This window comes from Thalia democratica, chromosome 3, assembly GCF_965202585.1.
Source record: "Thalia democratica chromosome 3, ktThaDemo2.hap1.1, whole genome shotgun sequence".
NCBI lineage: Eukaryota > Metazoa > Chordata > Thaliacea > Salpida > Salpidae > Thalia > Thalia democratica.
This window is the reverse complement of record NC_139167.1, coordinates 50,636,794-50,701,856: the sequence shown is the minus strand read 5'-3', so window position 1 is coordinate 50,701,856 and position 65,063 is coordinate 50,636,794. Positions and strand designations below refer to the sequence as shown.

Below are 65,063 nucleotides of genomic sequence, written 5' to 3'. Positions count from 1 at the left end.
AAAGGTAAGAACAGGTATACATTAAAGTTTAAATATTATTTAACTAATAAAATAATGTAACAAATATTGATGTATTTTTGAAAAGTATAACCTAAATTACCAAGCATAGAACCCTGAGTTAAAATGCTATTAAAAAACAAAGTTAAATAAAATTTAACGTAAAAAAAGTTTGTGTTTGTAACAATTTTATGGAAAGTTTACATAGATTAAAAAAGAGTATTAGTTAAAATTTTGAAATGTAACCAAATACTGGTTCTGTTTAATTTCTATGTTTTTTAGATAAAGTTCATTTTAAAACCATTGTTAAACAATAAAAAGAATTTTTTTAGTATTTCAACTGTAGAGAAACTTCATACGTTTTTTTAATTATTAACTTATCAATAAGGTTAACTAAAACAAATATTAGTAGTAAGTTGTGTTGAGTAAGATATGTTGATACTGTTTAAAGTTTATAATAAACATATTTACCCGTGTTTCTAATATTGCTAAACAACCAGCAATTAGATGTTTTATTTCAGCAATTAGCAAGTTAATTTTTAACTTATGTTCGGTAATTTTTATAATTTAATCTTTAATTATTGTAATTGTTTACAACTAGTCAGCTTTGAAACAGTTTGTAGTACAAAGTTTACTTAATAACACAAATATATTTAAACTGAATTTTTTTAAGTTTCAAAACGTATGTTAAAAGATTTTAAACACCTGTTTATAAAACTATAAGTAAGTAATAAACTTTTATCTTTAGTCTAAACTTGTTAGAAACTTTCTTAGTCGACGGACCAGATTTACCAACTAAAGTTTTTTTTGTTCCGGATTTTGTTAAAACAATTTTTTGTAAACTGCTTAACTGTAAAAATAGTATCATAAAATTTAAACAAAAACTTTTTTAAACTAAAGTTGCAATAAAAAAAGTGCTTTACTAAACTCTACTGCCTACTAGAAATCAAATCAAGAGCACACATCAAATTGTATTTTATAAAAAAGCTCGAATATTTTTGGTATAGATAAGATGCTTTAAAATAAAAAAAAATTTGCAGGTCAGAAATATCTATTGGTGGACAAGATCCAGCCCACAGCCAGCACGTTGCCAACCCTTAATCTATACCTTTAACTTATTATTTTATTCACTTTTACAGCTGGTTACTTTTTTTAAGTTAGTATAATTGTATATGTACAATTTTATTTAATTTTTTACCTTTAAATATTAATTTTTCTAGTATTTTACTTTTTTTCGGTTAAGTAATTGATGAAAACAATAGTTATATCTTTAGTAGTTGACGATAAATTGTAAAATATTAAATATGTTTTTTACTGTATAAAATTATTTTATTAATCCTACTATGTCAAAAATTATTTCAAAAACAATAAACACTATACTAAAAAGTGAACAATCAAAGTTAAAAGTTTAAAATGTTTACAAAAACAAATTTCAAAGCGACTTAGTAACTTGTAGAATTGTTTATTCGTTAAAGTTTATTTCTGTTGGTTGTTTTTTTATTACTATTGTACCATTCAATGTTCTAAGATATTGCAAAGTAAGTTTTAATAGATAAATAGATCAAAACTAGTGGACCAGATCAACGAATACGTCTATTTTTGCTAATATCAGAATTCGGCTGGATCTAAATTTAATTTAAATGGCTGGATCTATAACCAATTAATTGAAAAGAGATAAAGTAATAATATTATAAAATATTAATATATGTAAATAATAGCCAAAAAAAATATATAAACAATACATATTTGATATTAAAAAAATTGACACCTAATTTTTAGCAAAAAAGTATCTAAAAAACTAAATACTCTAAGCCAGGGTTTCCCAAACTCATTTTATATATCGCCCCCTTTTCAGAAATTTGAAAAATAATGCCCCCCCCCCCACCCACGATTTTACAAAGTAGTTTTTCTCTTGAGTACAAACTTTTGAGCCGAAAAAGTTGTGTTCGAAATGTAATTTAGTCTGGTACTTCTTATGCACGCACTTTGGGGCTGTGTTCAAAGTAGTTTACAGGGCTTGAGAAAATAAGTTACATTTGTTTTTTTATAAGCCCAGTAAAGTGTTTTAAAATACTTAATTATTATAAAGCCTTGAGTAATCTGTAATTAATCCTGTTTAGATATGAATTGTTTTGAAACTAATGAAACTTTTAGGGTAGTGGTGGATAAACTTTTGTAGTCAGCAATTCATATTTACTAAAAAATCTTTTCTAGTTCCAACTCGTTAAAAAAATTTAATTGCGGGCTGCATAATTAAAAAATATAACATATATGAAAATTAAAAAGCTCAAGCAAAATTGTACGAAAATTATTTAGTATTATTGTGATCTAGGAAATAACATTGTGAACTGAAAACCAAATTGAGAGTGTATTTCAAAATATTAAGTATCAAAAGACTAAATTTTGTTTATTTTGCACAAGTAGTTTTCAAGTTACTTAGCAGGTCAAAATGTGACTGGATCGAAACCGTATGTTACCCATCTGAAAACTTAACTTAAACCTGACATTATAATAATCTCTCACATAACGAATTTCAGACATTTGGAAGTTAATACTAAGTAACTTATTTAAGCCGCACAAAATACTTAAACTATTTTATAAACAAGCGTATTCTAAATTTCTATAACAGATATTAAAAAACTATAAAAGAATGAACAGTATATTTTACATATAATAAATTAAATATTAAAACATAGTTTTTGATCTAGTTTTAGGAAGTTAGACCGACTGGTTGATTATCTCACATGAAAAGTGGTTTCATCAACAGCTTCAGTTAATGCAGTAAAATTATTAATTTCAATGCTAAGAAATATTATAAGCAAGTTAGTTGTAAAGTTAAAAACTTTATTTAAACTTTTTAAACTATTTATTTTGTAGTAGAACACCATTAAATAGTATTTGACTTGGAATAACCTTTAGGAAACTAAACATTAATTTTAACAATTTCTTTTTCTTAATTTGAATTCAAAAAATAAAATCAAAAGTTTTACAGTTAATTCTGTGAACAGAAAGTAATCGATTAAAATATTCTTTTAATTAGGTTGAAATTTTGTTTTGTAACTGTAACAGTCTTTTTGATGGCTTTTTTAATACTGTTTAAATTTATTTTTTCTCTAGTCATTAGCCTATAATAATTTACCAGAAGAAAATAGTGAAAAACTAAAATCTAGTGTTGAACTATTAAAATAAACAACACAATCTAATTGCTAATATATTAAAAATTAAGATAAAACTAAAAACAGTTGTATTAATAGTTTAGAATTCCTTAATATATATTTTTTTTAACAATAATAAATCAAGTTAGAAAATAAAATTGAGTTTAACAATCTTTTAAATGAAAAATTTGAAGTCATTTAAAACAGAGACCTCAAATCTTTACTCTTTTAAAACCAATAAAAAAATTGAAATAACTTTAACGATTATCAAGATTTTTTTGTTTATACAGATTAAACAAGTAATAACGAAATATGTCAAATAAATTTCTTTCAAACAAATACTTTAATCACTATGCTATAAAAACTTTTAGTGTAATGTTAAACGACAAATATGAAGTACAAAATTCACCAGGTCAAAATAAAACTATTATCAGGTTTAAAACATAAACCATTTAATAAATACAGTAGACTTCCGCTTGAGTTCGCAATTTGAACAAAATCAAAATGTGCAAACTCAAATAATTATTGTCATTTTTTTATAAAATGATAACGTTATGCATAAACACGAAATCAACTAAAACATAAAACAAACATTCATTAGAAAAATAGATCTATATAAGCTATTAAATATTATTTATCTTTTTTTTATTAATACTTAGTTAGTAATAGACTTTAATTAAGTTAAATTTTAGAAACTATAAATTTGCACTTTTTTTTTTTGGGTAAAATGTGCGAACTCAAGAGGAAGTCTACCGTAATTAATATTTATTAGGCATTTTACAAACCTGTTGTAGAATAAATAACAATTTAATAAAACTTTTATTATATAAAGACTACTTAAATACAATACAAACCAGGTTAAATAAGAAGTATTTCAAAAGATCGAATAAAATAAAAAAAACTTTCATAAAATAATGTCTGCTACTGAAGTCTAATATAATTAGAAGGATGAGCTTCATGACTGCTTGCAAGTTTTTCTAATCTGATTCTCAATCAGTAAAATAAAGTCTCCTTTACAAATATCTAGATTTAATCTTTTGCTCAAGATGTTGATAACTGAACTGAAAGCTTTTTCAACAACATAGCTAAAAGGAAAAACTATAAACAACAATCTAAATTCCTCTCAAATTATTGAATACTTTTGCCTTAGTTTTTGTTGAGTCCAAAAGCTTTCATATCGTTCTTTGGAAACATTTACTTGAAGTTCAAGGTCAGTTTGTAAGTCTGAGAAGGTTTCCTGTAAGTCGTTTACTTCGAAAAGATCTGTCTCGAAGGGATTTATATTATTACCTATGTGATAGCTTTTTTGTGTCAAATCGAAATTTTACTACTTAATATGTTGAAATTGTTAAAAATTTCAGATATTTTAGGTTTTTTTTTTGCCTAAATTGTCAAATTCCAGGTTTTTTCAGGTTTCTAGGTAAATTTGCAACCCTGTACAGTTTTATTTCTCAGTCTAACTTAGTAACTTTTAAAAAACAATTTGAAATATAATGAAGTGATATAACTATCACCTCATGATATTTCCAATAAGAATAAAAGTATACAGGATTGCCAGTTTACCTAAAAATTTAAGAATATATAACATAGATTTTTACAAACCATTTATGATCCAAATTAACATATATTTCAGGTTATAAAATGGTCAGAGGTATTCCGATCGTCTATGATCTATGCAATTTTTAAATAAGAAAATATATGAATGTAAGTATGTATTTTACTTGAAAGTAGGAGTCATAAGTACTTGATTTTTTCTCTATATTTTACATAAACAAAATAAACTATTTTTGTTTAAGTTTAACCTCAGGGTCAAATATTTGTTAGCAAGCTACAATTAATAAAATAGCATAAATTTTAAAATCGCCCCCTTTTCACCCCCTTACTAGTTATCGCCCACCCTTTCGCCCCCTTACTAATTATCACCCCCCGACTTACTAAAATCGCCCCCAGGGGGGCGATATCGCCCACTTTGGGAAACCCTGCTCTAAGCAAATGATCAACGTTTATAAATCTACAGTGTTACATACTTTTAAACTTAGTAATAAGCTCTTTACTTGTTTAAAACAATGTTAGTATATTAATTAATGTTAAAGCTAAGCTTGAAATAACTATACCTGACAGGTATAGAAATTATTTAATGACTTATTTAAAATCTTACACCACATTAATTTCATGCATAAGTACTAATTTAGCTTTTTGGGACAGTTAAAAAGTTTCTCCTAAGCAATTGTTTCAAATATGATTTAAATTTAAATTTTGTTAAGAAATTATTTTATTTAAGATATAGATAAAACTGTAGACATATATAAACAAACTCAAGTATTAAATGATCATTCAAAAAATTATACTTTTTTTATTAAACTTTTTTAAAACTTAGATTTTCTTAACTTTAAAATTCTCAGTTAAAATAAATTTCCGAGGAAAACTTATTTTTATTTGAAAACTATTTAAATAAATACTACCCGCTAACAAAAAATTGTGTTGGCATATCATGGAAGTAAGCTTTTAATATATTGCAAACTTACACATTACCTCAATAAACAAAACGCTCAAAGTCATTGGAATTGCACTAGCAGCTGCAAATATATTTTGAAAGAGGACAGTTGCGTTCAGAAAGCTATGTTTACACATTTGACCACAATTGAATACGACCTTTAGACAAAAATTACATTTTTATCAACTCAGGTTAATTTCAAATAAACCAACCATTAAATCTATTTTGAAGACTGCATGTATAAAAGTGAAACTGGGATACCTTGGAAAAGAATAAAAAGAGTACAACCAATAGCTAATGGTAATAATACGGTGAAGTTACTTATTTACTTATTTTGAACAAATTGAAAAAATACTTTTAGAATTTAACAAACTTTATATTCACTTATTGAAGTTTTGTAGGTTTTCTTGTTAGACGGAAGCAAACTTTAATTTTTGAATAAAAATGTTTTGTACAATTCAACAAATATGCAATATAAAGTTTTTAGTTTTGTGTAACTAATTTACTTTTACAATATATACTTCAAGTTTTAATTTTAAAATTTAATAGTTGAGGATCAGAAACGTAAAATATTTGCTTTTTTGTTTTTTAGTTACTATTTTGCGTAAAACTTATACATTACATGAAACAGTTGCACTATAATTTTTACATTTGCTTTATGTATTGCGTAAAAAAGTAATATACTTATAACAAATAAAAACCTTATTGTCGAAACTAAGTTAGCTGAAAATTTACATTTAGTTTTCTCGAAAAAGTAAAGTTTTTATTTGTTTTTAAAGAGTGATTTAAAACAATGACTAAACAGTTTTTTCTAATTGGTTTGTACAAATTGTTACATCAAAATTAATAATCACTGAATAATGGTATATAAAACATAATTTTGTACTGAACAGTTTTGGTTTAAATAAAAACTCATTTGAATATAATTATTCTTTTATCAAAAACGGAGTGGTTTTGAATAAATCTTAAAACTTAAAGTTGGCAAGAAAAAAAATTTCCGTTTGTTTTTATTAAAAAACATTTTTTTTAATCTTTATTAACTTTTTTTTTACATATTTTTCCTTATTTCAAGTAAACTTCCTGACAAAAAAAAAATCTATAAGTATTAAAAACAACAAAAATAATGATGGAACTAAATTATTACAAAAGCTAAATAAAACTAACTAGTGAAAATTGTATTGATATTTTACTTAATTTCACAATCAAAATATTTCTACAGCTGTAAAAAGAGAACTAAAAATTGATTTTTTCAAAAGCTGTAAATGTATTAGGTAAAAGAGTTTTTTTTTAATGCCTAGTAATTGTTAGTAAACATTTTTTTAAATGTTTATATTGTAGTTTACATTGTACTACATTGTTCATTGTACAAACATTTTGTATCCAAACGTAGTTATTTTCTAGCCGAGAGTAAATGAACTATATTAGCAACTTTAAATTGTTCGAAGCTACATCACACAAATATTGCATAAAAAGTTTTGAATATTTTTTATAAAAAAAATCTTTCTTTAAGTTTAAGTATTACTATGTTTATTATTTTTTTGTTAGTATCTAATAAAAAACTGCGTATTGTAATTTTAATCTGAAATTTTCTCAAGCTTGTCACAACTTATTACTTCAATTTTAAATGCTCCAAAATGCTATAAAGCATGTTCTTTCTTATATAACTTATACATAAAAGCGGCAGTTTTTTATAGACGTTACTTAGATATTCTAAATTTTTGATAAAGTCAATATAGTTTTAAAGAAGTGTCTTAGCTAAATATACTTATGCAAATTTAAAAAAGATATTAAGTAATTACTTAAAAATTTAGATTTTTATATTTTACGATGAAAAATCACGTCACAGCCACGTGAAAAGTTCTTCTTTTCTTTAAGATGTTTGTTTAACGAAACGTTGTACATTACACGTGTACAAATTTAACGCAATTCTTGCCACTTGTCAATGTTTACGCCAGAAGACAATGAATAAAATGTACTATATAAGAGAAGAATTAAAACAAAATTCAAGTTTATAATTTAGCTCTAAATTGTCAAGTAAAAGTTAGTAACAACATGGGAATTTTTTTATCAAGAATAAATGAAATTTGGGAAAGTTTTACGTCAGAAAACCCATCAAATATTCTGATGCTTGGATTGGACGCTGCAGGTTTCAGTTGTTATTACTTAACTATTTAAATACTCTTAAACATTGTGTATACAATGTGTAAAAGCTATATCCTTAAAAATTTATTTGTTTTAAATAATTTTGTAAATATAAATCTTTGTTCAACTTATAACCAAATCTATGTAAATAATGTCAGCAGTTAAATGTATGTTTATTTGTTGTTTTTAATAACTAAATGTTATTTTTATACTTATAAGTTTAAATGTAACCAGCTCTTAAAAGTTTTAGTATAACTATATCTCAAGTAAAAAAATATCAAACGTTATTTAAACTGAATAAAAAATATTCAAAAGTTATTAGACTTCCACCAAACATTTTTATAAAACTAAAATTCATTTTAGGAAAAACAACGACATTATACAAGCTAAAATTGGGCGAGCAAGTGTGTACAATTCCAACAATCGGTTTCAACGTGGAAACAGTCAGCCCGTGTAAAGGTTTGCTACTAATTTGACTATGAAGTGTTTACTTATTTAGACTTTTTATGATTTTTAAGGTTTGTCACTCACTATATGGGATGTCGGTGGTCAAGACCGCATCAGGACTCTGTGGCATCATTACTATCAAACTGCAGAAGGTTGGACCTTATTTTAAATGTTTCTTTACATAAAATTATTTTCTTAAGAATATTAGATAGAATTGCGAAAATGTTTTATTCAAAGAAAAATAAGCATGTTAGGTATTTTCATTCATTTTCTAAAATAGTATTAAAGAGTATAAATAATATTTTTTGGTTTATTTTTCATATAAGTTTACAAAATGAAAATTGCAGGACTAATTTACATAGTGGATAGCACGGACCACTCACGAATGACTGAAGCCTGCCAAGAACTCCAAAATATTGTTTCAAACGACTTCATGAAAAATGTACCTCTGCTTGTCTTTGCCAACAAGCAAGACCTGCCTCAAGCTTCTAACGTCGCCACAATCATTGACAAGTTGAATGTAAGAAGTTTGAAGCTCAATAACTGGCATGTGCATGGCTGCAGTGCTGTCACTGGTGAAGGTTTAATCGAAGGTTTTCAATCGCTTTCTCAAATGTTGCAAGAAAGTAAAAGGATAAACCGAAATGCTGTTTTATGAAAATGAGATATCAAAGTTTTTTTTTTGCAATCAAATGAAAATCATATTTAGAATTTTACAAGGTTATATATTTTCTTTAAAATTGCGTTCAATTTTTTTGGTAAAAAATGTGAATAACCAAAATAAAAAATACTTTTAATTATCATGCATATCATTAAATAATCAAAGTTAAGAGTATTTTCTGTGGCTACATAAGTTTGTAATCCCTTTTAAGTAAAATAAACTCTCTTAAACACGTAAATTTATATTATTAAAGACTACGATAAGAAAATAAGTTTAACCATTTTCTAAAACTAAACTGTTTATAAATGTATTCGTAAATCAATACCATACCACTAAATACACTAGTATATTTTTTGAATATGTTGATTTTTTTTATTTATAACACACTTAAGTTTTTTATCGGTGTTCTCTTTTCTTTCTTAGATAGTAAAAAACTTTGTACTAAATTTAAAATTTGTTTAATTCATGTGCTTAAAAAAAATATTTTTACTTTGTTTAAAACATAACAGGTTTTTTAATAAAAACTAATATTAAAAATCTCTAAATATTTTTAAACACTTTCCAAATTACTTTTAGTTAGGCTACCAACAAGTTTACCATTTTCTTTTTGTACTTTGGATTATGAGGTAGCTTAAAGATTGTAGTGATTGCTATAAGTCTATGCTGCACGAAGGGTCAAATATGCACAAAAACGCTTTTACACGAAGGCACTTTTGCACGGCGTCAATTTTGATGAAGGGTCACTTTTGCACAAAGACATTGTTGCACGGGTTGAAAAATTAAAAGTTTTTAATTAATTTTTTAACTTTAGCTTTTATTACATTTTTTATACTATCACTGTTACCCTTAACCCTTACCGTCGGTCGGTAGTTTTTTAGTCTTTTTTTTTTGATAATATTTCTTAGGTTTTTTTTTTCATCACTGTTACCCTAACCCTTACCCTTGGTCGATAACTGTTTTTATTTTTTATTTAAACTTTTTTTTTTCTAAATGCGTTTTTTTGTTATTTTTTTTTAATTTTACTTATTTTTTCTATCACTGTTACCCCTAACCCATACCCACGATCGGTAACTTTTTTTTTTAATTTATCTACTTATTTCGTTGTTTTTTTTAACATTTTTATTTTATTTTGTTTATTTTCTACTCTCGTGCAAAAATGATTCATCGTGCAAAAATGGCCTCTTGTGTAAAAGTGACCCTTCGTGCAAAAGCGCCCCTTTGTGAATATTTGATCCTTCGTGCAAAAGTGTCCTCGTGCATATTTGACCCGTTCCCCTTAGTGATATGCTTGATAACCGAAAGGTTCCTCGTGCACCAGGTCCTAGGACCAAATATTTTGAGCGCTTTTTTGTCGTTTAATAAACAAGAATAAATATGTACTAAAAGTAGTGTTTTCCTAAGATCATGTTAGGTTTCAAACTTATTATTAATATTTTCTGTTTATTATTTAAAGAATGTTGATCCGATATTTTTGTAAATATTAGTGACATCAATCACAAACTTTCAGAATGTAAAATATTTTTTTTCTCTTACTAAAGTTTTTACTTATTTAACCACAACATTTTATCTTTAAATATTACACTTTATGAAAATACTTTTTAAGTACTATTTCGTACTCAAAAATAGTAAGACACATTTTGTTTACGATTGTTGCTACATTCTTTATTTTAAAAAGTAAGTTTATAATAATGTAAACGGACCGTTTTAAAGGCTATGTAATAAAACTGTAAAGTTAGTAATGTGCTTTAGTACTGACTATATGTTGAATAACTGGTTATTTACTTTTTTAAACTTTTTTTTTTTAGTTTTTTATTTATACTTAAAAAAATTATTAACTTTTAAAACAAATGATGACTAATATACACAAATTTCTTAAATAATAGAAGTAGTTAATTTTTTATTATATTTTCCTTTACTAGTCTATCAGAGTTATTAAAAATGCTTAATTATTTTAAACAATTTGACACAAATTTGTGTTTCTACGTTACAGTTCAATACTAAAGCAGAAATTAAACGTAATTGAAGTTTTACACTTTATGTATACATGTCTAGTGAGCGAGTATAATTAAAGATAATTAGTCTTAGTCATAAATAGATATAAACCAGAAGTAAAGCTCTACGAGTTTTTTATTATCGAAAAGATCTTCAAACTAAGTAAAACTATTTCTTGCCTGCTTATCTTCTAAGCAGATATCTATTTTGACAATTTAAAAGTTTAAAAAGAAAATAATCAATGTGTTCTTATTTCAAGACATTAAACAAGTGCAACTAACTGCTGAAAGTAAAAATAAAACCATACTTTCTAAATGCTACAAGCTTTTTGAAACTAAAATAAAATCATTATTTACAACAGCGCTTCTTAATATTTTTTCATGTTTACCCTTTTTGGAAGCCTATTACCAAATTTACCCACAATATACGAAGTAGTATGTAATTTTGAGGAAAAAAACTATTTTTTTAACTTTAAGCTTATTAAATATAAAAAATCGTAAAATTTAAAGAGTTATCTAACTCAAAAAAAAAACAGTTAAATACGAACTTATAAATTAAAAAAGTAATAAATAAACATTCATTTACAAAACTTGTACTAAAGAAAATTTACCCCCTAAAACAAGGAATTTTATCCACAGGGGTAAATTTAGCCAAGGTTAAGAATCGGTGATTTAGAGGGCTTAGTCTTTAAAAACATATAAAGTCACCAAAAACTAGCTGGAATAGTAGTTTAAATATAATTAGCTAGAGTTTATGGGCTAAACTTAAAAACGCTCTATTCATAAATAAAATCAAAATGGTGATCACCACATAATGAAATTCATTTGTAAAAGTTTATTTCAAACAGCCTGAGTTTTGTTACTATTTTAAAATGGCCTAAGTGACAACCGTTTCTTTTTTTTTTTAATGTACTCGTACTTTATTGTAAAAGTTTTCGAATAGATGCTTATTCGTATTTTATCGACAAGAGAATTAACTATTGAAAATTTTAATAAAAACTACATGAAAAGCCTTTAAACACAACTAGACTGCAGAAAAATTTTAAAAGTTCAAATTTTATACTTTACCAGTTTAAACTCAGTAACAAACGATATTTTAAGTCTTTACAAGTGCATGTAAAACACGTAGTTAAAGGCTTTTAAGAGTAATCAAAAGGTTAAAAAGATCTATAAAAAGGCAATTTAATCTTTAAAAAGTTAGCGTGTACAAACTATAAAATTGCTGCTTTTTAAAACTAAAAGGAACTAGCATAAAATATTTAATCTAATTTACTTAATAAAAAAAACTAGCACAAAATTAAAAAACGTTCATAAATATACCCAACATTTTTTTTTCTGATGGCTTAAATTTTTTTAACTAAATTTCGAGGGTCAAGAAAACTTTGTCAAAAGTGTGTCATAACTTAAAATCCAAGGGTGAACACTCAATTCCTCATAATTTAGCCTACGTTGAGGATTTTTGTGCAACAAGCTGGTTATCAAATCCAAATATGCTGGTGAATGACCATTTGACAAAGGTAGATCATTGAAAACAATTTCTTGAGGAGTTTTAAACGCAATACTACATTCAATAATGGTGTACAATACCAAAGCAATGCACCATCTGTCCAGGTCTTCCCCAGTAGTTATATTTCCAGTGAAAAACTCAGGGGGATAGCAGTTTTCGGTACCTGATACTACGGTTAAATATCTTTCTATTAAAAAAATAGTAGAAACTGTTACAACGGTTTTAAACTTTTAACAGAAAGAAACAAATGAATTACTTCAAAGGTTTTTTGCGAATAATTCAAACAATTTGCCATTCGATAAAATTCTTCCAAGTAAAGTAACTAGAAATCATATGAATTTTACTTAAAATTTAATCAGGTTAAAATTTATTAGCATTTTTCTATCGATAGTATTTTGTTATTATTCAGCAAGAAGACTTTTAAAAAGGTAACACATTTATTTCAATCCATACACCATCATTGGATAATCAATTTTTCATACTAATACTTCGATTTAAACTAACCGAATTAAAAGTTGCACAGCCAAAATCGAACAACTTGATTTCATTAGTAACTGGGTTGAAAAGTATATTTTCAGCTTTTATGTCTTTGTGTGCTATTGAACTGTTATGGAGATTTTGCATAATATTCCAAAGCTGTTTGTAGTAATATATACCGTCTTATAATTCTACTTTTTATTAAATTATATTTGTAGTTTTCTTAGGAAGTTAAAAAACGGCAAAAATACAATGACAAATAAAGACTTATTTAAAACGTTAGTATTTGTGTTTAATATTATTTTCTACTAAAGTAATGCAAAACTGTTTAATAAAAGTAGCTAAGAAATTTCTCAAAATAGAGTTAAGAAATAATTCTATACTCTTTAAAAAATTTTGATACAAAACTAAGTAAAACACTTTCCTCTTCTATATTTAACACATAAACAGTTATAGTCCAGTACAAAATACTTTTTTGTATTGATGTTTAAGATTAAACATGTGTATACTACTTAATTGGCAAGTTCCAAAATCAGGTTAACGAAAAATATTTTTAAGTATTTATTGTAATTTATTCTATAAACTTATAAAAAGTACTACCTGTATAAAAACTGTTTTTGCTGATTCTTCTGATAATGATCCGTTTTTAGTCATATATTTTGCGAGTTCTTCATAGTTTTTTGGTTTTTCCATTACTATTACACAACATTTGGAAAACATAAACCAATCGAATATTTTTATTATACCTAAGATACCAATACTTTTAAGTACGTTATACAAGGCTCAATTATAAGTGTTTAAACATTTGATTTTTAGTTTAAAAAAAATTCTAATAACAATTCAATCGTTGTAAATTACTAGTTGTCAAAAATACATGTTAACAAAACATTTAAAAGTTTTACTATGGCACATATTAGTGTAATAAACTATGAAACGCATTTATTACTTAAAAAGCATTGTATGTTAACATTAAATAGAAGTTAAGCAAAAAAAAAATTAAAAAATTGAATAAATTGAAAAAACTTTTTGTGTTATTTTTTTTTTAGCTTTTTAAATTAAATACTAAGGCTAACAACTATAAAAAAAATAAAAGGAAAAACATACCAGTAGATCCCAAGTTTTTGTTTTTTTCAGATTCACAAGCAGCTAGATGCATAGCTAATTCATATGGAAGATTCTTACCCTTGTAGTCGATGGTAAAAAGAGTTTTTATCCAAACTTATAATTTTTATCGCAATGTCTTGAGAATCGTATAAACAAACACCTGTTTAAATTTTAAACTTCAATTAAGATAGAGTCGTTTTCAAAACATTTTTTATGAAGTTTAGTTTTTATGCATATTTTTAGAAAGAAAAAGTGTTTATTTAGTTTTAAGAAATTAATTAAAAAAAAAATTTCAAACTTTATTTAAAATATTTTAAAAAACATTAATAAAAAAAATTTATGTACGGTGTTTAAATACAAAAATAACTAATAAAATGTTTTTTTCATAAATCTGAATGTTAATACAACCTTTGCTTACCCGAGTATACAGATCCTTGACCGCCTTCACCGATCTTTTCTTTGATCTGGTAGAATAGATGAAAATATGTTGTTCCTCCCATTGAATCTACGCTTTGTTCGAAAGGAACCACATTGTTAGTCTTAGGATTAGGAGGATTTAATACTTGCTGAACTTGGAATTGGTTTTTCTGCGAATTTTGTATGTCAACCAGTTGTGCAGTTTGAACATTGTTTTGAGCTTGCATTGTGTTGTGCTGCTGTTCCATCAGTTCCCGGTACATTTCAATCAAACGTTTTCGCGTGTTCACGTTCTGCATTAATGTATTAAACATGTGTTGCTCGTCTATTGGTTGATTCATTTGACGCGCAACATTCATTTGTTGGTTTTGATATCTTTTTTGGTTGGTATTTCTCAATAGTGGAGTAGCTTGCGCTTTGTAGTAATCTTGTAAACCTTGAGTACCTTGAAAGTTTTTGCTCATGTTTTGGGTATAGTTAGCATTTTTATTTCTGCTTTGGTAACCTAGATGTAATCCCCTTTGGTTCTGTTGGTTCTGATTTTGCTGGATATAAATGTTGTTCTGGACTCCTACGTACTGTTTTGAAGATCTGGGTATGTACATGCCTTGCACATTGTAGGCAAGGTTGGGTTGCCCATTGTATTGTGCATTCATGTGTTGCTGATATATATTTTGTAAACCTGAAGGCTACATCTTGTTGTTTGCCTCTTGTGGTTTAGGTGTAAAAGACGGCACTGTAAAGTTTGCCAGGTAGAAACTGTTATCATTGAAGTTTTTACTCGGTAACATTTCAACTTTATACAATTAAATACTCTGTAAAAATACTAAACTCATTGTATTTGAGATACTATGAAGATTCGTAGATATTAGTGAGCATATTAATTATTATTAATTTTTTTAAACTTGAGTTGCACAAGAATAACAAGAAACAAAATAAGGTATATCAATAAATTTGAAAAATTCCTAAAATTTTTTTAAGTAAACAAAAAGTTAAAAATATTTTATAATTCACTTTATAAGTGATGCTATTGATTCTAACTACGATATAAAATGAAATTTATTATTTATATATTACTTTTATTAAATAAACTATGTTTACAAAAATTTTTCTTTCAATGCTACAATTAAAACAAATACACACAAGTTCTTTCTTAAACTACATATTTTTTCAAAAATTAATACGTGTTTAAGTGGTATAAAGATGATTTTAAGGCAAGTTCTGCTGGTTGATGGATTTCACTACTAGCTATTCTACTTCACTGCACATCATGCTGTACGCATACCTGAGATATCTGGCAGTCAAAAAACCCTTTGCCATAAATGACGTCTCAAGAAAAGAAATACTTTTTATGTGATTATTATCTGGTCTCTGTCATTGGCTGCAAGTGCTCCGTTGTGTTTACTTTGCGGTGTTAGAAGTCATAATGACCAGCGTTAGTCTAAAACTCATAACTAATGTTGATCTAACCTTCTTTAAAGTTGAACATGCAAAACATTATTTTTACTTTTTAAAAAGCAGGTTTTAAACTACTTGCAAAATAAAATATTTAAGACAACGAGTTTTAAGGTTTTGAATAATTTTTGTTTGCAAATAAAAACAATAACAATTGTTCACGGTTAACATTAAGTTTAATATAGATTGCTTTAAAAAGAAGAAAATATATTTTAGTTTTATTTTATTCTGATACAGAGTCACCGTGGCCAACTTGCTCTGTAATGGACGATTTTGTTATGGGGTATTTTTTATACGCAGTTGTCGCTTACTCTATTATGTTTGTAGTACCTCTAATAATCATTGCAGTACTGTCCTCACTCATTTATGTGGCGCTCTCCGAACAGAAAAAGTTTATATAAAATTAATAATTAAAACTGTACTGTTTTATTTGTATCTTTATATGCACGTATACTTTTATTATAAAAGCTGTTTTGACAATTGGTACAAATCGCACTGAAACAATTGTAAACAATTTCGGAAAAAAAAAGTTTTTCATACAAAATAATTAGCTCTACAACAATGAATTGCATTAATGAACTGTGAAAAAAGCTAATCATAAAACAATACTTAGCATCTACACATATATTTACATATTCTGCTTTTGTTTAAAAGATTGTTTTATAGATTAATTAAGTTATCATAACATACTGTAAAAAATTTAAGATTTAATTACAAACCTAAAAAAAAAATTTTAGAAAACATTTTAAGAAACGTGTAGATTAACATATTAATTAAACTTTCAGCAACAAAAAACATTAATTAATTTTAAGCTAAAATTTCAAATTTCCGCCTTTTAAACGACTTCTTCGTGGTGAAGCGATACAGGCGAATATACAAGCAGCTGACGGCCATCATAGCCACGTTTGCCGCGGGTTACGTCCCATTTGTAGCCTACCTACTGTGGACGATAATTTCCAACATTTCCGAGTCGAAAGCCAGTGACAAAATGCTGGACTACTGGTTCGGAATAATATCGTACCTCTGCGTCAGTTCCAGCGAGTGCCTGGACCCTTTGATATACAGTCTGGCTTCGTCTCAGCTGCGCAGCCAGGTGGTTAAACCAGTTAAACTGATTTTGTCGCCTTCTAAGTGTTTTTATGATTATTTTTGTTCTATTCTTTCTCACCTCTTTAGTGTGTTAAAAGTATGTTTGTTCTTTTGTTTAACAAAAAAAAAGCTACTACTTTGATGAAGAAAAAAATTATACAACACTAAAAGCATTTACTAATTATAAAACTTAGAAACTTAAAAAACTTAATGTAATTGAAGTACTGTTTTTTAACACCACAAGTTTTGAATATTTTTCTGTTTATATAAAGTTTTTTGTTATTATCATATTTAAAAAAATATTTTTTAATTTCACTTGTGGTTTTTTATTGTTTCTTGTTAAAATTTTAGAAGTAGCATAATTTGAGATATTCTTATGCCAAACTTGTAACTACATTTTATAGATAATGAATAAAAATTAGATAAAAGATATCTCTTCATATTTATTTAATAGACAAAAAAAAGTTTTTAAGTAATTATAATTAGCTACTAAAACGAAAAGAAGTTACTTCTTCGTTCTATGGTTTTTTTAGGTAATTTTTATATAGTAGTTGCCATTTTTTGATGAGAGGTCGCCACAAATTAGCATGTTTTAGATTTAAGGGCGTTAGAAATAAAACTATCTCAAATTTAGAGATTCAAATATATTAGTTTATTACGCTTAACTTTTTGAGAGGAGATGCACAAAATTCTGAGTGCAAAGAGCAAAAAAAAATACAGACTACAAACTATGCAACTCTGATGTGATGGGTAATATAATATTTTAATAAAATGTTGTAATTTATTTGTTTTATTTTATTTAAGTTCACAAAAGATAAAACTAATAAGCCTCGAAACATTTTTGTAATAAAAACAAAGCCTACGCATTTTTGTTAGGGTATAGTCCTGGACAAGACGTTAAAAGGTATCCGTGGTGTGCGACTTCGATAACCGAAAGGCTGTTCGTGCACCAGGTCCTAGGACCAAACATTTTGAGTATCTTTTTTTTTTTCAATAAACTATATATATAATCAAAAATATTTGAATATTTATAAAATTTACAATTAAGACAAAAGTTATATTGAGTTTATTACTTAACAATTGTTTCACGCTAAAGCGATGATCACAAGTAAACAAACCAACAAGTTGCAATAGACAAACACTTTATACAGTTAGAGATGAGTAATTAGTTGATTAGGTATTTAGTTAATTAATCAAATTTAAGTAATTTTCAGCAAAATAGATTATCATTAACGTAAAATACAATAATAACAAGAAAAAAAAAAGACAATATAAAAAACAAAATTACATAAAGCAAACAAAGGTAGGTTAATTAAACTTAAATTTAGTAAATCAAGATTTCAAAGAAAACTTTGTAAAATGTCTACATTTTCCTACCAATTCTGATCTTAAGTTCAAAAGTATGTTGTTGTCTGCAAATGCAATTTCAGTCTCTCCAAATTGCAGAGGGTGCAAAGTTTACTAGGTCTATTTTGGTTACTACGATGAATAATCTCCCATTTTATTATTTTTCTCCAATCAACATTGCCATTTTGATTTTGTGAATAAATCTACTTAATCTTGTACTTTCTTTCTTTTTTGCATTTCTAAAGGATTGAGTATGTTCATAATATCTACTTTTGAATTGTCTTCCAGTTGAACCAATGTAAATATTTTCCTTGTTTTTATGCATAACTGTTGCCTTATAAATGACTTCTTTAGTAAGACATTCACCGTTAACTGGACAATTAGCTTTTGATCTACAATTGCAAAATTTGATGTTTTCTAAAGTTGTTTCGTTTGAGTTTTGAAGTAATTTCTGGTTGTAATTGGACAATTCTTTTTCCAAGTTAGACATACAGGAATCTGAAATCTTTATTGTATTTCTATGAAATATAGAACTATAGAGGCCCAATTAGATACTAATTTTAGAAATTCTTTCCCTATATTCGTTTTTATACAATTACTGAAAGGAGCATTGTAGTAAAAAACTTTCTTTTTCCTTAAATTTCTTCTAATTTTTCCGATAAAACTATTTTGAACATATGATAGTGTTGCTTTAAAACCACTTTTTTTTAAAGTCTTTTCATAAGGATCTTATATCTTGTCAAATATTGATGAGTATGGATGATTTGAGTTGAAGTTCATATATATATTCTTAGCATTCTCTTTACTAAATGGAAGATATTCGTCCTTCTCCAGGTCCATAGTTATGTCTAAAAAGTCCACCATTTGTGTGCTTAGTTCAATTATCACTTTTAAGTTATGTTGCTGAAACGCTTTCGTTATAGATTTCCTCATTTGATCAATAAATCTTGGTGATCGTTTTTTAACTATGAGCAAACTGTCAACTCGCTAAAGGCCACAATTAGATTTGTCCATTTTTTTATTATTTATTAGCTCACTTAAGATAAATAATCCTACCAATTCACAAACCTCTGCTCAAAAAAACTTCCCATTGATATATCAAAAAGATCATGTGCAGAGTTCTTTTTTATCCAGCACTCATTATCGAAAAATAGAATGGTTTTACTTGAGTGAAGTATGATTTCAACTTGGTCATTAATAACATCAATATATTTTCCTGCAAATTGAATAACAATTATTAAGAGCTCTTTGGAAATCTTAGGATAAAAATCCATAACAACCAGTTTCATGAAAATGAATAGATTCTTATTTTTGATGTTATTAAACCATCCAAAAACTTCAAATTAGTTTTTCAACTGTAGCAGTCCTGTTTTAGATCTTATTACAGGCAGAATGTTTTCCAGTATTTTCTTATTATTATTCCTAAACTAGACTTGCATGTATTTATTAATCTACATGATTTTTTGTATAGAAATTTTTCTTTATGATCCTTAAGTGTGATAAAAGCATTTTAATTACTTATATTTCTAATTTTACTTTTTATTTTATTCTTAGAGATTAAAAGTTCTGCCTCAGCGTTGATATTGTTGACAATTTCGGTTGTAGCTTTTTTGTATTTTGAAGTAAAAGTTTCAAATAATAATTTTTTGTAGTTATCCACATCCATTGAGTAAAGATTATCAGTTTTGTCAGCTTTAACTATTACTTTTTCTTTTTGTTTAATACTTTTTATAGAATGTTTAAGCTTACTTTGAAAAACTGAATTTTGCTTTTTAAATTTTATATTTTTACATAGTTGAACAAATCATTTTCAAAGTGAGAAACATTATTGCATAGTGAATCTTAGGTCTAGATCTTTCAGTAAGATAAATTCTTTTATATTGGTCTGCATCAGTGGCGTAGCGTGGGGAGGGACACTGGCGCATGCGTGCCACCCAAAAAAAGAAAAATGTAAAAAAAAAGAATGTAATATCTTTATCCTTTATAGTTTATTTTTTCTGCCTTTTTTCAACTATGTTTATCTAGTATTCAAAAAGTTAAACGAAATTTTGAATACCAATTAGTGACAAGTTAGGAAAGTATATGTTATTACTCAATATACTGATTCGGTGCGTAATTGAAATGCGCACCGATGTTGATGAAAAACTCCATAAGGAAAAATTTTATAAGTTCATTAACTTCATAAGAATTTAGACTCAAAAAGCACGCAATTAATATAGCGCACCGCTGTAGTATAACCTTATGGCAGATTATTTTTCTAAAAAAAGTTTATAAAAATTACGTCACGCTTAAAGAAAAATTAAACAATTTTACAATTTTTTTTTAAGCTACATTGTTAAGACTACTGCTAGTTTTCTGAACTTTATTTTTGTAAACATACAAGAAAAAGCGTATCGGCCTATGAGAAATAAACTTTGTTTGTGATTTTTATTTTAAACAAATGCAATCAAATAAATTGAATTTAAAAAGTATACTTTTAACTATTTTACAAAGTTTTAATAAACTGTAATAACAGTTATAAAGTTGGTCTATTTTAACTTCTGTGTAACTTTATTAAGATTATGTGCAATGAGGTGTTTTTATCACTGTTGTAATGTATATTAAAGAGATTGATATTTTTTCGTAAAAAAAACAGATACTTTCGTTTTATTGAATATATTAAATTTTAAAGATATAAAGTTTACTGTAAGTAATAAAAACAATTTTTATTTAGTAAGTTTACATTTGTGCAAGTATAAGTAATTCTAATGAAATTTATACTTTTATTTAATTGTTTAATTTTGTAATATACAAATATTTTTTAAAACAGTTAACGAAGTTATTTTACTTAATAAATTATTTTCAATTATATTACTTATAAAAAGTTTTTTTATAGCTAATTACAAAAGTTTTAATTTAGAGGATTTTTTGAGAAAAAAATTTGCGCACCCCCTGACCAAAATACCACGCTACGCTACTGGTCTGCATCATACGATGTATCTAATATATAGTATAATTTTAAAATCTAGCTAAGCTTGAAATACTAAATAGTTTGAACGCAAGTTTTGGTGTTAATGCTTAGAATATTTTTAGCGCTAATTACTTATTTCTACTTGTTAAGAAAACACACAGAATGTTTACTTGTACAATTAAATTTTAATTTTCATTGCATTATTAAATAAATTAAAATAAAGTTAGGTATTTTCGTTGTTGTATTTCAGTTAAGAAAAACCCCTTTTAATGATAAACATTTAAAAATTACATTTTAACAAATAAAAAATATTATAATAATTTGTTATTTATTTTTAGATAGAGCATCTGCTCCAACGCAACGCCCCTGCTTACAACCAGAATTCTAAAAATAAAAGCTCTGATTAAGGTTTGTTTGTTTTAACTTAATGTCATACTCGATTCGAGTAATTGTGGCAATTTACTTATAGTTTTTTAACAACAATACAACTTAAGTTGTTAGATTTATATCAGAAAGTCGTCACATTTCTACTTAATTTAACATTTAATATTAAAACAAAAAACTATTTTTTCAGTATTGAACATTTTTAGTCTTGAAATTTGGGAAACTCTGCTACGACTTAAGTAAAACTAATTTTTGTACTAGCTATTATTTAAATTAGTTTTTTAATGAGTTTTGTTTGACATGTAAATAATTAGAAGTAAAAGCAATTATAAGCTTCTAACAACACTAAATTTTTTGTACAAACAATTAAATTTTTTAGGTAAAACTTCTGTATTATAGAAAAACAAAAGTTGCATGTAAATAAATCAAAAAATAAACTGAATCCTTTTATTTTGCACATAAACAAAACTCGTTCATATAAAAAATTATAAATAGTGACTCATAAGTAGCATAAAACAACTTTTAATATTCAAAGCACAGAGTATACATATACAGATAATTAGGTATGGTTTGTTGGGAACAACAAACAGGTACTAAGTTAAAGCAACATTAAAGATAAAACTTTTAACATGGTAAATTAATTCTAAGAGCAAACTATGGTGAAAATTTAAATAAAAAACATTTGTTTATGCAAATGATTTTATATTTACATAACAAGTTAAGTTTTAAGCTTTTTTTCATTGAATGTAGTTTTTGATGCTGTCATCAAAGCTTTTGATCCATGGGGCTTTTTGAGCGGGAGCTTTGTTACCAGAAAACTTTGAAACAAACGACTTGTCCCTGTATGTCAGAATATCTTTCGCCTTATCATGTAGCAATTGAATGAACATGTCAGCAACGTCCAAGTCTTTTTCATACTTGATATCCGTTGCCAGCCGCTGCAAATATTTAGTCTGCGAATCAATTTCCATGAAATAATCCGTCAAGTCCTTGTTAGAATCGAGCCATTTCTTAATTTCTTCCTTGCACTCGGCTGCAACCGGAACTTTTATTTTACCGCAAACTACATTCGATACCCACATGGCTTGCAATGAGAACATGGTAAACGTGTAGAACTCATCCTGCATACCCGCGTAAAAAAGCCTGCCGTTGCAATCCTTCTGACCGTTATCAGTTGCATACCACTGTAAGTTTCGGTACAAGTTTGGCAGGTTGTAAATGTTTGTTGTGTTCAACCTCAGTTCCTTGGGCATAAAAGGAAAGTGGTGCTTGTACCCCGTGCACATTATTATCGCGTCCACGTCTTTTTTGTAGCCGTCCTTGAACAAACAAGTTTTTCCCTCAATTTTAGTAACCAAAGGCCGTTCCACGACGGTATCCGGCCAATTGAAACCCATCGGCTTGGTCCTGTAGGAAGTGGTGACGCTTTTGGCGCCAAACTTGTAGCACTGAAGCCCGATGTCCTCAGCGCTGTAACTCGCTCCCACAACCAGCACGTCCTTTCCGGTGAACTCTTTGGCGCTCCTGAAATCGTGGGAGTGCAAAATTCGCCCGGGAAAGTTGCTCATGCCGGTAATTTGAGGCACGTTTGGAACTGAAAAATGCCCCGTCGCCACGACCAGGTAGTCGAACGTTTCCTCGAACTCCGAATCTTCCGGCAAGTTTGCGACTTTCACGGTGAACTTGTCATCCCGGTAGTTCACCTGCCTAACACAGTGGCTCTTCAGCACGTCGGCTTCTTCGTCGACTCCCAAAAACTTCCAGTATCCTCTCAAGTAATCCTTCAGCACACGCCGAGGCGGGAAAGACGGGATCTCCTTGCCGAAGTGCCGCTCGAAGGTGTACTCCGGAATTTCGAGGCACTCCTTGGGCCCGTTGCTGAACAGGTCCTGGTACATGGAGCCGTGCACGTTTTCTCCGTACTTGTCCGTTCCCGTCCTCCAAGTGAAGTTCCACAGTCCCCCGACTTCCTCCTGTTTTTCGTAGCAAGTCACTTTCAGCTCCACTCCTTGCTCCGTGCTTATTTTCTTCAAGTTTCCGATCAGGGCCATGCCCGAAGGTCCGGCGCCAATAATGCACACTTTTTTTGTCATACTTAAAATAATTTCTGAAATTTCACATATTTTACTTTGGTAGTTAAAGTTTTATTTAAGTCAGTGCATGTTACGGTTTTAGTTGCTTATGATACTCACTTAATTTATCTTCTTAATAATATCTAAGTTAAGTTTAAAGCTAGAATAAAAAACGGCTTAGAGGATTGAATGCGTATAAAATTTTAACAACTTAGTTTAACTTTTAAAGATGTTATTATTTAGTATACACTTCAAATAGAAAGGTTTGTTGCGGCCCGCAGGACTCAGTTTGCCGACCCCTGGTTTAGCATTATGATGGTTCAACTTGTTTAAATCACGTATTTAACACTTACAAAGTATTTTTCATATCATAAAGTCCGAACTGCATCATTCAATTACGCTTTTCAAACTTTTTTAACAAAAATAAAAGCTTGTTTTGTTTTAAAGTACGTAAACAAAGCTATAATAACTAAAAATGTTTTTTCATGCAAATCAACTATGCGTAAAAATAGACTAACGTGTACTTGATGAACTCCGGGCTACTTGGGTCTCTAGCTTCATGTGAAACCGCCTCTGTAAAAGGTTCGGCAGTTTCGACAGGAGCCAGATTAGCAGTAGCTTCGGGGCCATCTTTATCTTTAGTTGCTACCTCGGTCTGCGACCGAGTGCAAGAGTGTGTAAGAGCAAATACCCTATTTATTTTACTTGAAGTTTAAGTTTAAATATAGACTAACAAGTATCTATATGCTTTATTATACAATACAAACAAAGACCTGTTAAGAAAACTTATTACTTAAGACGGCTTCTTGCAGTTCAAAATTCTACTTTGGCTGTAACAGATGGTTGCTCGTACAGTTTACTGGTTCAGAAAGTAAGGACTTATACTTCCTCGTTGACACCGGATGTAGAGCATGCAAGATAAATAGATATTAGAAATAAAGTAATAAGTTTATGCCACCGAATGCGTGGGCTTATGCGTGGAGTTCAATGTTTAAATTGATCCAAACTGGAAGTTGTTGTTGCTTGTCTGCTGCAATATGCCTAGGCTTATGAGTAAGCACGTTAACAACTCAAATCAAGTTGTACGCCCCGTCGACGTTGCTAAAGTAGGTAGACAAAATGTATATAGAACAAGATATAAAAACTACGAACTTATGAAGTTAAGTACAAAGTTAATATTTCAGACAAACAAACAAATACTTGAATAAGAATGTTTTGCCGGAAATCATCTAACTTTTGAAAGATGGCGACTTATACTCAGAGCGCCAAGAGAAGGTTTTCCGGGAGTTCAGCTAGCTTTTCCAAGATGGCGACTTACGCTTCGGACTGGAAAATGGCGTAGTGATGCTTCATGTTAACGTTAAAATCCAAATGATCTGCTTTCTCATTCGCTCGTCCGTTTATATACGTCTTTGTTACATAACATCACCTGGTCAAGACATGATTGCATGATGTAAAATGCTGATTAAAGCATGAAACCCGGTGTGATCGGTAGTTAATTCTACATGGCAAAAATGCGTCAACTAGCGGTTGTTATTATTTGTTCGAAACAATGTTTTTTTTTAACCAAAGTAGTGTTATTATCATTATTACCATTTAGCGAAAATAATAAAATTTTTACGTCGATGTCCAACATACTGATAAATAAATTAATACAGGATTTATTTAAAGACTACTAGCAAAACGCTGTACATTAAAAAGTATTTACTTAAAACCTCTAAAAGGTTGTAAATATAAAAACCGTTCTCGATCTATCTGTAAACTATAACTAGATCTACTGTCTACACATTAAAAAGATTCTAATTAAAAATTTTCAAATACTTCGCATTTATATTTAAAAAAAAAACTATACTTATGACAAAAGCTAAATATTAGCTACTTTGTTTTAACAAACTTAAAGGTGAGAAAACGTAAACACTAAAGTTAAAATGTTACTTAACTGATAAAATAATGTAAAAAATATTGATGTATTTTTGAAAATTATAACCTAAATTACCAAGCATAGAACCCTGAGTTAGAATGTTATTAAAAAACTAAGTTGAATAAAATTAAACGTAAAAATAGTTTGTGTTTGTAATAATTTTATGGAAAGTTTACAATTAATTAAAAACAGTATTAGTTAAAGTTTTGCAATGTAATTAAATACTGGATCTGTTTAATTTCTATGATTTTTAAGATAAAATTCATTTCAAAACTATTGTTTAGGCACAACAAATGAAAGAAAATTTATAATTCTTTTGAAACGATTGGGTGTTGGTGACATCCAAAGGTTCATTACCCCTAGAACGCTTACGCTTAGGGCTTAATCTGAGTGTTACTTTACTATTGGGATTTGACATAGTTATAACTTTACCCTAGACTAAGTATTACTAGATATCAATACTACTATAAATAACCAGGCACAACAATTGAGTGAGTTTCTCTGTTAAACGAACTTCAATGAACACAAAATCCATTGTTAAAATAACAAGAATTATTATATATGTAATATGTGTACAAAAATACTGTAAGTTAACCACTATAAAAAATTAAATAATATTTTTAAAAATACTTAAAATTAAATGCAAAACCAAGTGTTGAAAACTACAAGAACTATAAAAGTATGTCACTTATGTGAAAAATGCTTTATATTAAACCACTGTAAAAATGCTTTTAATAAATCACTTGTTAAAAATCAGAAGAGCTATAAAGTGTACAGTAAGAGAATTACAAAACTTTCTTTAAATAACAATCTTTAAATCTAACAAATACAATTATAAATATATATACTAAAACAATATAAAACAACTCAATACCAATATTCAAGTGTCTTTCTTGTAAACAGTCTCTGCAGCTCCTGGCGGTTCTGTCAACACAGCTCAGTCTATCGTATAACCTTATCAGCTTGTGACCAAAAACATTAAAATAAATCGTTGCATCATGCAGTTTTTATAACACGCCTTAAAAGAGAAATGCGCTCTCATTCTCTTTATTCTCTTTCTCACTTTTTGTTCCATCATACTTTGCCCGGGCAAGAATTTAAATGCAATAACTTTTAATTTTCTCTTAAAAACAAAACGGTTTTCAAGTGAAACTTGGAATAGTGTTACACTTAAACTGTAGAAAAACTTTATAGGTTTTTTTTTCAATTATTAACTTATCAAAATGGTGAACTAAAACAAATATTAGTAAGTTGTGTTTAGTAAGATACATTGATACTTTTTAATGTTTATAATAAACATGTTTACCTATATTTCTGATATAGTTGCTAAACAACCAGCAACTAGATGTTTGATTTCAGCAACTAGCAAGTTAATTGATAATTCATGTTTGGTATTTTTAATAATTTAATCTTCAATTATTATAACTATTTACAACTATTCAGCCTTGAAACAGTTTGTAGTACAAAGTTTACTTAATAACATAAATATATTTAAACTAAAAAAAAAAAAAATTTTTAAACTTATAAAAAAATATTTTAAACACCTGTTTATAAAACTATAAGTAAGTAATAAACGTTTATCTTTGGTCTAAACTTGTGAGAAACTTCCTTAGTCGACGGACCAGATTTACCAACTAAAGTTTTTTTTGTTCCGGACTTTGTTAAAATATTTTTTTGTAAATCGCTTAATTGTAAAAATAAGATAATAAAATTTAAACAAAATTTTTTTTTAACTTAAGATGCAATAAAAAACGGCTTTAATAAACTCTACTGCCTACTAGAAATCAAATCAAGAGCACACATCAAATTGTATTTAATAAAAAAGCTCGAATTTTTTTGGTATAAAAAAGATGCTTTAAGATAAAAAACATTTCGCAGGTCAGAAGTATCTATTGGCGGACAAGATCCAGCCCACAGCCAGCACGTTGCCAATCCTTAATCTATACCTTTAATTTATTATTTTATTCACTTTTACAGCTGGTTACTTTTTTAAGTTAGTATAATTGTATATGTACAATTTTATTTAATTTTTTACCGTTAAACATAAATTTTTCTAATGTTTTACTTTTTTTCGGTTAAGTAATCGATGAAAACACTAGTTATATCTTTAGTAGTTAACAAAAAAAAATTTGCTGACTACAGACTAAATTGTAAAATATTAAATATGTTTTGTACTGTATAAGATTATTTTAGTAATCCTACTATGTCAAAAATTATTTCAAAAACAATGAACACAATACTAAAAAGTGAACATTAAAAGTTATAAGTTAAAAATAATGGTTTACAAAAACAAATTTCAAAGCGACTTAGTAACTTGAAGAATTGTTTATTCGTTAAAGTTTATTTCTATTGTTGTTTTTTTATTATTGTTGTACCATTCAATGTTCTAAGACATTGCAAAGTAAATATTAATAGATAAATAGATCAAAACTAGTGGACTACCGGATCACAAATACGTCTATTTTTGCTAATATCAGAATTCGACTGGATCTAAATTTATTTTAAATGGATGGATCTATTACCAATTAATTGAAAAGAGATAAAGTAATAATAAAACAAAATATTAATATCTATAAATAAAAGCCAAACATATATACATATAAATAATACATATATGATATTAAAAAAGTTGACACTTAATTTATAGCAAAAAAGTATCTGAAAATCTAAAAACTCTAAGCAAATGATCAAGCATTTATAAATCTACAGTGTTACATACTTTTAGACATAGTAATAAGCTCTTTACTTGTTGAAAACAATGTTACTATATTAATTAATTTTAAAGCTAAGCTTAAAATAACTATACCTGACAGTTATAGAAATTATTTAATGACTTATTTCAAACCTACACCACGTTAATTTCATGCTTAAGTACTAATTTAGCTTTTTGGGACTGTTAAAAAGTTTCTCTTAAGCAATTGTTTCAAGTATGATTTAAATTTAAATTTTGTTAAGAAATTATTTTTTTTCAAGACATAGAAAAACTGTAGTTATATATAAACAAACTCAAGTATTAAATGATCATTCAAAAAATTATACTTTTTTTATCATAGTTTTTTAAAACTTAGCTTTTCTTAACTTTAAAGTTCTCAGTTAAAACAAATTTCAGCTAAAAACTTATTTTTAATTGAAAACTATTTAAATAAAGACTACCCGCTAACAAAAAAAAATTTGGGCATATTATGGAACTTAGCTTATTGCAAATTTACACATCACCTCAATAAACAAAACGCTCAAAGTCATTGAAATTGCGGTCGTAGCAGCAAGTATTTTTTGAAAGAGGGCAGTTTCGTTACGAAAGCTATGTTTACACGTTTGACCACAATTGAATACGACCTTTAGACAAAAAATTACATTTTTAGCATTTTTATCAACTCAGGTTAATTTCAGATAAACAAACCATTTTAAAACTATTTTGAACGCTGCATGTATAAAAGTGAAACTGGGCTTTAGAAGGATTTTTACAGTTTAAAGCGCAAAAAAATGACTCCAAAATACCTTGGAAAAGAATAAAAAGAGTATAACCAATAGCTAATGGTAATAATACGGTGAAGTTACTTATTTACTTGTTTTTAACAAATTGAAAAAATACTTTTAGAATTCAACAAATTTTAGAGTCACTTATTGAAGTTTTGTAGATTTTCTTGTTAGACGGAAGCAAACTTGAATTTTTGAATAAAAATGTTTAGACAATTCAACAAATATGCAATGTAATGTTTTTAGTTTTGTGTAACTAGTTTACTTCTACTATATATACTTCAAGTTTTATTTTTTTAATTTTAATAGCTGAGGATCAGTAACGTAAAATATTAGCTTTATTGTATTTTAATTATTACTCTGTGTAAAACTTATACATTACATGAAACAGTTGCACTATAATTTTTACATTTGCTTTATGTAATGCGTAAAAAAGAAATATACTTATAATAAATAAAAACCTAATTGTCGAAACAAAATTAGCTGAAAATTTATATTTAGATTACTCGAAAAAGTACAGTTTTTATTTATTTTTAGAGAGTGATTTAAAACAATTACTAAACAGTTTTTCTAATTGGTTTGTACAAATTGTTACATCAAATTTATTAATCACCGAATAATGGTATATAAAAAATAATTTTGTACTGATCAGTTTTGGTTTAAATAAAAACTCATTTAAATATAATTATCCTTTTATCAAAAATGAAGTAGTTTTGAATAAATCTTAAAACTTAAAGTTGGCAAAAAATTCAATTTCCGTATGTTTTTATTAAAAAACATTTTTTTTATTTTTTATACTTTTTTTATACATATTTTTCCTTATTTTAAGTGAACTTCCTGACAACAAAAAATATTTTATAAGCATAAACAACAAAACTAATGATTGGAATAAATCATTACGAGAACTAAATAAAACTAACTAGTAACAATTGTATTGATGTTTTACTTAATTTCACATAAAAATGTTTCTACAGCTGTAAAAGGAGAACTAGAAATTGATATATTTAAAAGCTGTAAATGTATTAGGTAAAAGAATTTTTGAAAAATGCCTAGTAATTTTTAGTAAACAATTTTTCTTTAATCTTAATTAATTAATCTTCAATTCTTATAGCTATTTACAACTATTCAGCCTTGAAACAGTTTGTAGTACAAAGTTTACTTAATAACATAAATATGTTTAAACTAAAAAAAATTTAAATTTTAAAACTTATAATAAAAGATTTTAAACACCTGTTTATAAAACTATAAGTAAGTAATAAACGTTTATCTTTGACAAATTTCAACTAAAAACTTATTTTTAATTGAAAACTATTTAAATAAAGACTACCTGCTAACAAAAAAAAATTTGGGCATATTATGGAACTTAGCTTATTGCAAATTTACACATCACCTCAATAAACAAAACGCTCAAAGTCATTGAAATTGCGGTCGTAGCAGCAAGTATTTTTTGAAAGAGGGCAGTTTCGTTACGAAAGCTATGTTTACACGTTTGACCACAATTGAATACGACCTTTAGACAAAAAATTACATTTTTAGCATTTTTATCAACTCAGGTTAATTTCAGATAAACAAACCATTTTAAAACTATTTTGAACGCTGCATGTATAAAAGTGAAACTGGGCTTTAGAAGGATTTTTACAGTTTAAAGCGCAAAAAAATGACTCCAAAATACCTTGGAAAAGAATAAAAAGAGTATAACCAATAGCTAATGGTAATAATACGGTGAAGTTACTTATTTACTTGTTTTTAACAAATTGAAAAAATACTTTTAGAATTCAACAAATTTTAGAGTCACTTATTGAAGTTTTGTAGATTTTCGTGTTAGACGGAAGCAAACTTGAATTTTTGAATAAAAGTGTTTAGACAATTCAACAAATATGCAATATAATGTTTTTAGTTTTGTGTAACTAGTTTACTTCTACTATATATACTTCAAGTTTTATTTTTTTAATTTTAATAGCTGAGAATCAGTAACGTAAAATATTAGCTTTATTGTATTTTAATTATTACTCTGTGTAAAACTTATACATTACATGAAACAGTTGCACTATAATTTTTACATTTGCTTTATGTAATGCGTAAAAAAGAAATATACTTATAATAAATAAAAACCTAATTGTCGAAACAAAATTAGCTGAAAATTTATATTTAGATTACTCGAAAAAGTACAGTTTTTATTTATTTTTAGAGAGTGATTTAAAACAATTACTAAACAGTTTTTCTAATTGGTTTGTACAAGTTGTTACATCAAATTTATTAATCACCGAATAATGGTATATAAAACATAATTTTGTACTGATCAGTTTTGGTTTAAATAAAAACTCATTTAAATATAATTATCCTTTTATCAAAAATGAAGTGGTTTTGAATAAATCTTAAAACTTAAAGTTGGCAAAAAATTCAATTTCCGTATGTTTTTATTAAAAAACATTTTTTTTATTTTTTATACTTTTTTTATACATATTTTTCCTTATTTTAAGTGAACTTCCTGACAACAAAAAATATTTTATAAGCATAAACAACAAAACTAATGATTGGAATAAATCATTACGAGAACTAAATAAAACTAACTAGTAAAAATTGTATTGATATTTTTACTTAATTTCATATAAAAATGTTTCTACAGCTGCAAAGGAGAACTAGAAATTGATATATTTAAAAGCTGTAAATGTATTAGGTAAAAGAATTTTTGAAAAATTCCTAGTAATTGTTAGTAAACAACTTTTTAATTTTTTATTTTGTAGCTTATTATATACTTCATTGTTCATTATACAAAAATTTTGTATCCAAACGTAGTTATTTCTTGCCGAAAGTTAATGAACTATATTAGCAATTTTAAATTGTTCGAAGCTACATCACACAAATATTGCATAACAGTTTTTTTTTTGATATTTATTATATGAAAAAAATGTTTATTTAAGTTTAAGTATTGAATTATTTATTTATTTTTTGTGAGTATCTAATAAAAAACTGCGTATTTTAACTTTATTCTGAAACTTTCCCAAGCTTGTCACAACTTATCATTTCAATTTTAAAAGCTCCAAAATACTATAAAGCATGTTCTTTCTTATATAACTTATACATAAAAGCGGCGGTTTTTTGTAGACGTTACTTAGATATTCTAAATTTTTGATAAAATCAATATAGTTTTAAAGAAGTGTCTTAGCTAAATATACTTATGCAAGTTTAAAAAATATTAAGTAATTACTTAAAAATTTAGATTTTTATATTTTACGATGAAAAATCACGTCACAGCCACGTGAAAAGTTCTTCTTTTCTTTAAGATGTTTGTTTAACGAAACGTTGTACATTACACGTGTACAAATTTAACGCAATTCTTGCCACTTGTCAATGTTTACGCCAGAAGACAATGAATAAAATGTACTATATAAGAGAAGAATTAAAACAAAATTCAAGTTTATAATTTAGCTCTAAATTGTCAAGTAAAAGTTAGTAACAACATGGGAATTTTTTTATCAAGAATAAATGAAATTTGGGAAAGTTTTACGTCAGAAAACCCATCAAATATTCTGATGCTTGGATTGGACGCTGCAGGTTTCAATTGCTATTACTTAACTATTTAAATACTCTTAAACACCATAGTATACAATTTGTAAAAACTATAACCTTAAAATATTGTTTGTTTGAAATAGTAATAGTAATCTATGTAAATAATATCAGCAGGAAAGGTATGTTTATTTGTTGTTTTTAATATCTAATTGTTATTTTTATAATTTTTAAGTATAAATGTAACCAGCTCTCAAAAGTTATAGCCTAACTATATCTCAAGTAAAAAATATCAAACATTATTTAAACTGAATAAAAAATATTCAAAAGTTATTAGACTTCCACCAAACATTTTAGTAAAACTAAAATTCATTTTAGGAAAAACAACGACATTATACAAGCTAAAATTGGGCGAGCAAGTGTGTACAATTCCAACAATCGGTTTCAACGTGGAAACAGTCAGCCCGTGTAAAGGTTTGCTACTAATTTGACTATGAAGTGTTTACTTATTTAGACTTTTTATGTTTTTTAAGGTTTGTCACTCACTATATGGGATGTCGGTGGTCAAGACCGCATCAGGACTCTGTGGCATCATTACTATCAAACTGCAGAAGGTTGGACCTTATTTTTAATATTACTTTACATAAAATTATTTTCTTAAGAATATTAGATAGAATTGCGAAAATGTTTTATTTAAAGAAAAATAAGCATGTTAGGTATTTTCATTTATTTGCTAAAATAGTATTTTAAAGAGTATAAATAATATTTTTTGGTTTATTTTTCATATAAGTTTACAAAATGAAAATTGCAGGACTAATTTACATAGTGGATAGCACGGACCACTCACGAATGACTGAAGCCTGCCAAGAACTCCAAAATATTGTTTCAAACGACTTCATGAAAAATGTACCTCTGCTTGTCTTTGCCAACAAGCAAGACCTGCCTCAAGCTTCTAACGTCGCTACAATCATTGACAAGTTGAATGTAAGAAGTTTGAAGCTCAATAACTGGCATGTGCAGGGCTGCAGTGCTGTCACTGGTGAAGGTTTAATCGAAGGTTTTCAATCGCTTTCTCAAATGTTGCAAGAAAGTAAAAGGATAAACCGAAATGTAGTGTTATGAAGATTAGATATCTAAGATTTTTTTTGCAATCAAATGAAAATCATATTTAGAATTTTACAAGGTTACATATTTTCTTTAAAATTGCGTTCAATTTTTTTGGTAAAAAATGTGAATAACCTAAATAAAAAATACTTTTAACTATCATGCATATCATTAATAATCAAAGTTAAGAGTATTTTCTGTGGCTACATAAGCTTATAATCCCTTTTAAGTAAAATAAACTCTCCTAAACACGTAAATTTATATTATTAAAAATTACGATAAGAAAATAAGTTTAATTATTTTCTAAAACTAAACTGTTTATGAATGTATTTGTAATTCATTACCATACCACTAAATACACTAGTATATTTTTTGAATATGTTGTTTTTTTATTTATAACACACTTAAGTTTTTTATTGGTGTTCTCTTTTCTTTCTTAGATAGTAAAAAATTTTGTACTAAATTTAGAATTTGCTTAATTCATGAACTTTAAAAATAACATTTGACTTTGTTTAAAACATAACAGGTTTTTTAATAAAAATTAATATTAAAAGGCCCTAAATATTTTTAAACACTTTCCAAATTACTTTTAGTTAGGCTACCAACAGGTTTACCATTTTCTATTTATACTTTGCATTATGAGGTATCTTAAGATTTTAGTGATGGCTAGAAGTCTAATGATGCACGAAGGGTCAAATATGCACAAAAACGCTTTTGCACGAAGGCACTTTTGCACGGCGTCAATTTTGCACGAAGGTTCACTTTTGCACAAAGACACTTTTGAACAAAAACATTGTTGCACTCATTTAAAATTTAAAAGTTATTAATTTATTTTTTAACTTTAGTTTTAATTACATTTTTTAATACTATCACTGTTACCCTTAACCCTTACCGTCGGTCGGTAGTTTTTTTGTCTTTTTTTTTTGATAACATTTCTTAGGTTTTTTTTTTCATACTGTTACCCCTTACCCTCGGTCGATAACTGTTTTTATTTTTTATTTAAATTTTTTTTATACTTTTTTCTAAATATTTTTTTTGTTATTTTTATATTTTATATCTATTTTTACTATCACTGTTACCCCTAACCCTTACCCTCGGTCGGTAACTTTTTTTTATTAACTAATCTTCTTATTATGTTGCTTTTTTTAACATTTTTTATATATTTTTTTATTTTTTTACTGTCGTGAAAAATGATCTTTCGTGCAAAAGTGGCCCCTCGTGTAAAAGTGACCCTTCGTGCAAAATGTCTTCGTGCAAAAATATCTTCGTGCAAAAGCGCCCCTTTGTGAATATTTGATCTTTCGTGCAAAAGTGTCCTCGTGCATATTTGACCCGTTCCCCTTAGTGATATGCTCAATAACCGAAAGGTTCCTCGTGCACCAGGTCATAGGACCAAATATTTTGAGCGCTTTTTTTTGTCGTTTAATAAACAAAAATAAATATGCACTAAAAGTAGTGTTTTACTAAGATCATGTTAGGTTTCAAACTTATTATTAATACTTTTTGTTTATTATTTAAAGAACGTAGATCCGATATTTTTATAAATAGTACTGACGTCAATCAAAAACTTTCAGAATGTAAATTATTATTTTTACCAACTAAAGGTTTTACTTATTTAACCACAACATTTTTCTTTAAATGTTACACTTTATGAAAATACTTTTTAAGTACTATTTCGTACTCAAAAATAGTAGGATACATTTTGTTTACGATTGTTGCTACATTCTTTATTTTAAAAAGTAAGTTTATAATAATGTAAACGGACCGTTTTAAAGGCTATGTAATAAAACTGTAAAGTTAGTAATGTGCTTTAGTACTGACTATATGTTGAATAACTGGTTATTTACTTTTTTGAACTTTTTTTTTCAGTTTTTATTTATACTTAAAAAAAAAATTAACTTTTAAAACAAATAATGAAAAATATACACAAATTTCTTAAATAATAGAAGTAGTTAGTTTTTATTATATTTTTCTTACTAGTCTATCAGAGTTATTAAAAATGCTTAATTATTTTAAACAATTTGACACAAATTTGTGTTTCTACGTTACAGTTCAATACTAAAGCAGAAATTAAACGTAATTGAAGTTTTACACTTTATGTATACATGTCTAGTGAGCTAGTATAATTAGTGATAATTAGTCTTAGTCATAAGTAGATATAAACCAGAAGTAAAGCTCTACAAGTTTTTTATTATCGAAAAGATCTTCAAACTAAGAAAAACTATTTCTTGCCTGCTTATCTTATAAGCAGATATCTATTTTGACAAATTAAAAGTTTAAAAACAAAATAATCAATTTGTTCTTATTTCAAGACATTAAACAAGTGCAACTAACTGCTGAAAGTAAAAATAAAACCATACTTCCTAAATGCTACAAGCTTTTTGAAACTAAAATAAAATCATTATTTACAACAGCGGTTCTTAATATTTTTTCATGTTTACCCTTTTTGGAAGCCTATTACCAAATTTACCCACAATATACGAAGTAGTATGTAATTTTGAGGAAAAAAAAAACTATTTTTTTAACTTTAAGCTTATTAAATATAGTAAATCGTAAAATATAAAGAGTTATCTAACTCAAAAAAAAAATACAGTTAATTACTAACTTATAAATTAAAAAAGTAATAAATAAACCTTCATTTACAAAACTTGTACTAAAGAAAATTTACCCCTTAAAACAAGGAATTTTATCCACAGGGGTAAATTTAGTTAAGGTTAAGAATCGGTGATTTAGAGGGCTTAGTCTTTAAAAACATATAAAGTCACCAAAAACTAGCTGGAATAGTAGTTTAAATATAATTAGCTAGAGTTTATGGGCTAAACTTAAAAACGCTCTATTCATAAATAAAATCAAAATGGTGATCACCACATAATGAAATTCATTTGTAAAAGTTGATTTCAAACAGCCGGAGTTTTGTTACTATTTTAAAATGGCCTAAGTGACAACCCTGTTTCTTTTTTTTTTTTTTAATGTACTCGTACTTTATTTTAAAAGTTTTCAAATAGATGCTTATTCGTATTTTATCGACAAGAGAATTAACTATTGAAAATTTTAATAAAAACTACATGAAAAGCCTTTAAACACAACTAGACTGCAGAAAAATTTATAAGTTCAAATTTTATACTTTACCAGTTTAAACTCAGTAACAAACGATATTTTAAGTTTTTACAAATGCGTGTAAAACACGTAGTTAAAGGCTTTTAAGAGTAATCAAAAGGTTTTAAAGATCTACAAAAAGGCAATTTAATCTTTAAAAAGTTAGCGTGTACAAACTATAAAATTGCTGCTTTTCAAAACTAAAAGGAACTAGCATAAAATATTTAATCCAATTTACTTAATAAAAAAAACTAGCACAAAATTAAAAAACGTTCATAATTACCCAACTTTATATTTTCTGATGGCTTAAATTTTTTAAACTAAATTTCGAGGGTCAAGAAAACTTTGTCAAAAGTGTGTCATAACTTAAAATCCAAGGGTGAGCACTCAATTCCTCATAATTTAGCCTACGTTGAGGATTTTTGTGCAACAAGCTGGTTATCAAATCCAAATATGCCGGTGAATGACCATTTGACAAAGGTAGATCATTGAAAACAATTTCTTGAGGAGTTTTAAACGCAATACTACATTCAATAATGGTGTACAATACCAGAGCAATGCACCATCTGTCCAGGTCTTCCCCAGTTGTAATATTTCCAGTGAAAAACTCAGGGGGATAGCAGTTTTCGGTACCCGATACTACGGTTAAAATTTCTTTCTGTTAAAAAAATAGTAGAAACTGTTACAACGGTTTTAAACTTTTAACAGAAAGAAACAAATGAATTACTTGAAAGGTTTTTTACGAATAATTCAAACAATTTGCCATTTGATAAAATTCTTCCAAGTAAAGTAACTAGAAATCATATGAATTTTACTTAAAAATTATTCAGGTTAAAATTTTTAGAATGTTTCTATCGATAGTATTTTGTTATTATTCAGTAAGGAGACTTTTAAAAAGGTAACACATTTATTTCAATCCATACACCATCATTGGATAATGAATTTTTTATACTAATACTTCGATTTAAACTAACCGAATTAAAAGTTGCACAGCCAAAATCGAACAACTTTATTTCATTGGTAACCGGGTTGAAAAGTATATTTTCAGCTTTTATGTCTTTGTGTGCTATTGAACTGTTATGGAGATTTTGCATAATATTCCAAAGCTGTTTGTAGTAATATATACCGTCTTATAGTTCTACTTTTTATTAAATTATATTTGTACTTTTCTTAGGAAGTTATAAAACGGCGAAAACACAATGACAAATAAAGACTTATTTAAAACGTTAGTATTTGTGAAAATTTTTATTTTCTACTAAAGTAATACAAAACTGTTTAATAAAAGTAGCTAAGAAATTTCTTAAAATAGAGTTAAGAAATAATTCTATATTCTTTAAAATACTTTTGAAAAAAATTTTGATACAAAACTAAGTAAAACACTATCCTCTTCTATATTTAGCACATAAACAGTTATAGTCCAGTACAAAAAACTTTTTTGTATTGATGTTTAAGATTAAACATGTGTATACTACTTAATTGGCAAGTTCCAAAATCAGGTTAACAAAAAATATTTTTAAGTGTTTATTGTAATTAATTCTATAAACTTATAAAAAAAAAAACTACCTGTATAAAAACTGTTTTTGCTGATTCTTCTGATAATGATCCGTTTTTAGTCATATATTTTGCGAGTTCTTCATAGTTTTTTGGTTTTTCCATTACTATTACACAACATTTGGAAAACATAAACCAATCGAATATTTGTATTATACCTAAGATACCAATAATTTTAAGTACGTTATACAAGGCTCAATTATAAGTGTTTAAACATTTGATTTTTAGTTTAAAAAAAATTCTATTAACAATTCAATCGTTGTAAACTACTAGTTGTCAAAAATACATGTTAACAAAACATTTAAAAGTTTTACTATTGCACATATTAGTGTAATAAACTATGAAACGCATTTATTAATTTAAAAGCATTGTATGTTAACATTAAATAGAAGTTAATTAATAAAAAAGTTTAAAAATTGAATAAATTAAAAAAACTTTTGTGTTATTTTTTTGAATAGCTTTTTAAATTAAATACTAAGGCTAACAACTATAAAAATAATTAAAGAAAAAACATACCAGTAGATCCCAAGTTTTTGTTTTTTTCAGATTCACAAGCAGCTAGATGCATAGCTAATTCATATGGAAGATTCTTCCCCTTGTAGTCGATGAATAAAGAGTTTTTATCCAAACTTATAATTTTTATCGCAATGTCTTGAGAATCGTATAAACAAACACCTATTTAAATTTTAAACTTCAATTAAGATAGAGTCGTTTTCAAAAAAATTTTTATAAAGTTTAGTTTTTATGTATATTTTTTGAGAAAAAAAGTTTTTATTTAGTTTTAAGAAATTTAAAAAATAAATTTCAAACTTTATTTAAAATATTCAAAAAAAAATTAATAAAAAAAAATTATGTACGGTGTTTAAGTATATACTAATAAAATGTTTTTTCGTAAATCTGAATGTTATACAACCTTTGCTTACCCGAGTATACAGATCCTTGACCGCCTTCACCGATCTTTTCTTTGATCTGGTAGAATAGATGAAAATATGTTGTTCCTCCCATTGAATCTACGCTTTGTTCGAAAGGAACCACATTGTTAGTCTTAGGATTAGGAGGATTTAATACTTGCTGGACTTGGAGTTGGTTTTTCTGCGAATTTTGTATGTCAACCAATTGTGCAGTTTGAACATTGTTTTGAGCTTGCATTGTGTTGTGCTGCTGTTCCATCAGTTCCTGGTACATTTCAATCAAACGTTTTCGCGTGTTAACGTTCTGCATTAATGTATTAAACATGTGTTGCTCGTCTATTGGTTGTTTCATTTGACGCGCAACATTCATTTGTTGGTTTTGATATCTTTGTTGGTTGGTATTACTCAATAGTGGAGTAGCTTGCGCTTTGTAGTAATCTTGTAAACCTTGAGTACCTTGAAAGTTTTTGCTCATGTTTTGGGTATAGTTAGCATTTTTGTTTGTGCTTTGGTAACCTAGATGTAATCCACTTTGGTTCTGTTGGTTCCGATTTTGCTGGATATAAATGTTGTTCTGGACTCCTACGTACTGTTTTGAAGATCTGGGTATGTACATGCCTTGCACATTGTAAGCAAGGTTGGGTTGCCCATTGTATTGTGCATTCATGTGTTGCTGATATATATTTTGTAAACCTGTAGGCTGCATCTTGTTGTTTGCCTCTTGTGGTTTAGTTGTAAAAGACTGCACTGTAGGGTTTGCCAGGTAGAAACTGTTATCTTTGAAGTTTTTACTCGGTAACATTTACAACTTTATACAATTAAATACTCTGTAAAAATACTAAACTCATTGTATTTGAGATACTATGAGGATTCGTAGACATTAGTGAGCATGTTAATTATTATTATTTTTTTAAACTTGAGTTGCATAAGAATAAAAAGAAACAAAATAAGGTATATCAATAAGTTTGAAAAATTCCTAAAATTTTTTTAAGTAAACAAAAAGTTAAAAATATTTTATATTTCACTTTATAAGTGATGCTATTGAATCTAACTACGATATAAAATTGAAGTCTAAAAACAAAATGGTTTAATGACTGTTGCAATTGAGTTTTGTCAAATATTGAAAAATATGAAATTTTTTGATTGTACCTTTTAATCAAAAGCATTATCACATTAAAAAACAAAGTTGCTTTAAAATCATTTAAAAATGTACTATATAAAAATAGTGATAATATTGAATTTACAAGCAAATGTTATTTACCTTCTAAAAAAAACAGATCTATAAGTAGTAAAAACAATTTTTTAGCTGAATTATTTACCTGACTGCAGGAAAAATATTTTTCTTTGCTTTACGCTTTTAAAATTCATTTAACTTGAAAATATTTATAAATTTATTGTTAAAGATATGACATGAAAAATAATTAGTTTGAAATTTTTTCCTAAAAAATAAGTATTTGAAATAAATATTTTGTAGTTAAAACTCTGTAGAACACTAGGAAATTAAAGTTTTATGTTAACAAAAAAATCTATAACGTATACAATGCTAAAAACTTAGCTACAATATGCACGTACTTTAATTTATACTAGTCACGCCTGATCAAAAGAAAACATTGTACATTAAGTTACAATAAAATTTTTAAAAATCTTACCTTAATTTAAAAAAGTTTAATTATAAGTCTCTATCATCAAAATGCAAAACTGTAATTAAATTTTAAGTTGTTAAATTTCTTAAAAGACACCAAACAGCTGCTTGAAAAATCTTTTTTTAATCTTTGTATAAACAACATTTTAGCTAATTAAAATAAAACAAATTATATAATCAAATTAAAATTCTTATGACTTGGTTAATTTAATGTTCTATTATAAGAAAACTTGTTTTACGTTATAAAAATGCTTAAAACGGTGTTAAGACTTTTGTCTGCAAATAAAAAGCTTTGTCTTGAATTAAAGAAAGTAAAAAAAATAAGTTTTGTTAAAACTTTAAACTTATACATTTTTAAATCAAGCTAAAAAGATTTAAAACTAAATAAAATTATGTTGAGGTTTAAAAAACTTTTTATAATTGTTTCTAACTGTGTTTCTACAATGTATTCTTATTAAACAATAAAAAAAGCTGAAAAACAACAACTTAATTTAATTAGTTTACTTTATTTAATTGTTTAAAACAATAATGGAATTAACGTATATATTAATAACAAGTTGAAATTTTTTTGTAAGTATTTTTAATTAATACTCGTATTAAAATATAATTTGTAAATTGATTTTACTATAAAAATGTGTTTAATCTTTTAATATCTATAAAGGATTATAAGTTAACATTGAATATCTGTAAAGCTCATTATTGTGTAAATAAGTATCGAAAGAAAAAGCTATTTATTTTCGTTATTAGTTTCAGCATAGAGTCTTTTAATGTTAGAACCCGTAAAATAAAATTTAAGTAGCTTATATTTTGATTTCAATTTACGTACTATGCTGTTATTTGCAATAAAAAAAAGCTTAATAGCTAATTTTAATATACTTTTCAAAATTGTATCCTTTTTTTAAGAACTAATTAAAAAATCAACGTTTAAAGAATGCACTTAAAGTTTAAGTAATCACATTTTCTAGTTAACTAATAACAATTTATGCTTAAAAAATTGTTTTAATCAGCAATAATTTTTTTTAAGCTTTAGTAATAATACTGATAATTAAACTACTAAAAATGCATAGTTTTAAAGTTAAAGTACGACTTAAAACTAAAAAAACTTTTCATTAAATGTTTGTTATTAAATTTCATCAAAGAAACTTTTGCAAAAAATAGCTTCAAAAGTTTGTCTAGTTTATTGAAAAGCCTGCTTTCTAGTCAAATTTTAAGAGCGTTATTTAGTTTTAAGTTTTCATCAAGAAAAAATATAAATTCTAACAGTTAAAACTCACTTATAAAAACATCTATATTGTATGTCTATGCTTTCTTTACTTTGCTTGTTTTGACTGTTTAAGTAAAACTTTTAAACAATATTTGTCAAACTTAATAAGAAAAAATATGCTCAATCCAAAAATTATTTAAACTCTAAGAACCAATACTGTAATAAAATTCTATCAAAATACAATATTTAAATGTATACTACATCATATTAGCAAAAATTTTGTAGTGATTTTGTTTTATTTTTGTGTTTTATTTAAATACCATATTTAGCTCGATATACCTTTGAGATATTTTTAACTAAAATTATAAATTTTGATGTAAAATTTTTTATTTGTTTAGGTTTTTAAGTTAAAAATATTACAGGGCTTAACACTTTGTAGAATTGTTTTTTTTTGAATAGTAAACAATTATTTTTATAAACCTTAAAAAACATATCAAAAATATGTATTTTAAACTTATTATATATGCTTTAGCTAAAAGTTCTATTGAAAATTTAAAAGAATAGTTATGTTGTTTAACATACAAAAAACTAATTTTTACTAGTTAGTTTGATAAAATATTACTAGTTTATTAATTAATACAATATTACAATTTTACACTATTAAAAAAAGCAATTAAAATTTTATAAAATTTACAAGCTTTTAAGAACTTTAAACTTTTTGCACATGCACAATTTTATTATATTTAAATAAAAAAAATTGAGCTTTTATAAGGCAAGACTCTAAAACAAAAAAATAGACCTCTAGCTGTTGACATAAAAAAAATAGCCTACTACTTTTATCTTTTAAATTAAGATATAGGTACACTCTTAGTTTTTGTGGACTTTGTTAAAAATAGCTATCAAAAATGTCTGATAAATCCAAAATGTCTTGAAAAATGAAAGAAATTTTAGGGCAAAATTTGTTCAAAATATGGGCTTTACTTTGCTACTACTAAAGTTGCCATTTAAAAATATTGAATTCAACCTGTATCTTAATTACACTTCTGTCTTATAGTTTTGGATATTTATAGAGTAGATATTCAATGCATGTGAGTTCAATAATTTTCAAAACTGTGCACTATAAACATTTTATAGTATTTGTCTATGACTATTAAAAAAAAAAAGGCAGTTACTAAGCAATATAAATTTTTCTTTCATATATAATACTATAAGTCACTAAAAATTAAGTACAAAGCAAAGTTTTTCGGTGCACACTTTGAGAAACTTTGCTCTGTAGAAATAAATTAAATAAGAAATAAAACTTTTAAAGTATTATTGAACTCATACCTGAAATAGTTCTACTCGTTTCGGTACTTTCCCTAAAGCTTTAATGTCTAGAGATTTACCAACTGTATGAATATTCTGTAAGCTAATTAATTAAATAAATGAGGATGCACTAAGCTATTTGTCTGGTGATTTAGGTGTAAAGCCTAAAAAATTATTTATATAAAGTAGCTATGTTTAATGGTTCTTTTACTTAATATTATTTAAAAACATAAAACAAAATAAGTACTAAATATGGTAAATTGTCAATAAAATCATAATTAAAGCTAGTTTTTACAGAACTTTAAATACAAGTTAATAATTTTTTACATGACTGCATTATAATTTTTTTATTTTTATATTAAAGACCTTCAATAATAATTAAATTTTATAAATATGTGGCTTGATGTGTAGGGGTTTTATTGAAAGTTGAAAATGCAAAATTAAAACCCAGTGGTTGGCATATTTAAAATTAATAAAATAAAAACATAAATTTTAAATTTACAAGCATCATTTAAAATTAAAAAACAAAACATTTAAATAATTACATTGATGTTTGAATGCTGGTTTAGAAATATATTTACTTGAATTAATTAAATTTAAAAATCGTAAAAACTTAGGTATAGAAAACTTTTAAACAAACACTGATTAACATTAAATATTGAATTGAACTGTATATTAGAAAAAATATTAAAAAAAATTTTAATACTAAGACTAACTGTAACTTGATTACAAAAAAATCTAATGAGTTTAGAACCTTAGAATTTTTAAGGTGTTGTAACTAGATGTAAATTATAAGTATTACTCTTAAAATGATTGACAGTAATTTCATAAGGTCTTAGTATTATAATAAAAGTTTGATCAGGGTTTTGAAAACACTAACTTAAAATTTCAGATTGAGATTAATTGTTTTTTTTTTTACAAAAAATAAAGAGATTACTAAAAAATACACTAGATTGTAACAAAAGTTGATCAATAAGTCTTATAACAATATAAATTTTATAACAAAATATGGTAAAGTTTAAAATTTATTTTTTCTGTTTAACCAAAATTGTTTTAAATAAATTAAGTTAAAAAATAAAGTTTGCTTATTTACTATTATATTTTTTAACAAAAAACTTTAATTTGTAATACAAATAATTTATTATATAGTTATAATAGAACACATAAACAAAATATTTTCTGAACATAAACTAAGAAGTGGTTAGTTTAGAAGGCACAATTTTTTATTTGTTTATATAAAAAGTTTATCATTATAAACAATCTCAAAGTATTAAAAGAAATTTAAGAATATGTAGAGATCCAAGCTATAAGTTTGTAAATCATGATATATCAATTATAAAAGTCGAAATAATTCATTATCATTATTCATAAACTTCTCATCTTAATTAGTTTTTCTAAAATCCAAAAAAGGTTCTCAAATGTAAAAGCTACCTTCGTAATAGTTGAAATATAAACTGGTGATTAAAAAAAGTTTGATTTAACTTTTTCCTAAAGTTTTGTCATTGTTTATAGCTAGTAACTACAATCTTTAGAAAAAAAAATGTAATACTCTTACTTAAATTTATATTCTGTATACCCATCTCTATCTGATAATTATTTTAAGAAATTCTATAAGATAAAATACTAAAATTGCTAATAAAATGTATACCTTTTTTATATTTTAATATATACAGTACATTCTAATTTTATAACACATTTTGAATCCTTTAAAGCATATTCATTAAAAATCAATTTGAAATTATTCTACATGTTAGACAATTTTTTCTGATATTTCTGTTGCAATATTGTAAACTTCTTAATCTAAATATTATTAAAAGTTTTAAAAGATTATAACTTTTTCTAATTAGCCAAGTAATTAAGTAATACGGTTGAAATATGATATTTTTAAGTTGGTTTAAATAAGACATATTTAAAAGCATATAAACTTTTTTTTTTTTAATTTTCAACATTTTAGTAACTATTTTTAAAATTAATGATGATACAAAATAGAACAATGAAATTGAAAGACATGTAAAAGTTTTGAATTATTTAAATAAAAAAAACTTAAAGCTTTTCCTATACTTCTTCTTATAATTAGCTTAAATTAAATACATTTGAACTATTATAACAGTATTTAATTAATTATATTAAGGCAATGTGGGGAATTTAACTTGTATTTCCATGCTGTTTATATTTTTTTATGTTTTATTTTAGCTATCAGGTATTTGATATTACTCAAGTTAAATTAAGCTAAGTAAATAGGTTTAAGCTTTTAAAGTAGGCAGGGTGGCAATATATCCTGAAATTAAAAGATTTCTTTAAAAATAAACTGTAAATAATATTTTACATTTTATTTGTTTTTATATTAAAATTTGAAAACAGAAGTTTCAAGAAAATCAAAACCTGGAATAAAATCAGAAAAAGTTGAAAAATTTGTAAAAAAAAACTAAATCAGCCACAATTATTAGGTACAATAGGTTTCTTTGTAAGGTGCAAACTAAAAATATAGTTTTCTTCTTCATTATTAACTAATTAATTTTGAAACTTAACAGAAAATAAGTTACTAGTTCTTGAATCATTTCATTAAAGGAAATTATCTCATAAAATGTCTTTTGGAAAAACAAACTAATTATTTAAAGTTTTAATTTAAAATAAAATAAAAAAATCAAAACTACATGCTTACAAACTATTTCAGCATGTTTCCTAAAATTTCACCATGTATGGCTCAAGAAAAAGAACCATTTCAATAAGTTGTGAAATTTCTTAGAATACTGACAATAAAATGTATGGAATACTTTTTACAAATATGGCTATCTCTCATACATTTTTAAAGTCTTTTTTTGTGCTAAGTAATAGTAACTTAGTCAACAGAAAGTAACTCAAAGTAGATTTTTATTACATACCTAGAACATTTTTATAAGTTAAAAAACAATCTCACTACTATAAAAAAGTAATGAAAAGTAAAAAAAAATTCAGTTTCCTTATTTTTATTGACTTATTTTTAAAATCCTTTTTTTACTGACTAAATAGCATCCATGATTATTCAGGATGGCCATTTTACCTGGAAAATCCTGGAATTCTTAACAAAAATTGAATGTTAAGACAATGGAGATTAATTATTATTTTAGTTCATCAAATAATCTTGTGGAACTATTTATAACTACTTTTTATGACAGTTTGGTAGCTAAAACTACCAAATGAAATTAGATGTTATGCTTTTTATTTGATAAAAGCTTTAATAAGGAATTCAAAAAAACTCAGATGGAAAAAAAATGTCAGATTATTTGATTTATTGTCCTTAGCATATAGTTTTCATAATATGCTATAATTTATATCAAACAGGCATAAAGACTTAAACATCAAACTATATTCTATAAAAGTAAACTTAATAACTCTTATGAAAACAGTACAGTATATCAACATGTAAATTGATATTGAAATTAATTTAAAGAATATGAACAGTAGCTAATATAGATGTTTTCTAACAGCTATGTAGTTGTTCTTAAGATTTTGATAGTTTGCCCAAGATTTTTGCTAATTTTTTATTGGTTTACCTAGAATTTTTTCCTTAATTTTAGTTGAAAACTTTTCAAAATTGGCCAAAAAACTTGTAGTCTTCAAAACTTGAACATTTCTTTAAAACTAGTGAACACGCTGATTATTTGTTAAAACTAAATGGCATGCTTTAATAAAGTTTAAACCAAATTATTAGAACTGTTTTAGTTCTAGCTTTAATTTCTATTTCAAAAAATATGTATATGTGTAATGTTCCCAGTTTTTGACTGTAGATATTTTAACTTCAAGTTTTGTTATAACTTACATTTGTTAGGAATATGTAACAAAAAAGTTAACTAATAAATGTTACTATTTAACTTAGGGCTTTTTTTAGTCTCAAATGTCTAGGCTTTAATACTTTTTTTTTAATTTTAGTTAGCTTTTAAGATATTTGTGAAGTATATATTAATAAAAAAATTACTTTTGCATTAACACACTTTGTATTAAAATATAGTAAAGCTTTATAAATTTCAGACAGAAATTTTATAAGCATAAATGGACACCAGTTAACAGAAGCTGGACTTGAAAGAAGATTAGCAGTAATGGTGGATTAACTGATGAAGAAATAAGGAAAATATTAAAATGAATGTGGAAAAATTAGACTGAAAACATTAAAAAGAGACTTGTTGAATTCTGGGAATAAAGGTTTCAGTTCATAAATCACTAGAATAAAAAAAAAATGCTGAAAAACAAACAACTTAAGGATTGAGTTACAAGTCTTTAAATTTAGTTAGACCTCAAGTTTTTAGCTAAAAATTGTTTTAAATGTTACAATTATCACAAAAACAACCAGTGTAAAATTTAAGATAGTTTAGGTAAGCATCACATTTTATTTTTCTATCACTTTTATTGTTAATTGTAAATTTCTGGTTTTTTCAAAAATCAAGAAATGTCTTCTTTAACACTTTTTTCAAATGTCTTAAATTTTATGCACAGTGTTTTAATGATATTTACCACATCTATAACAATTTTAAACTTTACCATTTTAAAATTTGAAATACTCAACATTTAGCTCCCATACAGTTTTTATTTGGACTTTTTTCTAAAAGAGTCTAGGTGGCAAGCTTTAGAAGTAAGCTAAACCAACTAAAATAATTTTTTGTGACCCTACTTTAAACACAACTTGAAACCTTTTTAGGGGGTACAAGGAAATATATTTTTTTGATTCAAAAACATATACCCTTAAAGTTATATCTCAAGAATTATTAAAGCATTTATATAAAACAAAATTGTATATAAACCCTACATTTAAACTTTCTAAGTCTATATTATATATAAAAATTTAAATGTGGGAATTGTTTGTTATTTTTATGTTTTATATAAAGATTTATTAGTCTATAAGATATATTATTTTTTATAAAAAGTTTTTAGATACAAATGTATGGACCACGAATTTGTTATTGTCAATTTTTTCAGAAATTTAAAGAATTATTAAATACTTATCTAATTTTTTATTTTTTGATTTAAGTACTTCAATTTTTGAGGAAACTATCCTTAAATAGTATCAGCTAAATATCAATATTGAAGTTTTCAATATCAAAAAAAATCCAACAAAAAGGATGGATTAAAAGAAAAATTAAAAATTATTATCGAAAAGAATTGTACTAAAACCAGTAAAAAATTGAAGTTTAAAGAAAATTATTAAAAAATTAAGATAGATTTTAAGTTAAATAACTTTTTTGGTTTGCACCTTCCATAAGAAACCTGTTAAAATCATAGAATTTTAACCCTACGATTGGCTAGTTAAAATAATACATGGCAAATTAAACACTAATTATTAAAATTTATTTTTTAATTTTATGTGTAATTGATGTATCAAATTTTTTGTTTATATTTCTATCTGTAATAAAAAACTAAAGCATTTTGTTTAAAATTTATAAAACATAATAATAACCGTGCAGACCTATGCTCCACTGTAATTTTTTTTTGTTATATGCAGTGAATGTTTTCTAGTCTTTTCGTAATCATGTGATGTTCTTTATTCAACAAACATATAAAATATCTTAATTTATAATAAACACTAATGAGTGAATGCAACTGTTAAACTTTAAATGTTTTGATGTTAAACTTTGTTCCTAGATTTAGAAAATTACATGTTATAGTAAAACTAATAACATATCAAAAACAAGTACACAAATAGTTTAAAGTACTTATCATTTTTATTTAATTCAAAATTGCATTTTCTTGTACAGTTAAAAAAAATTACTTGTAACTCTTTAGCACGGGTGAATTTTATTAAATTATCACCAATTTGATATAAAAATAAAATAAAAACTAGCTTTTTAAAAAAGATGTTTAAAAATTCAACCCACCAAAACCAACAAATTTTACAAAAGTGAGCAGAATTTCCTGAATTACAGAAATAAAGCGTTCTGAATACTAAATAAATGTTTTTTATTTATTTAAAGTTTCAAGTTTGAGTAGTTGTGGGACAATTGGCTTTGACAGCTATGACATTTTTTCAACGTATTTAACAGTTACTAATTATATAGTATGATAATGTTGAAAATTATAAATGTAATGATTGTTATGTTTCTATTATTATACTTTTTGTTCTTTTTCTGTAGTGTTTAATCAGACTAAAAATTAGTTTTACTTTTTTAAACCTTGAAGTAATATTGAACTATATCAGATCTAGAGGTTCCTTAAAGAAGACACTAATTAAATTTTTCGAAAAAGTTTATTTCACCAAAAAAATGTAAATACTTCTACAATTTTTAAGCAATTATTACCAAATTTTCTTAATCTAATTTTATAAAGTTTAATCAAACATAGTCATTTTAGATAATAAAAAAGTACATCATTGAAGTTTAAAAATATATAGATTTTTTTAAACTTTTTAGTAGTATTATATTACAAATTTCCTAGGTGAAGTTGTTCGAAATAATTTAAGGAACAATGCTCTAGGTTAAAATTCCTAGGAGAATATATGTATTAAAACTTTTAAGGTCTATATATTTGCCATGAAAACTTGTCTTCAACTCATTTGTATCTTAAATTTGTACATTTAAGTTTTCAATGTTGCAAGACAAGTAGGAGAGTTTTTAAGATGTTGGCTTTCAAAGCAAGTTTTTGCTGTTCAATTGATTTTAAATTCTACTTAGAGGCAATTTTCTTAAATCAGTGGTTTGGTATTTTTTGTGAGTTATTCAAATACACTGTGATTACATTTGATTAAGGGCATAGAAAGTAAAGGATTTTTAACAAAAACTATCTTTGCTTTAATATAAAAGCTTTAATATAGACTATACATTAGTTTTTTTTTTTGAATAAAAAGTTAACGTTTGAGATATAGTATTTAAAAAAATTTTATTCAAACATTTAAAACACATTTTTTTAATTTTCACCTTTATCAGAAGTTTATAAGTTCACTATAAATCTAAATTTTCTTCTTATTTTAGCAGCTGTTTTATATTATTTAAGAAAAGTTTCTTTTTTATTATAACAAAAAAATCATATTGTGAAAAACGTAGAGCAGTTTTATTATGTTTTTTTTAGGAAAAATTTTTTTACTCAAAATTTGTACAATGTGATTTTTTTATTATCTGTTTTTTTTTTTGCTTATCAATACAAACTCAAGAACATTCAGTGTACCTTTTTAAAATTTGCCAAGATATCTACTATAAATGGGTAAGTGTCAAATATGCAAGAAGAACTTAGTAAGGTTTGAAATTTTTTAAATTATTCTTTTCTTTAACTAGGAACATGGAGTACAGCACATTTTTTGGTCATATTGTAAAATTCAAATGAGGAGATATGATTCGGTTGTTTTCTTGCTTAGTTCAGAAGAATCTAAAAAAAAATTAAAATCTTGCAAAAAAAAGTTGCTGCCCAAGTTACTTTTCAATTTTTCGACTAAGTAGTAATAAAATTATTTATACGTGTCCTAGACTTATAATTTATATTTTAAATGAAAGCTTATAACTATAGGCACAAATTAAAGATATTTCAACTGTTTTTGACGTATTACGACGTCATTATTACAAAAAATATTCAAATTTTGTCTGTAAAATTGTACTTATTTTTTCTTATACAAAAAGCAAATTTTTCTGCTGTTTACTTTTAGTTTTTTTGATTTTGAATATAAAATGTGTAGAGTCAGCTTGCCAGAAAGATATTACTGATATAATGTCATTTCAATTGCATGTTGATATATATATAGAAAACATTTTAAATCACTTTCCGTTATTAGAAATTATGATTATTGAGAGCACCTGTCTAAGAGTAGAAGATCTAGACTTATATATCATAGAAAGTGCATGTAAATTTATTAAAATTAGTGTAAATTTACTATTTAAATATAAAGAGTTTTTATTTAATTAAACAATAATTATTTATCTGTATTATTTTTTTTTGGCTTTAAGTATGTTGTTGTTTTCAAATTACTATTACAGTAACCTCTCGCTTATTTACGCACAATGTGTCCACAAAAAAAAAGCGTAAATATACGAGAGATCGTAAAGATACCAGAGGTACCAAATATACTTACTATAATGGCTGTTTTTTGAAATTGCTTCTACTTAAAAGCAGACTGAGACTTTCCTACTTTTAACAATTTGTTTATAAATATGAAAACAAAAGATAAAACTGAACATATATTAAAAAAAAGGATTTAAATTCATATAAAACAATAATACTTATAGAAAAATTTTACTAATTTTAATAATAAGTAGATTTGATCTTTATCTGTACTTATATGTGACTTATTTGAAAATTAACATTTATATTCTATTCTATTTAGCAAATTTAATTTATATTTAAGCATTTGTTTACAATTAAGAAATGGTGTGGTGTCTATTAAAAAATTTGTTTTTAAAGCCTTATACAAAAATATACATTTGGTGCTGTATGGATTTCTTCTTTTCAACAAAAGTATATAAAATATAAGAAGCTACTTTTTGCCAGGAAATTTTCATTAGATTTCTTTTTTAGATGTTTATTAATATATAGGGCAACAGTGCTGTATTTTTTATTTGTATTTTAAACTCTTGTTATTTCATTATACTTTAATTATTTAACACAGTCATATTTCTTTCAGAATTTTAATTTAATCTCTTATTGTTAACAAAATTTCTGATATACTGACGTATAACTAAATGTTTATCAATTAGTCAATGAACATAAGTTGACAAAGTCTAAAGGTATAGAGAGGTTAGTTAGCATTTTAAAACAGATTTTAGATTAAAAATATACAATAAACCTAATTTGTGCAATATTAATTAAAATTTTTATGTTTTGAATTTTTGAGAATTCTAAAATGCGTAACTAAACGAGAGTGCGTAAGGTCACGAGTGCGTAAAGATGCGAGAGGTTACTGTAGTTAGAGTTTATAAAGTATTGTGCATTTAAATTAATTAAAACTTTTTTGTTAGTTTGTTCAAATGTTTTTTTTCTTTAATTTAAAAGCTTTGTATCAAATCCTTTTTAGTTTTAAACTCATAGCAGTTTATTGTTATTATATTTACTTATATAAATGCTAATTACAAGACTTAGCAAGGTATAAACTCTTATCTATATGATATATAAAAGCTCATACCTTGCTAATAGCTATATTATACACATAGTAAAATTCCATTTTACTAGGTATGTAGTTCATATTAAGCATTATCTAATTTATTATTAATTAATAAAGAAATATTAACCTAAAGAATATTCATAGTAGAAAAATATTAGAAGAAGTCTGAATTGATAGTTGATATGATTTGATCTTTTCTTAAAATAGTATCATATTGTTTCTTGTAACATCCTTTTTTTTCTCTTGGAATTGCTCCAAGTGTAATTTTTTAAAGTAATCAATTACTACTACTAACAAGTTTCGTTATACTTTGGTTTTTAATATAATATATCCTTCACCAAATGCTTCTTTGCTGTTAATATCTTTAGCATTTGTTGTACTCAAAAATCGAAAAAGATGCAAGACTGTGTTTCTGCATATTCAAAAGCCCTTAATTTACATTGGATCAAAGCATTTGGTTAAGGGTATGATAATTCAAAAACCATGTAAAACAAAACTTGCGACTAGTAGTAATTGATTACTTTAAAAAGTGTACTTGGAGAAATTCCGAGAGAAGTCAAAAAAAAAAGGATGTCTCAAGAACCAATATGATACTATTTATTGTTTATTTAAATAAAAACTCTTTATATTTAAATAGTAAATTTACACTAATTTTAATAAATTTACATGCACTTTCTATGATATATAAGTCTAGATCTTCTACTCTTAGACAGGTGCTCTCAATAATCATAATTTCTAATAACGGAAAGTGATTTAAAATGTTTTCTATATATATATCAACATGCAATTGAAATAACATTACATCAATAGTATATTTCTGGCTAGCTGACTCTATACAATTTATATTCAAAATCAAAAAAACTAAAAGTAAACAGCAAAATAATTTGCTCTTTGTATTAGAAAAAATAAGTACAATTTTACAGACAAAATTTGAATATTTTTTGTAATAATGACGTCGTAATACGTCAAAAACAGTTGAAATATCTTTAATTTATGCCTTTAGTTATATTCTTTCGTTTAAGATATAAATTATAAGTCTAGGACACGTATAAATAATTTTACTACTACTTAAGTCGAAAAATCGAAAAATATGTGATTTTTGTGGTTGAAATTAGTTTTTTGGCAGCGACTTTTTTTTGCAAAATTTCAATTTTTGTTTTTAGATTCTTCTTAACTAAGCAAAAACACATCCGAATCATATGTACTTATAAGTCCCGCAAACATCACCCAAGTACTCCCTACCCCTACTTAAACTAAACTGTTAATGAAATATTCGTAGATATTTACTATACCACTACCATTAGTATAAATTTTAAAAATGTTGTTTTTTTTAAGTTATAACTAAGTTTTTTATTGGTGTTCTCTTTCCTTTCTTAGATAGTAAGATTTTGTACTAAACTTGTGTTTAAATAATAAGCTTATTAAAAATACATTTGCTTTGTTTAAAACATAACAATTTTTATAAATAAAAAAAAGTTGTTAAGAGTTCCTAAATGTTTTTAGACACTTAATACATCAATTACTTTTACTTAGGCTACCAACAAGTTTACCATTTTTAATTTAAGATTTTTCATTTCTAAATTTTATAGATATGCACTAAAAGTAGTGTATTATTAAGATCATATTAAGTTTTAAGACAGATTACTATTTTTAGGTTATCATTTAAAGAGAGTAGGTGTAAAATATTCTGTATTTTTATAAGTATTAGTAACATCAATCACAATTTTTCAGGTGCAAATTATAACTTTTTAATTATTAAAAGCTTTTTTTCTAATTTAACCACATAATGAAAATATTTTAAAAGCCTATGTTCTACTCAAAAGTAAGAAAATTTTTTCTTTGTTTTTACGATTGTTGCTATGTTCTCTATTTTTTAAAATAAGTTTATAATAAATATAAACGGAATGTTTTAAAGATTATGTAATTAAATATTAAATTTAGTAATGTGCTATAGTACTGACTGTATGTTATATAACTGTTTATTTACTTTCTTAAACAGTTTTTTTTTATAACTTTAAAATATAAAATAACTAATTTACACGAACTACTTAACTAATACAGTTATTTAGATTTTTTGTACTATTTTTCTATAAGTAGTAGTCTTCCTAACCAATCAGACTTGTTATAGTACTTCATATTTTATAAATGGATGTCTTACAAATTATTTTAACAAAATAATTCAATATTAAAAGCATAAATTTTAGAAGTTTTACAATTTATATATAAAAGTTAAGTAATTTTATATTTTTTTAAACCCTTATAATAACTATAGTTCTATAGTAATTCTTCTTAATACTTTGAATCTTTAAGTGCTTTAGAATTTTAGCTAATTTAACACACTTATTTTATTTAATAAGTAATAATTTGAATTTAATTAGTACTGATTAATGACACTTAAAAATATTATGTATATCCTTGTCAGTCTTGCTTTATAGAATTTTTTAGTTTGTTATAACTGCATGACGCATGAAACACTGTATTGAATTAAGAACTCTGAATTTGATATGTCCGTAATAATACATGTTAAGTGAAGAGTATATTTAGTGGTAATTATATTTAGTCATAAGCTGATATAAACCAGAAACAAAACTTTATGAGTTTTTTATTATCGAAAGCATCTTTCATTTATGAGAATATCTATGTTTTCTGTTTATCTTTACCCGCCTCTTTAAATCGCTCCACGGGATGCGATATCGCCCACTTGAGAAACCCTTCTCAAAAAACATATCAACTAATTTGTTTTAAATTCTAGACAAAGAACAAGTGCAACTAACAGCTGAAACCAAAAATAAAGCAGTAAATTTTCAATTGCTTAAAAAATTTAAAAGTTATCATCATTTAGAGTGTGTTTAAAAACATAATAAGTTACCAAGAACTAACCAGAGTAACAATCAATATTTAATAAAATCAACTACAGTTAACAAGACAAACTTAAAAAGGCTTTGCTTATAAAAAAAAAAACAAAGTGGTGATCACCACATGTTTAAGTTTATTAGTAAATTAGTATTCATTGTGTTGAGTAAGTTCTAAATTTTAAATAAACATTAATTTTCTAGACCTAGAGCGTAATAAAATAAAGAGAAGCAAAATCTTAATTTCAAACAGCCTAAGTTTTGTTACTATTTTAAAATGGACTAAGTGACAACCCGGTTTTTAAAAATGTAGTTCTATTTTATCATAAAAATTTTCAAATAGATGCTTATTCAAATTTTATCCTTAAAAAAGTATATGATAACTATTTTAAAAAAACTACATAAAAAGCCTTTAAACACAACTAGACTGCAGAAAAATAGAAAAGGTTCAAACTTTATATATTACCGGTTTAAACTTAGTAACAAGCGATATTTTAAGTTTTTACAAATGCATGTGAAATAAAAAAAAGTAGTTGAAGGCTTTCAAGGGTAATCAAAAGGTAAACAAGATCTATAAAAAGGCGATTTAATCTTTAAGAAGTTAGGGTGTACAAAACTATAAAGTTACTGCTTTTCAAAACTAAAAGAAATTAACATAAAATAATTTATTTTTCAATTTGTAAAAAAAGCTATCAAAAAATGAAAAAACTTCATAAATATACCTAACTTTAGATTTTCTGATTGCTTAAGTTTATAAACTAAATTTCTAGTCCCAATTAAACTTAGTCTCAAGTGTACTTTTATTTAAAATCCAAGGGTGGGCACACAACTCCTCATAATTTAGCCTACGTTGAGGATTTTTGTGCAACAATCTTGTTATCAAATTCAAATATGCTGGTGAATGACCGTTTGACAAAAGTAGATCTTTGGAAACAATTTCTTTTGGACTTGTAAACGCAATTCTACGTTCAATAATGGTGTACAATACCAGAGCGATGCACCATCTGTCTAAGTCTTCCCCAGTAGCTGTTTTTCCATTTCTTTCGAAAAACTCAGGAGGATAGCAATTTTTGGTACCCGATACTACGGTTAAAACTTTTTTCTGTAAAAAAATAATGGAAACTGTTATAAAGTTTTTTAAGTTGTTTATTAACACCAAAAAACAGATAAATTAGTTTAGAGGTTTTTTAGCAAAACATTCAGCTACTTAATCTTTTAGTTAGTATTTCTCTAAGGAGTGTTAACAATAAAAAAAATTAATTTTACCTAAAACTATACAGGTTAAAGCTTACTAGCATGTTTGTATCAATAATATTATAATCTTATTCAGTCAGAAAGATTTCTAAAAGGGACACGCATTTATTTTAAATCCGTTCATTATCATTGGATACTCAATTTTAAAGTACTAATACTTTGATTCAAACTTACTGGTTTAAAAGTTGCACAGCCGAAATCGAACAACTTGATTTTATTGGTCGCAGGATTGAAAAGTATATTTTCAGCTTTTATGTCTCTGTGAGCTATTGAATTGTTATGGAGATTTTTCATGATACTCCAAAGCTGTTTGTAGTAATTTATAGCGTCTTATAATTCTACTTATTAATAAATATACATTTGTAATTTTATTTATGAGAATAAACAATAACAAATAAACGCATATTTAAAACATAAGTATTTGTTATATATTTTTGTTTTACTAGAGTGTTAAAAAACTTTTTAATAATAGAATCTAAGAAATTTCTTAAAATAGAATTAAGAATTAATTTTATGATCTTTAAAGGACTTTTGAAAACATTTTAATAAAAAACTAAGTAATACACAATCCTCTACTGTAGTTTGCACATGAATAATTTTTATAAGCAATCAATACTATATAAATAAACTAGTTTTTGTTTTGAGTTTAAAGATTAAACATGTATAAACTACTTGATTAGATGGCAATTTTTAAAATAAGGTTGACAAAAATATTTTTAAAAGTTAACGATAGTTACATCTAAAACCTTGTAAAAAGTACTACCAGTAAAAAAAATTTTCTTGCTGATTCTTCTGATAATGGTCCGTGTTTAGATATGTATTTTGCGAGTTCTTCGTAGTTGTTTGGTTTTTCCATTACTATCACACAACATTTGGAATAGATATACCAATCAAATATTTGTATTATATCTAAAAAAAAAAGAATACTTATAAGTGCGTGATTCAAGGCTATGTTCTTATGGTTTTGAAATATATTTTTAAGTTTTAAAAATTCAATTTTAGTTACAATTGAGTATTTGTAATTTACTAGTTATCAAAAATACATTTTAGCAAAACATTTCTAGAGGTTACAATGGTACATTTTAGTGTAATGAACAATTAAACACTATAATTAAAAAAAAAACATTGTATGATAACATTATATAAGAGTTAAGCATCAACAAAAAGTTAAAGATAACAAACAAAAGTAAATATAAATTGAACAAAATGTTTGTGTTAATTTTCAAGAATTTTTTTTTAATCAAATACTAAAGGCCAACTACTCTAAAAGTAAATAAAAAGCAAAAACATACCAGTAGGCCACCAGAGTTTATTTTCTTCAGACTCACAAGCAGCTAGATGCATAGCTAATTCATATGGAAGATTATTCTTACCCTTGTAGGCAGCGGATAAAGAGTTTTTATCAAAACTAATAACTTTTACCGCAATTTCTTCAGGTTTGTGTTTACAAATACCTGTTTAGATTTAATTTAAATAGAGTCGCTTGCAAAAATTTCTGGAGTAAAATTGTATGTATTTTTCTTTAAGAATTTAAAATATATTTTTTATTTAAATTTTATATAATGTATTAAAAATAAAGCTCATGAAAAATATTTCGGTACAGTGTTTAAGTAAAAACACAAATAATTTTTTTTTTTCATGAATCTTAATGTTAGTTCAATCTTTGCTTACCCGAGTATACAGATCCTTGACCGCCTTCACCGATCTTTTCTTTGATCTCGTAGTATCGATGAAAGTCTGTTGCTTTTCCCATTGAATCTACGCTTTGTTCGAAAGGAACCACATTGTTAATCTGAGGATAAATAGGATTTAACGCTTGCAGGACTTGAAGTTGGTTTTTCTGCGAGTTTTGTAAGTAAACCAATTGTGTGTTTTTATTTTGAGCTGGTACTGTGACTTTTTGTCGTTTCATCAGCTTATGCTTATTAATCCAACTTTTGCTCGTGTTCTTGTTCTGCACTAATGTAACAAACATATGTTGCTCGTCTATTGTTTGTTTCATTTGACACGCAACATTCATTTGTTGGTTTTGATATCTTTGTTGGTAGGTATTACTCAATAGTGGAGTAGCTTGCGCTTTGTAGTAATCTTGTAAACCTTGAGTACCTTGAAACATTTTACGTTTGTTTTGGGTGAGCTTGGCATATTTGTTTGTGCTTTGGTAACCTAGATACTCACTTTGGTTCTGTTTGTTCTGATTTTGCTGGAAATAAAACTTAGTCTCAAGTGTATTTTTATTCAATATCCAAGTGTGGGCACTTAATTCCTCATAATTTAGCCTACGTTGAGGATTTTTGTGCAACAATCTGGTTATCAAATCCAAATATGCTGGTGAATGACTATTTGCCAAAGGCAGATCATTGAAAACAATTTCTTTTGGCATTGTAAACGCAATTCTACATTCAATAATGGTGTACAATACCAGGGCGATGCACCATCTGTCCAAGTCTTCCCCAGTAGCTGTTTTTCCATCGAAAAAGTCAGGGGGATAGCAGTTTTCGGTACCCGATACTACGTATAAAGTTTCTTTCTGTTTGATAAAACAAACAATTACAACGTTTTTTAAGGAGTTTATAACACCAAGAAACAGATTAATTAGCTTAAGGGATTTTTTTCAAATATTCAACTACTTTATCTTTCAGTTAGTATTTCTCTAAAGAAAAGTAACTCGAAATCATAGTAATTTCACTTAAAACTATACATGTTAAAGCTTGTTAGCATGATTATATTTATAATATTATAATCTTATTCATAAAGAATATTTTTAAAAGGTAAAACATTTATTTTTAATCTGTTCATTGTCATACTCAATTTTTTATATACTAATACTTCGATTCAAACTAACCGGATTAAAAGTCGCACAGCCGAAATCAAACAGTTTTATTTCGTTGGTAACCGGATTGAAAAGTATATTTTCAGCTTTTATGTCTTTGTGTGCTATTGAACTGTTATGAAGATTTTGCATAATATTCCAAAGCTGTTTGTAGTAATTTAAAGAGTTTTATAGCGAATTATAATTCTACGTATTGTTAATAAATAGTAATTGTTTTTTTTTTAATGAAAATAAAAAAGACCAAATACATGAACAAATAGATGTTTGTTTACAGGGTTGCAAAACACGTAGAATTTGAGAAGTTTTGATAAAAAACTTAGAAAAACTTGAAATTTTCAACAAAAATCACTGAAAAACCTGGAATTTTCAAAAATTTATTCATGTTAAGTACAATAATTTCGATTTGACACAAAAAATCTATCATATAGATAAAATTTTTTGTCATCATCAATTTTTTTTATATAAAAACACTTTTAAAGTAGCTCTTCAGTATTTTTCAATGTTTTTTACTATTTAACACAGTTTTTTACCTTATAATTTTCTTTAAACTAAAAGTGTGTACTTTTAATAAGCTTGAAAAAATATGGTAAAACATTTGGCAACCCTGTATTTAGAATGTTAGTATTTATTATACTATTTTGGTTTCAACCAAAGCAATTACAAAAAATTGTAATAAAAATAGATCAGAATTTTTATAAATGAAATTAAGAACTAATTCTATGATCTTTAAAAGACCTTTAAAAATATTTAACACAAAACTAGTTAATACGCTCTTCTCTGGTATAATTAGCACATAAATAATTTTAATTAGGTACAAAATATTTTTTTTATTTTGACTACCAAGATTAAACATGTGTATACTACTTAATAAGATATTTATTTTATAATCAGGTTAAAGAACAATGGTTTTAAGTTTTAACTGTAGTTACATCTTAAACCAAGTAAAAAGTACTACCTGTATAAAAATTTTTCTTGCTGATTCTTCTGATAATGGTCCGTGTTTAGATATGTATTTTGCGAGTTCTTCATAGTTGTTTGGTTTTTCCATTACTATCACACAACATTTGGGATAGATAAACCAATCAAATATTTGTATTATACCTAAAATATATGAATACTTATAAGTGTGTTATTCAAGGCTATGTTCTTAGGGTTTTAAAACTTATTTTTAATTTTAAATGTTCAATCTTAGCGACAATTCAATATTTGCAAATCACTAGTTATCAAATACACATGTTAGCAAAACATTTCTAGAAGTTACACTGGTACATTTTAGTGTCCCAAAGTGCGCAAAATAGCTACTGGGGCGATTTAAGTAAATCGGGGGCAATAACTGGTTAAGTGGCGAATTGGGGCAATTTTAATATTTTGGGCTGTTATAAAACTTTAAAACTCACACTAGGTGTTCTTGAGTCACAGATGTAGAGCAAAAAGTCTTAGCTGTTTTTAAATGGTCGTTTTTTGAGTAGTGTTGTTGGAGGGGGCCATAGCCTTTTTTATTTTTTTAAAGGGGCCATTTAAAAAAAGTTTGGGAAACCCTGTTTTAGTGCAATAAACAATAAAACACTATTATTATCCAAAAAACATTGTATGACAACATTGTATACGAGTTAAGCAACAAAATATTTCATAACAACAAACAAGAAAAAGTTACTTAATAAGGTTATTTTTGTTAATATTTTGAAGAAACTTATTTAAAACTAAATGAAAGGTGATAAATATAAATAAAATAAAAGTAAAAAAAATACCATTAGATCCCAAGTTTTTATTTTCATCAGATTTACAAGCAGCTAGATGCATAGCTAATTCATATGGAAGATTCTTCCCTTTGTAGTCGATGGATAAAGAGTTTTTATCCAAACTTATAATTTTTATTGCAACTTCTTGAGAATTGTATAAACAAACACCTGTTTAAATTTTAAACTTCAATTAAGATAGAGTCGTTTTCATAAATTTTTTTATGAATTTTACGTTTTATGTATATTTTTAGAGAAAAAAAGTATGTATTCAATTTCAAGAAATTTAAAAATATTTTTTATTCTAACTTTATTTAAGGTGTTAAAAAGAAAATTATTTAAAAATATTTCAGTACAGAGTTTAATTAAATCTATAAATAATTAATTTTTTTTTTTCATAAATCTTAATGTTAGTTCAATCTTTGCTTACCCGAGTATACAGATCCTTGACCGCCTTCACCGATCTTTTGCTTGATCTCGTAGTATCGATAAAAGTCTGTTGCTCTTCCCATTAAATCTACGCTATGTTCGGAAGGAACCACACTGTCAATCTTAGGATTAGGAGCATTTAACACCTGATAGAATTGAAGTTGGTTTTTCTGCGAGTTTTGTATGTCAATCAGTTGTGCAATTTGTACATTGTTTTTATTTGGTAGTTTGGCATGCTGCTGTTCCATCAGTTCCTGGTACATTTCAATCAAACGTTTTCGCGTGTTAACGTTCTGCATTAATGTATTAAACATATGTTGCTCGTCTATTGGTTGTTTCATTTGACGCCCAACATTCATTTGTTGGTTTTGATACCTTTGTTGGTTGGTATTACTCAATAGTGGAGTAGCTTGCGCTTTGTAGTAATCTTGTAAACCTTGAGTACCTTGAAAGTTTTTGCTCATGTTTTGGGTATAGTTAGCATTTTTATTTGTGCTTTGGTAACCTAGATGTAATCCACTTTGGTTCTGTTGGTTCTGATTTTGCTGGATATAAATGTTGTTCTGGACTCCTACGTACTGTTTTGAAGATCTGGGTATGTACATGCTTTGCACATTGTAGGCAAGGTTGGGTTGCCCATTGTGTTGTGCATTCATGTGTTGCTGATATATATTTTGTAAACCTGAAGGCTGCATCTTGTTGTTTGCCTCTTGTGGTATAGGTGTAAAAAACGGCACTATAGGATTTGCCAGGTAGAAACTGTTATCTTTGAAGTTTTTACTCATTTACAAATTTATACACTTAAATACTCTGTAAAAATTCTAAATTTATTGTATATTAGATACTAAAGGAATTCGTAGACATTAGTGATCATACTTATTACTGTTAAATTTTTAATTAAACTACATAAAAATCAGAAGATATAAGATAAGGTATACCAAAGAATTTTAATCCATCCTAAAGCTTTCAAGTAAAAAGTTAAAAGTATTTCATCCTTAACTTTTTAAGTTTTATTATTGAAGCTAACTAAGATATAAAGTTTAAGTCTAAAAACAATGGTTTGATGACTGTTTCATTTGAATTTTGTCAAAAATTGAAATATAAGATTTGCCTATAGTACTTTATCATCAAGCATTTAATTTAGTAAAAATAAAAACATTCTGTAAAAAAAAAACTATTGAAACAACATGTAGTAGTATAGTTCATTTTTAACAAGAAAAAGTTGATTTAAAAATACTTAAAGATGTACCGAGTACAAACAGTGATATTATTAAATTTACAGTTAGTGTTTTTTTTACCTACTAAAATAAAACAGATCTAAATGTAATAATAACAAATTTTTAGTGAAACATATTACTTGACTACGTAAAAATTAATCTTTTTGTGGATTACGCTTCTAAACTTCATTTAATTTGAAAAATATATAAATTATCGTGAAATATATGACATGAAAATAATTAGTTTAGCATTTATTTAAAAAAAAATAAATGCTTAAAATAAATATTACATAGCGAAAGCTTTGAAGAACACTAGGAATTTGCTAATAAAAAAATCTTAAATATCTACAATGCTAAAAACATAGCTGCAATATGTTAGTACTTTAAAATAAACTAGTCATGCCTGGTAAAAAAAAAATTATACATTAAACTTAAAAAAACTCTTAATTTAAAGTACAAAAATTTATTTATAAGTCTATATCTTTAAAATGTAAAACTATAGTTAAATTTTGAGTAGTATAACTTCTCAAAATACACTATACAGCTGTTTGAAAGATCTTTTTTTAAATTTTTGAACAAACAAAATTTTAGCTAATTAAAAAAAATCAAATTAAATAAAAATTCGTACGATTTAATTAAGTATTGTTTATTGAACGAAAAAAAAGCGCTCAAATATTTGGTCTAAGGACCTGGTGTACGAAAAAACCTTTCGGTTATCAAGTCGTACGCCAGGATACAGTTTAAAGTCAGGGACAGGACAAAAAAAAAGCCTACGGCACGTGGTATTCCCAAGCGGTCACCTATCTAAGTTTTAATTACGCCCGACACTGCTTAACTTCCCAGATCGAACGAGATGGGGTGAAATTGTTGTTGTATTATAACAAAAATTTGTTAATAAAACTTTTGCTTTGCACTAAACTGTTAGTAATGTATATTAAATTACTTAGTAACAGAATTAACAAAATATTTTTAAAAGTCAAAAACGGGTAGCTCGAAGTTTATGCAGCCATTAGCATTAAAGTAGCAAATCATATCTGCTGAATCAGCAAAAAACTTTTTTTATGTTATTTTTGATTTAATCATTAAAACTTATTTTTTAGTTTTTTAGAATGGTTGGGTAGGGATAAGGGTATAACAGAATAAAAATTAATAAAAAGGTTTATTTTTTTGCTGACTCATCAAATATGCAATTGGTTTTATAATTTTATGCAAAAATATTTCAATGATTTTCAAGCTACCCGATTATGACTACCAGAAACGTTTTAAGTCTGTTACTAAGTAATTTAGTATACATTACTTACAGTTTTATATACATTACTTTTTTTTTAAATATTTTTAGCTAACTATAATTTTGATTAAGTTTAGGTATGCAACTCGATGACCGAGAGGTCTTTTTGCTACCCAAGTCATTGAACCAAAAAACTTTTGAGCAAAATTTTTTTTTGTTTTTGTTCAATAAACAATAGTGCAAGGCAAGGTTTTTGATGCACATTTTGAGAACATTTGCTCTACAGAAGTAAATTAATGTACTTACTAAGAAAATATTGAACTTAACAATTTTAAAATTTTATTCTACTTCGGTACTTTCCCCAGAATTATCTTAAACTTCCAGATAATTATCAAACTAGCATGAACTTAAGAGCTTGAGAGCATTTTTTAGGAATATTATGAAATTTAGAATATTCTGCAAACTTATCAGTATCAAAAATATGTGGATGCACTAAGCCAGTGGTTCATAATTTTTTTTCAAGTTTTACCCTTTTTTGGAAGGTTATTACCAAATTTACCACCAAGATACAAAATATTGTTTAGTTTTAAGGAAGAAAAATGTTTTTTGAACTTTACTAAATATAACAGTTGTAAAATTTAAAGAGTTTATTTAACTTAAAATAAGTTACAGTATAGTACTAACTTAAAAATTAATACTAAGTTGATAAGCATTAATTGGTAATTACCTAGGACTATGTTGCACCAATATCAAGCTAAAATTATATTATAATAAATGTATTTTTTAACCATAATTTTAGGTTAAAAATCTATATTTTAAGCCTAATATCTATTGAATCTAAAAAGATACTTTGTTTAAAAGAAAACTGTATAAATATATATTAAGAATTAAATTTATTTATTTTAAACTAAAATGTTTAATTGATTTTATTATCGAATAGCGTAATCACTATAAATTATTGCTTTGATATAATCACTTTATAATATTAAATAAACGTTATTAAATGTTTAAATTTTGTTAGTTTATGATAAATAAGTTAAATTTTATTAATGTATTTA

At 25.9% G+C, this 65,063-nt stretch overlaps 2 protein-coding genes and 1 pseudogene across 2 annotated transcripts; 2 read left to right on the top strand and 1 right to left on the bottom strand.

The window, feature by feature from the left end:
- Nucleotides 1-7,698: 7,698 nt before the first annotated feature.
- Nucleotides 7,699-8,893, top strand: LOC145832363 (uncharacterized). Its single transcript, XM_082939681.1, has 4 exons — nucleotides 7,699-7,792; nucleotides 8,152-8,247; nucleotides 8,307-8,387; nucleotides 8,583-8,893. The coding sequence occupies exons 1-4, from the start codon at nucleotides 7,699-7,701 to the stop codon at nucleotides 8,891-8,893; spliced, it is 582 nt and encodes a 193-aa protein (XP_082795807.1).
- A 13,207-nt stretch (nucleotides 8,894-22,100) lies between these two features.
- LOC145831444 (trimethylamine monooxygenase pseudogene) lies at nucleotides 22,101-23,715 on the bottom strand (annotated as a pseudogene).
- Nucleotides 23,716-32,548: 8,833 nt separating this feature from the next.
- On the top strand, nucleotides 32,549-33,716 carry LOC145832362 (uncharacterized). The gene is made up of 4 exons (XM_082939680.1): nucleotides 32,549-32,642; nucleotides 32,973-33,068; nucleotides 33,128-33,208; nucleotides 33,406-33,716. The coding sequence occupies exons 1-4, from the start codon at nucleotides 32,549-32,551 to the stop codon at nucleotides 33,714-33,716; spliced, it is 582 nt and encodes a 193-aa protein (XP_082795806.1).
- The last annotated feature ends 31,347 nt before the right edge of the window (nucleotides 33,717-65,063 follow it).

Coding starts and splice junctions, on each gene's coding strand:
- LOC145832363 (XM_082939681.1), top strand. CDS start 7,699: ATGGGAATTTTTTTATCAAGAATAAATGAAATTTGGGAAAGTTTTACG. Junction 7,793..8,151: donor GCTTGGATTGGACGCTGCAG/GTTTCAGTTGTT, acceptor AATTCATTTTAG/GAAAAACAACGACATTATAC. Junction 8,388..8,582: donor TTACTATCAAACTGCAGAAG/GTTGGACCTTAT, acceptor TGAAAATTGCAG/GACTAATTTACATAGTGGAT.
- LOC145832362 (XM_082939680.1), top strand. CDS start 32,549: ATGGGAATTTTTTTATCAAGAATAAATGAAATTTGGGAAAGTTTTACG. Junction 32,643..32,972: donor GCTTGGATTGGACGCTGCAG/GTTTCAATTGCT, acceptor AATTCATTTTAG/GAAAAACAACGACATTATAC. Junction 33,069..33,127: donor AACAGTCAGCCCGTGTAAAG/GTTTGCTACTAA, acceptor ATGTTTTTTAAG/GTTTGTCACTCACTATATGG.